The sequence below is a fragment of the Schistosoma haematobium genome, chromosome 3 (assembly GCF_000699445.3).
Source record: "Schistosoma haematobium chromosome 3, whole genome shotgun sequence".
NCBI lineage: Eukaryota > Metazoa > Platyhelminthes > Trematoda > Strigeidida > Schistosomatidae > Schistosoma > Schistosoma haematobium.
Genome location: NC_067198.1, coordinates 201,333 through 264,426, shown reverse-complemented (window position 1 = coordinate 264,426; position 63,094 = coordinate 201,333). Strand labels below are relative to the sequence as shown.

General features: G+C 39.3%; 2 protein-coding genes across 3 annotated transcripts; one reads left to right on the top strand and one right to left on the bottom strand.

Moving 5' to 3' along the window:
- The first annotated feature begins 17,212 nt into the window (after positions 1–17,212).
- On the top strand, positions 17,213–46,276 carry BRIP1_2 (Fanconi anemia group J protein). 2 transcript variants are annotated; one of them, XM_051212710.1, is made up of 17 exons: positions 17,213–17,324; positions 17,355–17,466; positions 17,502–17,596; positions 19,369–19,420; positions 19,467–19,553; positions 19,609–19,702; positions 19,748–19,864; positions 19,908–20,009; positions 20,052–20,187; positions 29,937–29,983; positions 31,236–31,388; positions 32,024–32,193; positions 35,071–35,218; positions 36,610–37,002; positions 38,107–38,442; positions 44,004–44,353; positions 45,895–46,276. In XM_051212710.1, the coding sequence occupies exons 4-17, from the start codon at positions 19,383–19,385 to the stop codon at positions 46,013–46,015; spliced, it is 2,292 nt and encodes a 763-aa protein (XP_051068605.1). In that variant the 5' UTR covers positions 17,213–17,324; positions 17,355–17,466; positions 17,502–17,596; positions 19,369–19,382; the 3' UTR covers positions 46,016–46,276. The 2 variants fall into 2 exon arrangements, with proteins under 2 accessions (XP_051068605.1, XP_051068606.1); XM_051212711.1 differs by lacking the exons at positions 17,213–17,324; positions 17,355–17,466; positions 17,502–17,596; ... (9 more) ...; positions 35,071–35,218; positions 45,895–46,276 and having other exon boundaries at positions 35,989–37,156; positions 44,004–45,768.
- A 5,195-nt stretch (positions 46,277–51,471) lies between these two features.
- On the bottom strand, positions 51,472–53,426 carry BRIP1_1 (Fanconi anemia group J protein; the record flags this gene model as incomplete). Its single annotated transcript, XM_035729987.2, has 2 exons — positions 51,472–51,876; positions 53,286–53,426. The coding sequence occupies 2 exons, from the start codon at positions 53,424–53,426 to the stop codon at positions 51,472–51,474; spliced, it is 546 nt and encodes a 181-aa protein (XP_035589329.2).
- Positions 53,427–63,094: the final 9,668 nt, after the last annotated feature.

Sequence of the window (63,094 nt, the reverse complement as noted above, 5' to 3'; positions counted from 1 at the left end):
GTTCTAATAAAACATCACTAACATAAGAGTGACAAACAAACATATACATGTAAGCTCTAACTTACTAAGGGGATAATTTGGTGGTTAAGGTATCCTACATTTACTTACCAGGTCACATACTTGTGCATCACCCCACCTATTTCAGTTTGGGCAGCATTATTATATATCATACCTGAAGTGTGGCTTAAGGACGAATATATGAGTATATACTGAAACGATGAAATTAAGACAACCGAACTCAAATTTGTGACCAAACACAAGACCATTTACTTGTTTTCGGGTCATAATACTAGGGGAAGAGGCATTATCTGTGTGGCTTAGCTTACAAATACTTTCAGCCTAAATTAACTATTTTTCTCAGACTTACTAGACTATGTAACTTAGTGTGTATCGCGTTATAAATTCTGTAAATTAGCGATCCAATGAACCTGTCTGTAATATCTATGACATATGGAAGTGTAAAATAAAGCTAACACAAATAAGGATTAGTTCTAAATTGACCACACAAAAACGACTGAACAATATCCCGAATATTTCCAGATATAACATGAACGATTTGATTTATAAGGATGCAGGATTTGGTGTGTAGAAGAATATGACATTTCTTACTATACAAAGTGGGTAAAATTTACGAGTGGAATAAAAAACATGACACGCAGCTTTTGGTAGTTTAGAGTCTAGCTTTAAAGTACATCGTGTGCTGGAGCGCACGGAGCAGTACGTATGATCCTAAACTCCCTACTTTGGAGTTCCCTCAAGAAAATTTCAGATTCCCTTAGACCTTGGCAAAGTTTAAGATTTCGTGCCATTCCCCTAAAGTTCTCTATAGCGGCTTCACCAAAAATGGACTAAGTTTTCCCCAAAAATAGGTAATTTTTGATTATCTGCATGTGTGCCAACGACTAATTAAGCACATAGGATGCACTTACATCAACAACAATCAAAATGACACAAGCCTGAGATTAAGATAGTATGAGAATCGAGATCAGAAATTGATAGCAAGCTCCTTCACGGACGTTACCAACATCCTGAACAATATTACGCGGAATGGTGTAAAACACACTGATTCCAGGTCGGATAAACAAGAGATGAAAGAAATGCCAACTTCAAGGTTCAACAACCAACATTTTTTCCTTTTTAAATCAGTCAATGCGAAGTATGACAAGTGTTGGTCTTTAAGCTATGTATTACTTGTTTTTCGATATTAATATTTTTGTTGGTTTCAGTATGTTTGTGGTTTCCATCGATTCTAATGTGTTAAGACTCTCATTTTAACTTTCATTAAAGTAGTTTTGGATATAGTGTAGTGTGGCGTCGAGTCGCGGTTGACTCTGGTCACCATTACAAGAAGGTTGCGTACCAGATATCAGAAGGCGATTGGAGGTTGCAGAGAGATATGTTTGTTGGCGATCTGGTGATGTCGAAAGAATACCGATATCGTGTCAAAGGAGTACAAGCGGAATCACTGAGCAATCGTGAGCGCGTGCAAGGTCACAGTAGTATCAAGAACTTTATTTTTCCCAAAACGATCTTCAAATATGCTTTTTTGCATGCCATTTTCTCTAGTTGTTCATATCTTCGAACGTAATGGTATTTCATTGAACTTGTCAGTTTTTGTCTGTTCTTCTGGATTACAATTCAAGAACCTTTGAATGCTAGCGCTGTTGAGTGAGACACAATGTGATGAGTGCTAATCGTGGTAGCCCACTTTTTACATGTCTGACATTTACAGTTATCACAATCCTATTTTGTAATAGGTTTTTCATTATTCGCACTTCTTTTCAATATTTCGCATAATTTATGCACAAGTGCCATTATTGGTTGTAAAATCGTCGTTTGCAAAATTGGCCTTGATGTTACGCTCACGTCGATTATCAATCACGAATACACCTGCAAAAGATCTCCCATAAGTTTGCGGTTCAAACGGCTAGAAACAAGTGATTATATAATGAGTAAACATTGGTAGGAATATAGTGAGTGGAGCTCAGTTGATAAAATAAGATTATTATACTGGAATAACACCACATATCGCCGAATCGAGGGCGTAGCAGTGGGAAGTCCACGAGGTCCAGTTATGACAGATATTTTACGCGGTATCTTGAAAACACGGTGCTTAGTCAGGCGATAAATGAAACGATGGAATGCTGCAGATATGTTGATGAAACGTTCATTGTTTGTACCCATAAACAGCACGCGATCCGCCTGCCAAAACGTTTCAATAATGCCCGAAAAAACAAGACGGAAATAATTACGGTCATTAAAAAGCCAGTATCTATAAATCTTGACTTCAAAGGTGATGATGTCGCACTCATAATCAACAGGAGACAGAATAGTGCACTAGCCAGAGCTTATCCGGCGACCAAACATCTAATTCTCTATAAAAAAACATGTTCATTAACTCAATCGACGGTCGACAAGCACTCCTTCCATGATACCGTCAACTGTATTTACAAACGTACGTGCACCTGCCAAAGCAGCTACATTGGCCGAACAGAAAGGAAATTTTTCAAACATGTTCCAAAAACCTCAGAACAAGAGAAAAGCTCAAAATACTGCAATCACCAAACATCTTGATACAAAACATCAGGTAGATACCTTGAGATCCATTAAAGTGGTTTCTAAGCAGCCGAACTCCAGCCTTTTGAAGTTTACTAAAGATGTTGCCGCCAGTTGTCAAAAATCTGACTTATGTATCCAAAAGGAAACGATTAATAATCTTTTCTTGCCTTGGTGTCAAATATTCTTTCGCTGGATCTCAATAAAGATTTTCCTTTTCCTTAAACTCTTTCTCGCGTTTATTACATCGTTGAGTTTTATTTCAACCATCTTCCAAACTAATAATCTTATTCGATCAACTGAGCTCCACTATGTTTACTCATTATGTAATCACTTGATTCTAACCGTTTGAACTACTGTCACAATCAATGTTGTAGAATGTTCTTTCACGTAAGGTATATATTTACCATATTTATTGTATTGATTTCATTTAAACCCTTGCTATACTATACAAATATGTCTTTAGTATAACGTCCAACCAAATTCTTTCATGTAAGTAATCTAAACCCATCTTGTAATTATGATTTTATATATCACAGGTTGTGAGCAGCTGACGAGAACCTACGAAATAAAATGAATTGGTTCTATTGTGCTAGAATCATTTTTCTTGCTCTTCTCAAAATGATAAAGGGAACTATGTGTAAGATAAAATATGATAAATTTGTAATTATGTGGTTTTTGTACGAAATAATGATTCTTTTGTATTTTATAGTCCGCTGGTTATGAATTCCAAATATAATATGTTCAGTTGTGTTCTTCTAGTTCTATTTGCTGTAAATTGCACTATTTCTGGAATTCTTAATAAGCATGTCAATTCGAATAATTATAAACATTATATTGATGTGGCGATAGATACTGTGACGGAATTTTTGAATGTACATTCAAATTCTGACGATTTCAAAGATTACATGGAAAGGTTTGTATTCTGGTGCATGATCAGTAAAGAAGCAAAGGATGATAAAACGAAGGCTAATTTCCTCACATTCAATGGAGATGATGTTTATAGCTTATTATAAACTTTAGCATTCCCAGATGAGACTGTTTCACATTTTTATACAACTGTCAAAGAGCTACTACAAAATCATGTAAAGTGTACTAATTTCTAATGCTGTGTAAAGGCGAAATTTCAAAAACGATTTACAGGACAACCAAAAGGTTAGAGAAGTTACCCTTGAGTTGCAGAAAGAATCCCTTAATTATGATTTTGGTGATCAATTGCATGTGCAGATGAAAGATCAATTAGAGGCAGGGATTAACATACCAAATGCCGCAGCATTCCTTCCACGATGCTAGAACTGCGTGTATTTCTTGTGAGGCAGTGCATGTAGTTATTCTCCAAGTCGTCAATAATCCCAGTACATTGCTTACTTATCCTAATCTGATGAGTACTCAAGTTCATACAAATATGAGTTTAATTACTGATCATCCTCATCCTTGTGAAAACACGGATAACATAAGTGAGTACAGGTCAGGTAAATATTTATCCTGTGATAAATTTTTACCACGTGTTTCATGTGCCTTTCGTTATGCTAAATGCTTTAAGTGCGATAAAATGGGACACATCAAGTCGGTTTGTAAAACTACTGCTCGTTTCGCCATAAATAATATCAATATTTGTGAGTCGGATCCTATGAATTTGGATGATTCTAATAAACGTACGCTACCCATATTTTCTACTTCGAATAATGCACTTCATTTTCAAAGACGAATGTATTTATCCAATGTTGCTATTCATGACTTTATTGTTGACACTGGCAGATTCAAGTCCACCGTTTCAGTTGGAAAGTTGAAGTCATTAAAACACGATTCTATAACTAGGCCCTACAAAGTTTCCATTTCAATTATTACTAGTCGTAAACTTTCCATTCTCGGGTGTTATAATTTGAAGTCACATTATTATCTACACCACCTGATCGCATCGTAACAATCATCAATATATGATGAACACACTTAAGCTGGAGATAGAAGAATGTATTTGATATGAGTAAAAGTTATGAGGTAGTATTCAATATGAACCAGGCTGCAAGACCAAGCCATGCCATCTGTTCAACACGAATTAATTCAGTTCAGTCTTCCCGCATTTCTCATCGTTGGGTTTTTCTCCGCGTTAAATAATGAATATCTATTTTCCCGATTGTATCGTGTTCAACTTTAAGGATTGGATAGTTAGAGCCCAATGCCACTATAAATTCACGAAAGCTTGAGATCTTCTATAAACCGTGACCTTATTTCTCTCTGGAACATATGAGGTAATAATGGTGGCGCAGAACGAAATCAGCTGTTCCATATGCTTTATCGGCGGCATATCTTGAGGGGGCTGGAAAAGAGATTAAGACAAAGGAAGGAAAAGAAAAAAGATAGACGAAAATCATGCCTATTGAAAGAGAGTCATTCGTGGTGAAATAGTGAAGGTGTGACTACTTAATTTAAGTTCCTATTATTACGGTACTTTTTAAGCAAGAGCATTCTAATAGGTTGAAGAAAAAATGTAAATATGGTTTGAATGGACAAACAACTGCATAAAGGGAGGAGGTTCAAAAATAAGCTGAAAGTATCGGATTATGTGTGGTTTTAAAATGCAGTTCTGAAAAACATTTCTGATAAACAAATGGACATCTACCTTTTTGTCGAAACTATTTCAGCTCATTTTTAACTTTATTGATTTTATAGGCTCATTAGCACGCCTCATTTCTAGCAAAATGTCCAGTTTTCCTTATAATACGATTAGTCCGTAGGAAGTGAAACCAATTCAACGTCACAAACACGATTTAAATAGGTAGTTTGCATAATAAATTATTATCAATACCACTGGTTCGTGACGTTTCAACTGACCATAATGAGTCATAATTAAATAAAATGTTCTGCTTCGCATAGATGGGTGGATTGGAGTTATCTCCTTTGTGATGTTAGACTCTCTTACGTTTGTGGTGTGTATGAATATTGCTTCATTCATAGCTTCTTGTTGGAATACACTGTCTTCACTTGTTCTATGTTACAAGCAAATCAGATGGTTAAGGCTTCTGTATTGTGGGTTAAATATCCATTTAGTATATCACACTGCTATGAAGAAAATCGCAAAAGTTTATGTGGTTTGGAGACGGTAATGATAGGAAGCAAATCAAAGAATATGCAAGAGTTTAAGATTGAAAAATAAATTGGAAGTGAGAAGACAAAACATTGAGCGACTCACAAGAATTTGGAGCACCATGAGCTTCTTATGATCGGCCATGGTTGATCACCATCCATGATATTAGTGAGTTATCCGTCTAAAGAACTTACAAATGACGGAATCTAAGTGAGAAAAACTGAGCACAACTTTAAAGCTGCCCACATTCCCATGTGCAAGGAAGAAATTCTAGGACCTTGGAAACAGACGTCGTTTCTAATACTACTGCAAAATCCGGGGAGCAGAACAGCTAAAGCCCTTCAGTGCAGAATCCTCAGACTGTACACAGAAGAAACCATAGTGAAATAGTCTGAGCAAAACAATCTTCGCACAAGAACTCCTTTTCCACGATTTATGGAAGATTTGCTAAAACAGGTCAATAAATATATCAATCACATGCAAGCCAGTTACGGTAACTGAATACGTTAAAAGGACTCATATGTGTTAGTTCCAAATTCGGTTGTTAATTATAATACTTATGAGTGCACTCTGGATCATACAGAGTCTGTACCCGATACACAACTGGAAAGACACATGATGGGGACAAGATGTATAACAGATTGGGGGAATCTGAATGTCCATTAAAGCCGTAGAGGTTGTGATATTTTTTACAGACTAATGATTCCTTTGTACCTGATTGCGCACTGAATAAGAATTCAAAAACCTAATACATTCATTTGTGTTCATCTTTTTGTTTGTTATAAATTTCAATATTCCGGGAATTTTTGGTTAGTACATTAATTCGAATACTTTTATGTATCATAAACTGATGTATTCGATCCACGTTATTACTCAAGTTACCATGTCAAAAGCGCTGCATATATAAGTTCAGTTTATTAGCAGGAACTATTTTAATATTGAATAAGGCTTGAAAACAAAACTCTGATTATATTTTCAACAGTACGGGACTGGCGACGCGTATTCTGTCGATACTTAAATCGACATATAATCATCCTGGGCTGGTTCGAAGATTACGGCTTCACCTAGAATAGAACAAGTTGAAAACCGACTTCTAAAGACAGGTCTAGTCAAAACAAAAATAAAAACGTGAGTGGGGAAAATTGTCAATCAGACGAATAAGAATCGATTTCCCCAGTTATGTGTAAGAAGTTGACTTCTGAAATTTTCGACGGTTCTGTTACTTTCTAGTTAGACAAATAGAGCAACGCCTCAGAAACCATGATTCGTTTCTGTCATGACAATTGTTTAGCTGTTCGCCTACTTTAAGCACTAATACACTGTGATGTCACTGAGTTCACGCCTGTGAAAGTTCATTGACGTAAAAGCCAGTAAGAGTTTAAGAAAACTAAACTTAGTTATTCTATTTGATATAACAAACGTAAAGGGATTTGATGCTATAAAATGAACATAAATTGAAAGAATCTGAGATTTGTTAGCCAAGTTTTATTACTTTTAGTCTGTATAAGAAGTGATAATCTGAAGCTAGAGGTCGGAGAAATGATGCAGCATTCTTTTTGGATGTGTAAATGAAGATCCTTCTAGTACACATTATGTGTTAATAGTATCTCTTTTCTGGCTAAATGTATGGACACCACATTTCAATCCCTTCGTTTTGTGTTTTGCTGGTTTGAGATGAGACTATTATTATTTGTCCTTAGCTCACAGTCCTTAAATCACTTCTGTTGAGCTAGATTTTCTAAATTAACAGTGTATTTTGACGGCTGCCTCATTATTCCAACAAGGTCGGTTGTCCTCATTTTATCTGGTGAGTTGCCATACCGATTTTGGCAGAAATGCGCTCGTTGTCTATTGAGAGCGGCTTTTCTATTTGAAATGCTGGGCGTATCATATACATAAGCATAAACTTTGCTGTACAGCCCTGACGAAAAATCTAGTTAGTTACAGTAATAACATCAAAATATTGTATTCTGGAATATTCACCAGGACAAATGAGTAGGGATTTGGGTAGACTATCAATCTATAATTCTGAAAATTCATGGTCTTTCTGAAATATCTGACAGCAGTAGATGTCTGTCAAAATATGCCCACCCTTTTTGAAGTTTTCCAAAGTATAACATTTAGGCCGAGTCTCGGAATCGTAAACCTGGGAGGTAATAAGAGAATAATTACAACAAACCTATTATCTTAGTCATAGATAAAAACGTTTGCCGTTATTACTAATCACAAACAGTTTATTGGTACATAGGTGGTGCGAAGAAACCATTTCATGTCTCCCCAGATGTACAATTGTACTCTACTTTAACAGTGTTTACATTTAAATAGGTCCTGTAGTATTTAGACTAATATTTGGTTGGTCTGGAAGAAAAAGGGATGAAAATGAAAATAAGTTTGTTAACAATCGAATAAGTATGTTTCTAGAACAGGATAAGGATAAAAAGTAGTGCATGTATAGAAAACGAGTTAAAAAATATTACCAATATAGTGAGGTTTGATGGTAGAAAAAGAGTTTGCGCAGTAATGTAATAATAATGTTTATGTATTAAGCAGAGCAGGTACATAGCATTCTTACAGGAATGACCAGTAATTTACAAAACTGGTTCACAGATAAGATGCTACCCAGGTGATGTCGTCAAATAGATATCAATGAGAATGTAAGGCAGCATGCTTATGAAGATATGCGGAAGAGTTACTAAGTATTTTTTTGTTGGTACCGTGCCATGGGTGCAGTTTTAATTATTTGTTTCAAAGACAGAATCACGTCCACGTGGGAAACCATGGGAACCATGGGAAACGCACAGCAGGTCAGAACTCGGCAATATTGTGTGAGAATCCCGGTGGTGCTAAATATTTATGCAACACAACTGTTTAGCAAGATCATATTTGTTATAAAGTAAACTCAAAGGGCACTTACGATGAGCTGTGGCTTCAGAAATGCGTACGTCATTCTGTTTTGTGCATAAGAAGCTCCAGGGCTGTGCACTGAGAACGTGGTGCCGAAAACGAAGCGAAACAAAGAGATAGTAGGTCAGTTGGATGTAAACCGTAAACTGCGCCTAACTGTTTGTAGGGACGCGAACAAAGGTATGAAAAATTAGTAGATTAAACTCATACTGGCTACCATTAACTCCGCCCGTAGCCTTCCCAGGGCTACCGCCGGTCGCAAGCACACACAGAGGCGAAGGGTTGGGCATTTGACCGGCAATCCAATCCCGTAGAAAACAACTTTTCTGGAAATAAACTAACCAGGTTAGACAACCGAACCTTTAGACCCTATCATCCGAGTTCAAGGAAGAATGATGACATCTCAAAATCATAGCCAAGATTCTTTGGAGTTAACCAGGCTGATGCCCTTTCCAACAACCAGATTAACTATTGTTATTGCCATATGGAATTTTCGGACGGTGTTGGAGACTGGGAGGACTAGTCAATTAATTACGGGAACGAAGAGATACAACTTTATGATTCTCGAAACCAGTGGACATCATTGGAGCAAAGATGGACAGAAAAAATTGGATTTGGGCGAAACTCTGTTGCATTTCGATCATGAAGGTCGGAATTCATCTCACACTCAGGGAATCGCTCTGATACTATACAAGGAAACATGAATCGCACTTAGAGGGTAGGAATCTCGCGGATCCAAAATCGTCAAAGCTTCCTTTAAAAGGAAGAAGAAAGGAATCATAATGAATGTTATCCAATTTACTGAATCCAACAGTGATAGCAACGACGAAAATAGAGATCAGTTATACAAGAAGCTGCAGTCAATCATAGCGAAGCGTCCAAGAAAGGATCTCATCATCCTGACAGTAGACCTAAACACCAAAGTCGGAATGGATAGCACTGGAGGATATGGAAATATCCTGGGACGACATGGACTGGGAAGGAAACGGAAATGGGGAGAGATTTGAGAACCTATGTGAATTCAACAAAATGGTCATAGGTGGTACAATATTCATGCATAAATGCATACACAAAGCTACATGTGTCTCACCGGATCACACCACACAAAACCAGATTGACCATATTTGTATCACTAAAAAATTCACGATATCAATGGAATACATGACAACCAACAGAAGGGTTGAGGTTATCAGATCACCACCTAGTTGTGACCAAGATGGAACTGAAGCTAAATAAACGCTTGACAACTAAAGAAGGACAATTACAAAGGTTCAATGGGACCTCTCCTTCGACATACTGACAAAATCAACCAACTCAACTAAACTCTCAATAACATGTTTCAAACCTTAAAATATCTGGTTTAGTAGGATGAGAATACGATGGAGGACAACTGAAAAGGGATCAAAGAAGCATTAACTTCAACGTGTCAGCCGGTCCTGGATTGCAAGAAGTATCATCATAATCAATGGATCACTATCGAAACCCTGGACAAGATTCAAGAACGGAAGAACAAAAAGACAGAAATCAACAACAGCTGAACAAGGATAGAGACAGTGAAGGCACAAGCTGAATGCACAGAAACAAACAACCGATTGAGAATGAACATTAGGGCTGACAAGCAGAAACACATAGAAGACCTGACAACTACAGCTTCAACATAAGGGAATATCGGACAACTATATGACACAACGGATAAACTGACACGGAAATGTAGTAAACCAGAGAGACCATTTCAGGACAAGGAAGGCAAGCCAGTCACTGATATTCAAGGACAGAGGAACAGATGGGAGGAACACTTCGAGGAACTCGTGAATAGGCCAGCTCCATTGAGCCCAATGGACATCGAAGCAGCACACACAGATCTACCTGTGGATGTCACTCCATCAACGATCGAACAAATCAAGAGTGGGAAAGCAGAAGGACCTGTAAATATACCGGCTGAAACACTCACGTCAGGTAGGTAAACAACTGCAAAATCACTCCATATACTCTTCAGGAATATTTGGGAGGATTAACATTTCCCAACGGACTGGAAACAAGAATGCCCCATTAAGGTACCAAAGAGAGTAGATCTGAACATGTGTGTAAACTAGACGCATCACGCGAATATTGATCCCAGGAAACTTTTTCGACAGAGTGCTGCTTAACCGGATGAAATATTCAGTAGACACCCAAATTTGAGTTCAACAGGTCGGATTCCGTAAGAATCAGTCCTACACAGACCAAGTCACGATACTACGGATCATCGTTGAGCATTACATCCGATGGAATTCGTCAATATACTTCAACTTCCTTGACTATGAAAAGGTATTTGACGGAATGCACAGGAAAACATTATGGAACCTCTTTCGACACCATGGTGTAACTGAGAAGACTGTCAACAACATATGTAATTCGTACGACGGAATACACTGTAAATTCGTGCATGGAGGACAGCCGATAGATGCATTCCAAGTGAGGACAAGAGTTAGATAAGGCTGCTTACTATCGCTCTTTCTCTTTCTTCTGGCGGTTGACTGGATTAGGAAGATCGTATCTGAGGGAAAACACTGAATACAATGGACAGCTCAGAATCATTTAGATTTGAACTTTCCAGAGAAGGTGGTTCTTCTGTTCTAATTACATGAACAGATGCAGATGAAGACAGCTAGTGCAGCAGCAACCTCCGCATCGGTAGGCCTCAAGATACACCAGGAAAAACCAACATTCTCTAATACAACACAGCAAGCATCAACCCAACCACAGGTGACAGAACTGCTCCTGAATGAGTGTAACTATCACATATCTGGACAACGCTATCGATGAGCGAGGAGGATCTAATGCGGAGGTAAAGGCAAAGATTGAAAAAGTAAAGGAAGCATTCCTACAATTGACGAACACATGGAACTCAAAACATATGTCGACCAATACCAAAATCAGAACCTTCAATACGAACGTCAATACAAAGTTGAAACTTGGAAAACTACCACATCCATAATCAAAAATGTGCAGGTATCTATGAATAATTGTCCACTCAGGGTACTCGATGTTCGTTGACCAGATACGATAAGCAACAGACTACTTCGGGAGAAAACAAATCAACTTCCAACAGAGGAGGAAATTAGGAAGAAGCGATGGAAGTGTATGGGCAATACATCGAGGAAATTACCAAGCTGTATCGCGAGGTGAGCACTAAATTGGAATCCTGAAGTGAAACGGAAAAGATGAAGGCCGAAGAACTCTGTGTCGGGAGTTGGAAGCAGATATAAGAGGAATGAGTATCAACTGGAAAGAACTAGAAAGGATTGCACAGGGCAGTGTTGGATGGGGAATGCTGGCGTTCGGCCTATGTTCTTCCACAAGGGGTAACATGCGTGAGTAAGTAAGTAGGTAACTGAATCAAGATTATTTTTGCCGATGCATTTGACGTTAATATGCGGAGCATGAGATTTATTCCAATTGTGAAAAAACCATTCACTTAGCAGTAGACTTATAACCATTTGGTTATAATACATCATAGCGTCGTACCGTATGGAGTGAGTGTTGCGGTCTACACTCTTTCTTATGCGCTTTTTAAGGAGACATCATAAGCTGAGGGATTCGCATGAGGTAGTGAGCACAGAATGTTCCTCTGCTTGTTTAATTTTTTTTATCCTGGGCACTGAGGTCTTTTAGTTGCCACGGCTTAGACCCAGCATTTTGGTTGATATAAGAATGAAAGTTTCGAGAACAATTTAGGAGGGGATAGTAGTGTCTAATAATATTGAATATTTCTACGGTTCCTGAGAACTTAACACCAGTAGAAAAAGTGCTATAGTCAAAGTGCCTTATTAGAAATCGAAAGTTTTCCCAGTCGGTGTGTGCATAATCTCTGTATTGGAAACGCATGTTTATTGTCTTGAATTTGTTGCACTTTACAAGAAACAGTACAGTATAGATGACTGTTTTATGATTGCTGTTCTGAGGCTTCTCTTCAACCACTACATATGTTGGTGTGACGTGACAGAATATCACGTTGAGGATGTTATGGTTTTGTGTACTCATGTGTACATGTTGTTGCCAACCGTGTGTCTAAGTAACTAAGTATGTTTTCGACGCACGATGGGTTGGAGTTTCTTCCAGTTAGTGCTGGGAAGGTTCAAATCACCACAAATAATTTTTCAGGCGAAATTAAGAGAAGCAGCCATAGAGGACGACTGACTTATAGTGCTTTCGGTTGAACCAGGATTGTTTAGAGCTCAATATACACATTCAATTAGTATTTGACACCCAAGAACGTGTACAGTAAACCATATAGAATCAAGCAAATTGCTGAGGGAAGCATCGCTATAGATTTCCACCTTCATATTTTTAGATGCATATATTAGACAACCACTACCCTTCTTAACCACTCGATCACAGCGGAAGGGCTTGTAGTGGTATTGGTTCCCAACCATACGATCTTTGAAGCTGAATGTATAGTTACTGGGGAGATATACATTGAACATGTAACACTAGGTGCAGGCCAATAGTAGCAAACGCGGGGACAATTAATCGACATGAAATAGCTCGGCCATACATTCGTGGTCACCCTGTGTAACCTGCTGCTTTCTTTCCAGCCCAGATGTGTTCTTCAGGATTGCTGAACATCGGATTGCTTATTGTCACGATACAAGTCAGAATAGAAAACGACATGACTTCCAAGTAGCAACTTACAGATGATGTAGTCACATCATGACAAATCTACAATTTCGGGATTAGGTCTATTATTATAGTAACAAAGATAAATGAACAAATTCTGAACTAGACCATAATTCTACAGAACAGTAAACAATAAACGTAAATATAGCCTTTATTTTGTCATTAAGAAAGTCATTGAATATGCACGTCACTATAAGCCTGACCAGCGTGTTTGTTAAAATGCTAGGAACATTATTTGGAAGGAAATGCTTCAGTATCTAGATGTAAACGTGACTTATCCCGAAAAACGGAATGACTTTAAAGCAGGTCACTTACGTCTCACAAACTTATTGGCAGCCTATGAAAATTCGTGCAATCCTAAAGATCCAGAGTTATCTATAGATAGGGCCTACACTGACTTAAGTAAGGCTTTTGACAAATTTTCTCACATCCGGCTGTTATTTAAGTCAATTAATATTGGCATGGAAGGCAATTTATTTGTGTGGATCAGGGGCTTTCAAGTTGGACGTCAACAAAAAGTACAGGAGAACTCAAAGTCGTCTGGCTTGGAAACTGTGTCTAGAAGAGTGCCTCAAATACAGTTTTCGGACCAGTGTGGTTCCTCCTGAATCTAAATGAACTCTGCCTGAGGTCTCTCCGGCGGTTACTGCCGGTCTCAAGCCTGGACAAAGGAGGAGGGTTTGGAATGGGTTTAGCGACCCCATCCCGTAGAAAACTAACTCGCTAAGAAAACGCTAACCAGAAAAAACTATTCAAACCTTTTAAAATCTGCCCTGGGCGTCAGATGGTCTTCAGTTAGAAGAGCTATGACGCCTCATGATGGAAGCCGAGTTCCTTCGGAAGTCACGAGGCCAATGCTCCTTCTAACAACCAGAGCAACCATTTATTTAGGTACATGGAATACTCGTACAATGTGGGAGACCGGGAGAGCCCTCCAAATTGCTGCAGAAATGAGGAGATACAACCTAGAAGTGCTTGGGATCAGTGAAACACATTGGACGAAAGTTGGACAACAACGTCTAGCTTCAGGGGAGCTTTTGCTATACTCCGGCCATGAAGAAGAAAATGCCCCACATACACAAGGAGTTGCATTGATGCTGTCCAAAGAAGCACAACATGCACCTGTGGGATGGGAATCTCATGGACCAAGGATCATCAAAGTCTCATTCAAAACAAAGAAAGAGAGCAGTACAATGAACGTTATTCAATACTATGCGCCTACCAACGACTACCATGAAGACGCTAAAAATCCATTCTACAATAGGCTGCAGTCAATCATCGAGAAGTGATCAACAAATGACCTGACCATTCTGATGGGAGATTTAAATGCCAAGGTTGGAATGGATAACACCGGATATGAAGACATCATGTGACGACACGGACTGGGAGAAAGGAACGAAAATGATGAGGGATTTGCAAACTTGTGTGCCTTCAATGAACTGGTCATGGGCGGAACTATATTCCCACATAAGCGCATTCACAAAATCACATGGACTTCACCGGATCACAACACGCAAAACCAAATCGACCACATCTGCACCAAAAATATGTTCAGGAGGACGACGGAAGACATGAGAACCAAGAGAGGAACTGATATAGCCTCAGATCATCACTTGCTGGTCGCCAAGATGAAATTGGAACTCAAGAAGTACTGGAAAATGGGGCGGACAATATCACAAAAGTTCAATACGGCCTTTCTTCGGGGTACTGACAAACTCAACGAATTCAAAATAGTCCTCAGCAGTAAGTTCCAGGCCTTTCATGATCTACTCAATGGAGAAGGATTTACTATGGAGAGCAACTGGAAGGGGATCAAAGAAGCAATCACTTCGACATGCCATGAGGTTCTGGGCCAAAAGAGGCACCATCACAAGGAATGGATCACTGTTGATACACTGGATAAGATTCAAGAAAAGAGGAACAAGAAGGCAGCAATCAATACCAGCCGAACAAGAGCAGAAAAAGCCAAGGCATAAGCTGAATACACAGAAGTAAACAAGCAAGTGAAGAAGAGCACCAGAACTGACAAACGTAAATATGTGGAAGATTTAGCAACGACGGCGAAAAAGGCTGCAAGAGAAGGAAAGATGAGACAACTGTATGACACGACAAAGAAACTCTCTGGAAATCACCGTCAACCAGAGCAACCAGTGAAAAGCAAGGAAGGCAAGGTAATCACCAACATTGAAGAGCAACGAAACAGGTGGGTAGAACACTTCGAAGAACTCTTGAATCGACCAGCCCCACTGAACTCACCCGACATCGAAGCAACACCCACGGACCTCGCAATCAATGTTGGCCCACCAACAATTGAAGAAATCAGCACGGCCATCAGACAAATCAAGGGTGGCAAAGCAGCGAGACCAGACAACATTCCAGCAGAGGCACTGTGGAACAATCAATTGAATGGAATTCATCACTCTTCGTCAACTCCATTGACTACTTCGGATCCGTTGGCCAGACACTATTAGCAATAACCAACTGTGAGAAAGAACAAACCAGATCCCAGCGGAGGAAGAAATCAGAAACAAGCGCTGGAAGTGGATAGGGCACATATTGAGGAAAGCACCCAACTGCGTCACAAGACAAGCCTTCACATGGATTCCTCAAGGCCAAAGGAAAAGAGGAAGACCAAAGAACACATCACGCCGGGAAATGGAGATAGACATGAGAAAAATGAATAAAGATTGGATGGAATTAGAAGAGAAGGCCAGGGACAGAGTGGGTTGGAGAATGCTGGTCGGCAGCCTATGCTCCATTAGGAGTAACAGGCGTAAGTAAGTAAGTAAGTAAGTAAGTATCATTATCGGTCTTGTTATGTACTGATAGTGTCAAGATATGAAGAGAGATAAAAAATAAAGGCGATAGTTTAGAGCATCAAGATGACCAGGAAAAATTATCTGAATGGTCTAGAATTTGGCAGTTGTCGATAAATGCTTTCAAGTGAATGATGATGCATATTGGTCAGCAAGGTACAGGAACACACATGGTGAACAACATTGAGCTACCCATTGTCCAAGCACACAATGACCTGGGAGTCATCGTTAGTTAAGACTTAAGAACTACTGCACACTGCTGTGCGATAGCCACCAGAAGGTTTAAGAAATTGGAAGTCAACACGAAGAGCCTTTAGCCATGTCGATGCTAAAATCTTTTTGACTTCGTATACAGTGTTCGTTCGTTCGTTCTGAACGTGAAGATTAAGTACAAGAAGTTAGCTTCTATCACAAAAAGTAAGCTACTGAAAGAAGTTCAGAAACCACAAATTAAGCTTACTTCCGTGATGATGAATCTCTCGTATGACGATATATTACCTAAAATAAATCTTATTCCCTTGTCATATAGAAGGATCAGAGGTCATTTGATCACAGCTTTTAAATTATTTAGTGATAAGTTTGCACATGATATGCCCTCATTCTTCCTGCTCTCCAGGACAGAGAATTTACGAGGGCGCTCTATAAAGGTTCACAAGCTCAGAACAAATTTCTTGTCAGTTCTCTCCTAAACGCAAGGTGGGGTTTCGTCCCTCATCGAGTAGTCAATGTCTGGAATACCTTACCAGGAAAAACAGCGCAAGACCCGTCACTAAACATTTTCTAGGAGAATCTGGATCTCCACTAGAAAACAAAATCCAAGGGTCAACACAGGTCCGCAAGCACACTATCCTTGTTACCTAAGACTGAAGACTGACTATCGACTTTCCTATAGAATCATCAACGAATGGAATTCATTACCCCGACAAGAGACTGAAGCTCCGACTGTGAAAGTTTTCAAAAGAAAGTGGGATCGATTGAGAGACAGCCACTGCCGGGACTGCCACTCAGCCTTTTGTCCTTTCCAAACTAAAACTGAATAGCTGTCAAGAACCACTTCAACAGGAAATGTGGGTCTTATTTAAATACCTGGCACAAACTAAGTAAAATCAGTTGATTTACAACGACATCTCAAGAAAGGTTAAATTGGTTTTTATATTTTTGTTTGCATATCTTAATTTGAAGGTGAAATAGCGACCGATGTTGGAGAGGCTTGCAAGATGCAAACATTCGAAGTTACAATCCGTGGGGTTACGGTACACTTCCCACACAAGCCTTATGGTTGCCAAATGTCAATGATGACTAGAGTAAGACTTTTTATTATGTGTCACTTTTAGGTCATCGAATCATTGGAAAACAAACAAAATTGTCTTTTGGAATCTCCCACAGGCACGGGGAAAACACTTTCTCTATTGTGTGCCTCTCTAAGTTGGTTGGAGAAAAGAAAAAGTAGGTAGATGACTTTCCCCCAATCTGTTTCACAGGTGATAGCAAAAATGGTAAGAAATTTAGAACCGTCTTTAATTGCGGTGAATTAAATTAGTGTGCATCAGTACCAAATTGGATAGTGAAAGTCACGGTAAGTTTTATATACACATTAAGTGCTGTCAGCCCAATCCGACTGGCTCTTCGGTTCCTTTTCATAGTTGTTTATTTTTCTATTTGTATATCGATCTACTAGGTTTTCCATTCGATATTGCTCTTATGGTCCACTCGTAGTACACAAATGGTGTATTTCTATCACAGTTCTTATTCCTGGTACATCCAACTGTTAATCTCAAATATTGCCTTTCACTAGCACTTCTCGGAAAAGCGTTTTCAATAATTTCAGACTAGTAGATGACTATTTGATAGTCATCCAACTAGTAATGTTACGAATTGTACCATTGCATCTTACTCATACCATTTAGTGCAGATTTCCACGACATCGATAATTTCTGAGTCACCACCATTAGTTTAAGCTTCGTAGCACACTTGAGCATCAGCTAGTGCTGATAGCCATTACTAGCTTTCTTTGTTCGTTTTCCCCTGAAAATTCTTCAAACTTTGAGATGTGGTTCTCTTTTCAAATGCAAACTGTTGCTTCACGACTGAGTTGCGTCGGCGCCTGTATTAATGATAAAGAATAAAATAGTTGAACGCACCGGTCACTTCATTATCTGAGGGGTCTTGTCAGTCCCGATGGGTTGGTTTATGATGAAATCTCGACACGGATTCAGAATACTCGATGGGCTCTAGACAACTTACACCATTTGTGGCGTAGGCGAAATATCCGTATTCTAACCAAACGGCCAGTTTGTTGTGTAGCAATTCACTCCGTTCTACTTTATAAATGTTAAGCATGGACATTAAATGTCAAGGATATTCGTAGGTTACTGGTATTCCATCATAGGCACCTTCGAAGCATTGCTCGTGTATTTTGGGACCACAAAGTGAGCAGTGCCTTAGTTAGCAATAGAGTACTAAAAAAAGATGGGAAGTTGATTGATGGGGTAGTAAATCTTCATCAACTTGGGCAGTTGGGACATTTATCACGTCTGCCCAACCACTGCCTACCTCAACGAGCGATGTTTTCTGGTGTAGAAGTAGGCTAGAAGAAGGGCAGGAGCGACCAAACCAAAACATGGCCTTAGTCTATGAAGTCACTGACAACGGAATTGAGCCATGTTGATAGATGTCGACTACCTGGTTGGGGTCGGCATGATTATCGTGACCGATGGTTATGAACTTTGAATGACATAGCTCAAAGTCGTTTGTAACGGCTCGGGTGGATCCATTCTCCATCCAGTCTTCCTCCATTCTCAGACTTCTAACTTCGTCATAACCTTTTTCGTTTTTATTTCGCTAATTTATATTTCCTTGTTGAGTCGTATCTTCTGTGCATGAACTTTTTTATTACCACTGATACTCTTACTACATCTAGTATTCTGGGATTCGGCCTAACAGTTTGATCTCGATGTGCTAATGGGACGTGAAAACTTGAACCAATGTATATACGTACAGGTTTTACGTTGTGACTGACTGAAGTAATAAAAAGTTGGGAATGACACTCAACTCAAGATTTTAAAAATAGATTGAGAATAAATGCAACTACTATTTTTTCCGACTTCAACCACAGACTACGACTTTTACGCAATCCCCAAACAGAATATGTCCTTCATGATATAACTCGAACAAGCAGTCGATTTTAAATGATAAGCAGAACAAGCGATACCGAAACATCACATCAGTCTTAAATGTTGGAGGGGATTTCTTAATAATACTTTAAGTAACCTGTCTAGGTGTTCATACACACTTTTTATTACTTAAGTATCCTGATAGTACCATCTTACTTTTTTCTAATAATTTTAGATGACATTACAGATATGATATCGTCAGAAGACAAAAAATCTACACCTGGAAAGTAACTAATACAGTTCAAATTCAATTTCAATTTTTCATATATTTAGTCCGAAAATTTATTATTGTACGAGAACGCATAAACAAATATCACAAGTCGTTAGGGAATTAAGAAAAACAAAATATAAAAATACAAAGTAAATTGTATTAGACGTAAACCGTTCACATCAATATTCCTAATTTTCCGTGTAGAATGTCTATTTTGAGTAGTCGTAAGCATACATGCATTAATCCTGAAATTTCATCAAGTCCAAACGTCACGGATTCATGTCATAATTTACTTTTGGTTAGTGGTTTCTTTTATTTAACGTTTTAATACGATTCCAAATAGTCTGGTGTGTGTGCTTATGATTTGCCACGGAAAAAGTCTGACCTATCACGTGCTGTTGACAAATTAGACCGCTCAGGACCATGGGATATAGAAGATTTAGTACAAGCTCTTATTCCAGTAAGGTTTTCTGTCCTTAACACACTAATCTCTTTTGTTCTAGATTCCTAGTTGTCCATATTTTTGTTCACGTTCATTAGCCAGATCTGCAGATATCATATTCTGTCCATATGATTATCTTCTGGACCCTCTAAATCGCTCTGCTGTATGTTATCATTTGACTATATGTTTATTGTGTTTTCTGAAGACTTCTCTTGAAGTTACCGATCATGTTATTATCTTGGATGAAGCACATAATATAGAGGATGCCTCACGTGAAGCTGCTTCATTTACTATTACTGAGCATCAGTTAAAAAGTGCCAGAGACGACTTGGAAGGATTAAGTAAGTTTTGCTTGTCAATGGAAATGGTTTTAAATAAGAAGGATTTTCAGAAAGATTGTTATAACTGTTTCTTCGTCTAGCTAATGAAACATTGTAGTTTTAGTGTTACATTTTTTTGAAGCTATTATCATGAAGTGCTCCTCTTAAAAACGTTTTACAGGGCAAACTGGTTTGCCGCTGACCCCGTGATATCGATGTGCGGCCTACGTACCAGGTTTTTCATTGTAGCTGACTGACTGCGTAGGTTATACAACATTTAACCGGGTATACTTTTCCTCCCTATCACTTCGAAACTACTAACTTTTGTAATAGCTTTCAAATTGTACAAAATTCATAAAAGGCTAGTTTTCTAATATTAGGCCACTTTCCATTCAAACAGACATTGACGTTACTGATTCCTCGGATAAAACCATTTTGAAAGGAGCTTCCAAATCGATGAACATAATCAAGCTTGTAGCACCTCACTGGAATGTTGAATACTGGTGTCAGATATACAGCCCAAGTATGTGTTAGGACTTTTTAAAGACGTAGCCGAACTTATTTGTGGTCAGTTGTATCACAGTTCAAATATTGGGATCGGAAAGTCTGAACGACACATATAAGTTTGGAAAAGTTCTATCAGGTTTTGTACTCAGTGATGAAATTCAGAAAGCTGTTCATTCTGTAAATTGAGGCCGTTTAGAACGAACAAAACTTTCAAGTCGCACGAGTTGAAATATTAGTGTAAAGAAACATTATCATCATCTAGACAAAATAAAATAGAACGTTAAATTGAAATGAAATAATTTTTATCACGATAAAAAGTTATGGTTTTCATGGCTTTTGTACATTCGCGTGTAACTTCTATGAACTATAATCTTCTCTTCCCACATTAGTACTCATTTTCATATATATATGGACTGGGATACTTACTGAGCGTTCAAACTGAAACAGGTGGTCAGTCAGTCAGTCAGTAACAACGTAGAACTTCGTACGTACGTACATCAGTTCGAGTTTCCATACCACATTAGCACATTAGCAGTCGTCGATTCAAATCCCGTAGTGGTAGAGGTAGTAAGAGTATAAGCAGTAATCGGGAAGAATACTGTTTGGAGATGTTATTCAAAGAGTATAATCCAGTGAAATAAATTTGGGAAGAGAAAAAAAGACAAGTTGGAATCAGGAGATTAGAATTTGGGAGAACACAAAGAGTGTATGCACCTGTGCCATTGCAAACGATTTTGAGTCATGTCATTCAGGGTCTCTAACCATCGATTGCTATCATCTCGCGGTCCCCAACCAGGTAGTCTACACCTACCAACATGACTCAGTCCACTTGTCAGTGACTTAATGGACTTGTGCCATGTTTTGGTCTGGCCGCCCCTAGCTTTCTTCCAACCTACTCCTATACCACTGAACATCGCACGTCGAGGCAGTCGGTCGTTGGGCATACGTAACATGTGTCCCAGCCATCTCAACTGATGAAGTTTCACTACTTCATCAATCAATTTTCCATCCTTACCTAGTACCCCTTTCCTAACAACTGCGTTACTTACTCGATGGTCCCAGGATATACGAGCAATGTTTCGAAGACACCTATGATCGAATACTAGTAACCTACGAATATCCTCTACTCTTACCGGCCATGTTTCACTGCCATAAAGTAGGACAGAACGAACTGCGCAGTAAACACGTCCTTCGGTTGATAGACGGATATCTCGCCTACGCCATAAATGACGCAAGTTGGCAAAAGCTAATCGAGCCTTCTGTATCCGTGCTGAGATTTCGTCACACACCAGACCACAAGAGCTGATGAGACTACCAAGATAAGTGAAGCGGTCGACACGCTCAACTACTTCACTCCCTATCACTAGTTCGGGTATCGATGCAGCCCAATCCTGAAGCAACATTTTGCATTTCAAGGGATAGAATCGCATGCCGAACATGATTGCATTGTTGCTTAGAATGGTCAGAAGACTCTGCATTTTGTCAGCGTCTTCACCAAATAGAACTGTGTCATCGGCATATTCCAAGTCAACAAGTGAATCTCCTGGTAGAAGTTCAACCCCTGGAAATTTAAATGAGGAAAGTGTTATCTCTAAAAATACGTCAATGACAAAGCTAAACAAGAATGGAAAGAGTGGGCAGCCCTGACGAACACCACTTGAGGTAATCAATTCTGATGACAGTTCGCTCACTCTACCAGTTGTGTTCGAGTAGAGAGCCTTTATAAGGTTAATGTACTTGTTTGGTACTCCTTTCAATGACAAACACTGCCATAGAACCTTACGATCAACAGAGTCGAATGCTGCCTTAAGGTCGAGAAATACTACGATTGTGGGGCGTCTGAACGTGTGTCTGTGTTCTAGAACCTGACGTTGTGTGAATATTTGGTCTATACAACCACGTCCAGGTTGAAAACCTGCCTGGTTTTCTCTAGTCTGCTCTTCACGAGCTTTAGTTAGGCGTCGAAGTATTATTAAAGCTAATATTTTAGACACTGTATTAGTCAAACTGATTCCTGTGTGATTGTCACAAGAGAACTTTTGTCCTTTCTTAGAGACTGGCACAATCAGTGATCGAGACCAGTCAGATAGGATTATGGAAACTACTTTACTTGTTTCAACTAACAATCAAATTATTCAAATAATAATTATTATTACGGTTATTATTCTTCTTCTTATTATTATTATTATTTACCACATTATTCACCCTCTTTTATTCTTACTCTGTCTATACTTATTTTTTCGACTTATGGTGCTACACAGTGGCTAGAGACGTTATCAGATATGGCTCAGAATAGAAGCCAGTGGCGATCCTGCTGTAACCTTCTTTTACTTTCTTCATAAAAAGTGGTTGTGTCTTCCTTAACTGAAAGATTTCTTCTGATTGTACCTTTCCGTTTCCTTATTATTACTATTATTATTACTACACTATCTTACACCAATCTCTTCGTTATTGTTCTCTTTTTTTACGCTCCTTCCTTTGTTTTTTCTTTTCGAATTCTCATTGTTTTGTTTGGCGCATATATATTGACGCTCTCTTGTACCAATATTTATGTGTTCAAATAAATAAATAAATAATGTCCAGTTCCGAAATTCTACCTAAGACATCGGTTAATCTCACTGCTAATACTGGACCACCATCCTTAAAAATCTCAGGAGTAAACCTTCCAGGGCCTGCTGCTCTCCCTCGCTTCAGATTTCCGATAGCTTTTTCAACTTCATAAAGAGTCGGAGGACCTAAACTAACTTACCATTCAGGTCGACTGGAGATCGTGGGAAACCGAAGTGTGGCTGAAGGCCAGTTGAACTGATCCCTAAAGTGTTCTGCCCATCGATCCAATCTCCTGGATTGAGAATGTATAATATGTCCATCTTTCTCTGAGATTATTTCGCTAACAGTCGGGTTCCTAATACCGGTTTCCCTAACGAGTCTGAACAACTGTCTGCTATTACCTATTGCCGCTGCCTTTTCCACATCTCTTGCTTTCGCTACCCACGACTGTTCGCGATCATTGCGTAGGCTTCTTGTCAGCTTGCGCTTAAGCTGACTCCGCTCTTCGTTATGTTCAGATCCAGATGGAATGAGTTTTCGAGCATCTATCAGTGCGGTGGATGCTGCTGAGATCCAGAGTTGCCCCCTAACCTTACGGTTTACCGTACTAGCAGATACCACTGCTGTTTCCACAGCTTTTCGGATATCATTCCATGCTGCCTCGGGGTGGGCGTCACTTACATGACTGCCTAACTTTTCCTAGTTGTTCCTGAAGTATACTCTTAGTTTGACTATCAATAAACAGGACCCTAAGAGGTTTACTTGCAGCATCTTTCTTACGTCCAGTAAGACGCAAGCAAATACGCGCTCTCACTAGAGCATGATCTGGATCTAAGCATGTGCTCCAGAATGGGCGACAGTCCTCTATCGAGCCCCTCCATCGGTGGCTGATAGCGATGTGATCTATCTGGGTCTAACGTTGGGACGAATTAGGGGGTCGCCATGTTAAGGAAGCCTGTTGTTCTATTTGACACAGTGTTTAGAGCGTGGTTTCAGGAGACCAGGAATAACGTTCCGCTTACTCGAATCGTTTGCCCTAGCGGTGCGAGGTGATAAAGAACGTGAGAAGGGTTAGTCGGGGAGATAAGAGTGGTATTAAGAGGTGTAGGAAGGATTTGAATGTGACCAACTTGGTCTCGTGTGCTGTTACGGGTATGAGGGCTGGTGTCACTTCCCGGCTGCCCACACCGTGGAAGAGTATTTCTTGAAGAACCTGAAAAGGAATTCGGATTAATGTCGGCCTTAACGGCCTGGGAGCGTGACCGTAGAGCCCAAGGGACAACTGCTTGAGGCCGGTCGCGCACGGCCTTTTCGTGGAAGGCTTTTGACGTGTTAGCTCCGTTCTTCAAAGAGGCCTTACCGCCGGAGACGGAAATCCATGAGGTAAGGTGAGGTGTGCATTTTTAGGGTCGACCTTTTCTAACCCCTTCCTTCCTTGTGAGAAGGCAACATCGCTGTAGATGCTGGTTGTCCGAAGGAAACACCTTACTGCTGTCACACCCCTCTACAGTCAGCAGTACGACTTCGCCGTCAGATCTTGAGTTGCTACTTTTAGTCTTACCGTTCTCCAATCGACCTGCTTGGCATGGTAGAACCTACAGGAACATATGTTCCAGCCAATATAGCTCGGTTGGGTCATCACGATGGACAAGCCCGACCACTGCGTCAAGGTAGCAGCTACGGTCGGGTCTTCTTAGGAGATCGCTTTCTCGACCTCAACTTAACAGTCTAACCACAAGGTAGTGCGGTGACTTTAGGATTCGAGTCCCACGATAATCGGTGACCAAAATAGGTTTGTATTCCATCCGTTTCTTTATGGTTCTGGAGCCCATGTAAACTACTAAACAGGAACTAAGATTTTCCAACTCCTCAAGGCTGAACTTCTAATATAACGAATTAAGGACTAAGTACCCACTTTATTTATCTAATTTTTTTACGGAAATACCCCCGTCGTATGAGTACAGTATGATTTTCTCAGCACTGGTTGTAAACATTTAGCTCCATAAAATCATTCCAAGATGAAAAGTAAACTCTTTTCACTCGACTGTTTGAAAGAAGTTCGTCGTCAGGAAAACGGTACTCATTTTACCCTCTGAACTTGCTAACTTGAAGAGTCAGTCAGTCAGTCAGCTACAACGTAGGACCAGGCACATATGTGCATCGGTCCAGGTTGCCATACCTCATTAGCACAACAAGATGAACACCGGATTCATAGGAGTGGTTAGGTCAAAGGTTGCAATAAGGATATAGTATAGGAAGGAAGAATTAGTTCGTAGAAAGAAAGGTATGAAGTGATTTTAATCTCTTAGTTTAAGGGAAGACAGGGAGTGTATACACCGACGCCATTGTGATCGATTCTGGGCCATGTCACCAAGAGTCTCCAACCATTGGTTACGAAAGTCACGCGGACCCCAACCAAGTAGTCTGCATCTACCAACATGGCTCAGACTAGAAGTTAGTGACTTCAAGCACTGATGCCACGTTTTGGTTTGGCCGCCCCTAACTTTTTTCCAACCATCCCCTACACCGGTTAGCATTGCACGTCGTGGTAATCGGTGTTCAGGCATACGTAATACGTGGCCCAACCATCTCAGTCGATGAAGATTCATAACCTCATCAACTGATTTACCATCATTCCCTAATACCCTACGTCTAACCTCACTATTACTTACCCGGTGATCCCAGCAGATGCCAGCAATATTTCTAAGGCATCTGTGGTCAAATACTTGTAGCTTACGGGTGTCTTCTACTCTTAAAGGCCATGTTTCGCTGCCGTAGAGTAAGACAGAACGGACTGCCGCGCAGCATACTCGTCCTTTTATTGATAGACGGATATCTCGCCTCCGCCAAAGGTGACGTAAGTTGGCAAAAGCCAAGCGAGCTTTTCGAATCCGTGCTGAGATTTCGTCAGACACCAACCCATTAGGGCTGATCAGACTTCCAAGATAAGTGAAGTTGTCAACGCGTTCGACTACTTCACTCCCTATCCTTAGTTTAGGTGTTGATGCAGACCAGTCCTGAAGCAACAACTTGCATTTAGAGGGAGAGAAGCGCATCCCAAACATTCTGGCATTGTTGCTTAGTGCTACCAGAAGACTCTGCATTTTGTCAGCGTCTTCACCAAACAGGACTATGTCATCTGCGTATTCTAAGTCGATAAGTCGACCTCCTGGAAGGAGATCAATACCCGAGAATTCAGTCGACGAGAGTGTTATTTCCATCAATAGGTCTATGATGAAGTTAAACAAAAATGGAGAAAGTGGACAGCCTTGACGGACACCACTTGAAGTTGCAAAAGTAGATGACAGTTCGCCATAAGCCCTGACTCGGCTAGTGGTGTTCGAGTAAAGAGCCTTCACAAGGTTTATGTACTTCTGAGGTACGCCTTTCAATGACAGACACTGCCACAGAGTCTCGCGGTCTACAGAGTCAAATGCTGCTTTTAAGTCGAGAAAGACCACCATCGTCGGACGCCGATAGGTATGCCTGTGTTCTAGAACCTGACGAATGGTGAATATGTGGTCGATGCAACCACGACCAGGTCTAAAGCCAGCTTGGTTCTCTCGTGTTTGTAGTTCACGAGTCTTAGTTAGACGTCTGATAATTATCGAGGCCAGTATTTTAGATACTATGTTTGTTAAACTAATCCCCCTGTGGTTGTCACAGGATGATTTTGACCCTTTCTTATATATTGGGACGATAAGTGATTGCGACCAGTCAGATGGGATAAAGTCTAACTCCCAGATTTTAGCTAAAATATTAGTCAACCTAATCGCTAAAATTGGACCACCATCCTTAAAGACCTCTGGAGCCAATCCATCTGGACCAGCTGCCCTTCCTCGTTTCAGATTAACTATAGCTTTTTGAACTTCAGCAAGAGTTGGGGGACCTACTTCAATGTTCCATTCACATTGTCTGGGAATGGAGGGTAGTTGTAGAGTAGCTGAAGGCCAGCTGAACTGTTCTCTAAAATGTTCCGCCCATCGTTCTAAACGTCTGGACTGGGAGCAGATGAGAGTATTATCTTTTTCCGAAATAATCTCACTTACACTTGACTTATTAATTCCAGTTTCTTTTATTAGTCTGTAAAGCTGTCTTGTGTTCCCTATAGTCGCCGCCTTTTCCATCTCTTTTGCTTTCGTTACCCACCACTGCTCACGGTCGTTCCTTAGACTTTTTCTTAACCTAGATCTGATTTGTTTACGCTCTTCATCATGTTCAGAACCTGATGGGACGAGTTTGCGAGAATCCATCAGTGTGACAGACCTTGAAGAAATCCACTGGTTCCTTGTAACTCTGTGGTTTAAGTCACTAATAGATGTCACTGCTGTTTCCACAGCTGATTGTATGCCCTTCCAAGCAACATCTGGGTCAGCCTCGTCTTCACAACTACCTAAGTGTGACCTCAGTTGTTCCTGGAACCTACTTTTGGTTTTCTCGTTACTCAACTCAGTTCTAACGGGTCTTTTTAATGTGGCTTTTTTGCGTCCAGTGAGGCGCAAGCAGATGCGTGCCCGTATTAGGGCATGGTCGGAGTCCAAGCAGGTACTCCAGAATGAGCGACAATCTTCTACCGACCCTCTCCAACGATGACTGATGGCAATATGGTCTATTTGAGTCCATCGTTGGTTTGGTGTAGGGGGTCGCCATGTTAGACGATGTCTCTCCTTATGCTTAAAATTTGTGTTTGCTAAAAATAAACGATTGTCTGAGCATAGCTGCAGCAGACGGTCACCATTATCTGTTCGCTGTGTCGGAATACTAAAATATCCACCTAAATGCCTTTCTGTTTGGTTTAAGCTACCTATCTGAGCATTAAAATCACCTGCTACGAGTACTATGTCTGAGCGTTTAGCTTTCTGAAGAAGTTCAGAAAGCTTTCTGTAAAATTCATCTTTCACTTCATCCGAGCTGCAGTCAGTGGGAGCGTAGACAGAAACGACAAAAAGGCAACGACGTGTGTCCCTATCCTTCCGAGTTCTTACGCAGCCGTTCAGCCGAACAGCACATAGACGACTGTTGACGGGGATCCACTCTAGCAGTGCTTGTTCGGCCCTCATGCTTAGTGCTATGCCTACACCTGCCAGTCCACGAGAACTGGCCGTCGGGTCACCAGATACACGAAGGGTGTATCTCGTTGGCTCTCCGTTCTGCCGAGGTGAGGTCAAGTGAATGACCACACTGGGATCCTGTATGCGTGTTTCAGAGACACAGCATACATCAATGGAAAGAGACTCTAGGGTTTTAGCCAAGGAAGCCTGTTGACCGATTTGACATAGAGTGCGTACGTTGAATGCTCCAATGTGTAGTTTGGAGCGAGGTTTCAGTAGACCTGGGACAGAGTTTTGAGCACTAGAATCGTTGGCTATGGTGACACTTGAGGAGGAAGCCAAAGAAGGAAGTTTAGGGTTGAAAGTCGATGTAGGAGGAATAATAGGAATTGAAGAGGAAGGTTGATTATGAATACAGTGGTCTTGGGTGCTGTTAGAGGTATGAGGGCGGTTATCACTTCCCGGTTGCCCACACCGAGGAAGGGTTCTTCTGGAGGTACCTGAAAAGGAAATTGGATTAGAGGTGGTCTCAGTGACCTGAGAGCGTGACCGCAGTGCCCAAGGGACAACTGCTTGAGGCCGGTCGCGCACGGCCTTTTCGTGGAAGGTTTTCGACGTGTTAGCTCCGTTCTTCAAAGGGCCTTACCGCCGGAGACGGAAATCCGTGAGGTAAGGTGAGGTGTGCATTTTTAGGGTCGACCTTTTCTAACCCCACCCCTCCTTGTGGGAAGGCAGCATCGCTGTCATGCTGGTTGTCTGAAGGAAACACCTTACTGCTGTCACACCTCTGTACAGTCAGCAGTACGACTTCGCCTTCGGACCTTGGGTTTGTTGCTTTTAGTCTTACCGCTCTTCAACCGACCTGTCTGACATGGTAGGACCTTGAGGAACGGTTGTTCCAGCCAGTATAGCTCGGTTGCTTCATCACGATAGGCAAGCCCGACCACCACGTCAAGGTAGCAACAACGGTCGGGAGCAACAACGGTCGGGTAACTTGAAGAGGTGGACATATATACTGGTTTCTACCTTACTTGAAATTTTATCAGCCAAGTAGTTTAGTCATCCCATCAGGTCAATTACTTTAAAATCTTGATGTAATGTGTCCTGGGTTGATTCATAAAAGTTTCTTTCATATCTTTTGCAATCATAAGTACTTCTGAACAGGTTTCCCTCACAATCTTTATAAATTACGAACTTCCAGATATTTGAAGTTTCATTCCCTAGACATACCATAAAAAACTGATCTGGATGATAACTCTAACTAACGAGCTGTATTTTGAACGGTTAGAATCATGTTATATCATTCATTATTCATAACTACGAACTTTATGTTTATTGCTTTTTGTATAGTAATTGTAAACATCTAACATCAGCTTGTCACGAGTTGATTGTTGTTATTTTATTAAATTACTGAATTGGAAAGTTTACAGTCGCTACCAGGTTGTATGGTTATAGTAATCTCTGTGTTACTCTCTGCTTAATAGTTAGAATCATTTATCATTTTTGTGTGCCTTGATACCATGTTAACATGTTGATATATATTCCTCTAGAAACAAATAGTAAAAACTGTTGAATTACGTAGTTTCTTTTTGTAGGAATCAATTTGATTGTTTGTCATTCTCATTAAAATTAATTTATTCGTCTTTATTTTTCATTGTTAAGGAATAGTTGGATTTGAACCAGAGGCTTGTTCAATGTTAATTGCTATGGTAAGTTTCACAAGGAATTTCTTAGCCCGTAGTTATAAGGTTGTTCACGGACATCAACCGATAAGAGTGGGACATGGAGAACCACTGTCTACTTCAACACTCACTGTTGGCTCGTATCTGAGTTGGTTGGAATAAACCTGGGGATTACTGAACCAGGATTTAACACCATTCCATGAAGTTATTGACTTTTGAACTAAGTCATGTGTTTGGAAGTGCGAATACTCTGATTGGGGTTTCGGTGATAATCGTGGTCAGTGTTCTGAGACGGTAAATGACAGCTCAAAATCAATTGAAATTCTCTTCTTATTTCTTACGTATATCCTCTATGTTTCGTTCTCCTCACAATCATTTATACTACTATAATTTTGACCCTTTTGCTATGGATTCAATCGATTTTTTGCACTGATGTCGTACGGGAACTTGTATCGACACACATCTGCACGGGGTCCCACGTTTTCTCGGTTGGCTGATAGAGGTATTAAAAGACCAACTTGATGTTTTTTGTTTCAAGGGGAAACTGAAGCAGTTTATGCTACGTAAGTACAAAAGATGCAGCTTGTTTGGATCGTGAAATATCCGGATATAATTTACATATTCGGAGCTGTTATCTTAACTCGGCAGTCGATTTTGCCTTGTAATAACGACCAAGTCAAGCTATATTGACTGGTACACGTGCTTTGTGACCTCTCGTTCTACTAGGCAGGTCAGTTAAGGGGCAGTGTTGTGGTGCGTGCTACTGATGTCGGTATATATAAGTAGTATGTATCATCAATCGAAAGTGGAATACCTGGCAGCACCGCTACTATCCGACAGATGAAAGGGTTAAGAAAATCAATCTTGCAATAATATGGTCTCTCGTTGCCCACAGATTTCCATTTTCAGTTTAAAAAGTGTTAAGCTAGCACAGCAGACGTTACAAAAGATTATTTCGTGTGCAACTATCCTTCGGGTTCTACGGTTACCCTCATTGACTAACAAAACCATGGATACGTATCAATTTCATTTTTCAGTTCTCACCATATAATTTAGCACAAAATAAAAAAATTGCGTTTATCTCCAACAACGATTTCTGAGTATTTATTACATAGGAACTTAAATACTATATTAACGACCTTCCTAGTTTTCATATTAGTATGAATACATGTTTAAATTAATAATCAGATTGAAAGAATGATCATGGCAAATATAGTAAACCGTTGAATGTATCCCTTTTTGCTTAGTATCAAAACTATTTTCGTTTTAACACATATAGGTTGATGGAATATTACGTGTTATGCAGTTAACATTATCACGCCTTGTTCGAGCCGGTGAAACAACACAACCAACACAAGTATGGACTGGGCGAGAAATTTGTGGACTGATGTCAACTGTAGGTCTTGGACCAGAACAAATTATCGAACAAAGTGTTAGTTCATTTTGTTTTGAGAATATATATTTTCGGTCATTTTTACTTGATCTATTTTGACATAATCAGTGGTCTATCAACTGCAGCTGCTACGCTGACGTAGTGTCAGGACTTACCTATCTTGATGAACCAACCAATCTACGTTGGTTGGAACGCTTTTCCCTTCAGGTTCTACATATTCTAAGCAAATCAGTCGAATAACAATGGTAAGACTAAAAGCTGTAAATTAAGTTTCGAGGGCGATGTCGTACTACTGGTTGTGCTGGCGTGTGACGGTATGAAGACGTTTTTCTCTGACAACCAGCATCTATAACGATACTGTCTTTCCCCAACTGAAGGAAAGGATTAGAAGAGATCCACTCTAAAAACAGGACATCTTGTTGCCCTACAGGTTTACGTCGCCGTCGGTAGATCCTTTAGAGTACTGAGCTAACCCTTCTCAGACTGCTTACAAGAAGGTTGTTTAACCGGTTTTAAGTAGTTTTTGTTTTGACTTTGTAGTCATCATCCTAGATTGCTAGGGCAACTATTTTGCTAGTTGATTTTTTAGCCACCATAAAAAGTATCCTTCTATAATATAGAAACCCATTACACAATCCCTTATCATTGTTGTTTGAATTTTTTGTCAATTTTAGAGTGCTTATCAAAAGTTATCTGCATCTATTATGGATAATGAGAATTATGAAGATTGGTATCGAAATAGAAATCGTGATAATCTCAGTAATAATCAATTTCAACATAAACCAACTCATCGGACGTTACATTTTTTCAATGCTTTGTTCACTGTGTTAAGCTATATGTTCAGGTGGGTAGGTTTCTTCTAATAAGAAATTCATTAGTTTATTTCACCTGCGGAAGAAAACCTTGGGGAATCGGATTAAAATCCTATTATATATATTCGCTTATTTACTTCACTGAGTTCTTATTAAAGATTAGATTTTATCATGTATTATTATCAGCTTCGAAGAGAAATAGGAGTAATCGAGTGCGTTGAGGTCTTCAATCGATGTTAGAATTTTCATCAATTATAGTGGGTTGGCGGTTGTATTCGGAAAGCTGGCCTAGCTTTAGGAATATGTTCGTTTTGCCAACCAAGTGGCAAGTGTGCTGTACAGCTGTGAAACGTGGTCTTTTTAAGTAGTGGGTATTTTCAGTTTACTAGCATTTGCTCATAGGTGTCTTCGGAGCATTGCTTATTTATGGTAGGACTACTGAGAGAGGAACCCAGGCGTGGAGTAGTAGGCAAAAATGAAGAGTCCGTTGGTGGAGGTATAAACCTTCACCAACAGAAGTAGTCAAACATGTGTTTCGTATGACTCATTATCGTCTTCCCTTATATACAATGTTGACCGACGTAGGAATATGCTATTAGAAAGCTATATATAGGCAAATGAACTGATTGACTCATTTTAAACCACATCAGTGGGTTTAGGTCTTGTCGTTGAAGTCCATTATAATTTTTTTAATCCGTGGTTGAAGATATTGATGACAGTGTAAGATCAGCTGCAATGGCTCAGTAGCGTTTTCCTTGTCTCCCTTTAAATCTTTAGTTAAATGTCATTTTTTTCATTATCATTATATTTGTGTGTGGGCTGTGATACTGCCCGGGTGCTCAATCCGAAGCAGGAGGTTTTCTTAGGGGGCCACTCCCCGAGCCTTCGACCTAAGGTCTGACCCACAAGGCAGTGGAGCATCGTGAGGAGATGCAATCCCATGGAAGCCGGTGACCAATGATTGGTTCATACGCCATTTGTTCCCGCAGGATACTGGAGCCCATGTGCACCATTGATTTAGAATCCGGTTAAAGCGCCGGACATTCGCTTTTCGTCCTCTCATTTTCGTAAACAACATTCCCGCCACGAGAAGGCAGTGAGTAGGACTTCCCTGGCAGAGGCTGTATACGCGTGGCCGTGTGAGAGTATTTCGAGAGTGAGGGGGCCCCCACCCTACTCTCGGCCATACTAGGGCGTTTGGAGGCTTGTACCAATATTTATGAGTTCAAGTAAAGAAAATAAAAGTGTCATTCTTACCTGTTTGTTTTTCTCAATTTCAAATGTGTTTCTCAGGTCGTGGTTCCAATAGTTCTCGATATTATGTTTCTCACCTAATATTCTCCATCTTATTAGTTCCTCTATGTGCTAAGTTGAGGTATAGTAACGCGGACTGGTGAACATTTGTTACCAGGAATTACTTCAGTGATTGACCAAATGACATTAAGTGCGAAAGACCATTAAAAACACTGTACGGATTTGCCTAAGTTTGCGACTCCTCATTAGTGCAAACATAGAGACACAGAAACTGAACTCGGGTCCTTTGAGTCTTGTATCAATTAGAGTGTTCGTAGTCCAGGGAACTCCATGAGAAAGCTGTTACTTTATAGTTTGTAGCTTTAACAGCAGTATACATTCACGACCTTACAAAGAATGTAACACATGACCTTCAAATCTTGAGGGAAGCACAATACATTGACTTTCTTTCCTTCAGAAGTTATGTATAAATTTATTTAGTTTTATCAAGAAAAATTCAAAAACCGTTCGTCGTATTTTGTAAACCCCGTCAATATTCTCTTTATGGGATGGTAAACCTTTACAACTTCTAGATGCCTATGTGCTTATTGCAATGTGTTGTAAGTAATGTTGTATCTGTAGGTTCTTTATGCGAAAATTATCACGAAGTTTATATATGTGCCGTAATGTGTAGTAATTGAAGGCGATAACGAAGGAGTTAACAGCGGCATCTGATAATTTTCAGAAGGTACATTCAGGTCATTAAACCTCCAGCATGAAGAACTTTGATTTCAGTTAGAAGTCCTGTGCGTCTGATTGTACACATATTGTATATTTTCAAAGACCCCCATGATTCTGCGCTGACGTTTTTCAAGCCGTTTCAAATGGGGAACTTCTCCAACCATTCTGACATAATAGTCACGTTCTATATTACTTACTCACGCCTGTTACTCCTCGTGAAGGAACATCGACCGCTCACCAGCATTCGCCATCCAACCCTGTCCTGGGCAATCCTTTCGAGCTCCTTCCAGTTCTTATTCATCCTTTCCAAATCTTCTTTTATTTCCCGACGTAATGTGTTCTTTGGCCTTCCTATTTTCCGCCTTCCTTCAGGATTCAAAGTTAGGGCTTCGCTGATTCTCAGTACTGCCAAATTGTATCTCCTCATTTCCGTTGCTATTTGACTGGTCTTCCCGGTCTCCCACATTGTTCGGACGTTCAATGTACGTATAAACTTTTTGCTCTGGTTGTCAGAAGGGGCATCGGCCTCGTGGCTTCCGAAGGAACTCGGCTTTCACCATGAAGCGTCATAATTCTTCTAAATGAAGACCTTCTAACTCTCAGGGCAGAGTTTAAATGGTTTGAATGATTTTTTTCTAGTAAGCGTTTTTTTAGCGAGTTAGTTTTCTACGGGATGGGGACTCTAACCCCATGCCCAACCCTCCTCCTTTACCCGGGTTTGGGACCAGCAGTAACTCTGGAACAGCTACAGGCGGAGTTTACGTTCTATATACTTAAATAATATTGGCTACAAGATACCCGTGCATGACAACTACTCTCGGTGAAGACTTCCTAGTTAAAGACATTAAGTGCCATGGTTCTGACTTTTCACATATATATGTATACATATATATATCGATTGTTAATTTTTACACTAGCAACATTTTTCTATTTAGGGACAATATGTGCCATTTGTCAGATTATCGCGTTGTTCTTGTCGAAACAGTGGGATATGAGAAGCAACTGACTAAAGAATCAATTACGGATCATAACAAGTTCACTGAATCGAAAATTGATGCATGGATTACCAAGAAACATTTGAAAGTATTTAAGATAATTTTGTGTGCTGTTATGGTTTTATGTTTAGGGATATAAATGACGAGCGTGGTTTATACGTAGATTTTCATCAGACGCATACATGATCTCCTCGAAAAGCGACCGGCAATTCTAGTGATTTCTTAAATAATCGGCGTATGGTATATTCAGTATGTGACTAAAAGTGAAATCCCAAGAAGTACATTTCGTCTCATATGATGAGACTTGTCATCTGGACATGTGGTTGACTAAGTATCTAATATAGAATTTTCTAGTTCATATATTTTTGTGCTATGATTATTCATGGAAAAATAACTTTGTTACTGAATTTTGAGGAAAGCTGTTTAATAGTGAGTGGAATAAAGTCACAAATGCAGTTTGCATGGTATTCCATAATTTACACAACGAATTGGCGAAGGAAACTGCAGTTGAATGTTCAGGTTTCCTGGAAAACATGTAATATTAATTAAATATATTAAAATAGCACTGTAAACATTTTGATTATGCTTCCATCAAATATATCAGTACATTCCCTTCATTGGTTAGGTTTGTCGGAGAGCCTGTGTACACGAGCTAAAGCAGTTATTGTTATTAGAAGATTACTCCCCAACTCTTCAGCTTGAGGATTTAATGAACAAGGTAGTTTGGTGAGGGTTAGGAGATGCAACCTCATAGTAATTAGTCATCAGAATCAGTTTGTACACAATCCTTTTTCTCACAGTTCTATAAACCTTGTACTATATTGGTTTAAAACATGATTTTACAGTTTCCTAGGTGAACTTTCCATCTGCTGATTTAAGTTTTTAGTATCTGCTATCACACTCAGTTTAATTCGAACTCCCTTGTCATACAGAGAGAGTAGGAATGTTTGCTACCTTCCATCACTTGGGAAGCGAAATTTGACACCGATTCGGTGTAAACAATATGGACGTTCATTTTCACTGGATGGGATTTGTTTAAGTTGGACACTAGACGGAGTTTTCTTTCATGTTGTCCTTAAAGATGGATAGGACGAATAAAACTAACAGATATGAATATTAATTTGTATCAGAGTAGATGATTTCCCTGTGTTCATCTGGGAATTCGATTGCATTACATACGGATATCTGGCAGTATTGTGAATGTACTGAAATTGGGAATGTGTTAATAATTGTCTTTAGACTTGGTGAATTGATAATAACTTGTTTACTATTAAGTTTTATTCGTTCGATATCTATAATACCCATTACTGAGGAGCCTCTGTTCAGATCGAAACAACTGTTCGGTAGCTCTTCAGTTCTTAACACGTTCACTAGATGGACTCCATACATGACACAAACTTATTGTTGATCTGTTATTATTGCACCCATTTTGAAAAGTGACTTTATCGAATTCTTTTCTTCGTTTCCTCTACTTTACAGCCTCGTTTTGTGGAAAACAAAGAATTATCCTTAAATTTCTGGTGTTTAAATCCATCTGTAGTGTTTTCACAGTTAGCATCAATGGCGCATTGTGTAATCCTAATGAGCGGTACTCTATCACCATTGGATTCACTTGAAGCTGAACTAAATGTACAATTTCCATTACGTTTAGAAGCAAATCACGTCATTTCAAATAGTCGTCTGTTAGTAACAACATTATCACACGGTCCAAACGGTACACGACTTTGTGCTACCTATCAGCACCAGAATACCTATACATTTCAAGATGAGATTGGTGCGGTTGTTGTCAATGCGTGTCGTTTAGTACCTGGTGGTGTATTGTGTTTTCTACCATCCTATAGTCTATTGGATAAGCTAATACAAAGATGGGAGGTGAAAAGTTAATGCTTTTTGTTTTACTAATTCTATAGTAGTCATAAATTTGATTCTTGTCTATCCATTCATCATTTTTGCAATGAAATAAACTTATCTCTTACTGATTACACTGCAATCACAATTCCCAATAAATAGTTCTTAGGCTATTCATGTAAGTTAGATCACCAAGCGAATATCATACCCTAATCAGAATTAGTTTGCATTGATAATGAAGAACAACTATATTTTATATCTTAACAATTTACATCTCATTCAATCGTGAAAAACTAATATTTAGTGAATATACTACTCTTTGTCTACAGTGAAAATACATTTAAATATTTTGTGTTGATTGACTGAACAACAAAGTAGATTGTCTAATAAGGTTGCTCCGATCACGTAGCAGCATAAATTAAGAACATTTTTACGCAAAATGTTGATTTCTAATTCAACAACTTCTTATCAGTAAGGAATGAGTATTTCTCATATTAATAATCATATATAAAAATCGTTTGTTTTCCACACGATATTCCAAGTGCGGCCTATTTGATATGATCAAACTAGTTACTAGTTAGGACGTTTTTTCCATCATGCGCTAACTTATTAAACAATCATTGAAAAACAGGGGCTTTGTTTAACAGTCCATATTCCTTCAAGAGTTGAAGCCAAAGGTATCTTGTAAACTTCTGAGTTCAAAAATGTCGGGACTGAAACAACTGTCACGCGCTGTATTGCAGATCGTTTGAAATTGTACCACCAGACGCTGGTTAGGCGTTCTCTTCAAGGGCTGAAGGTTCCTGGGTAGGGTTGTGTGCGTAGTGCTGAGGAGTTCTATTATAGGACGAAAAATATGTCCAGTCTCCGCCGGTTTTCAGTTATATCTCAAATGGTATCAGTCCGTGACGAATATTATCTATGAACAAACCAATCTTCACAAAACCCACTCAATCAAGCTGTGAGGGTAGGAGCTGCCTCATATTAGTTGGCTATTTATGAAAGTTATCTTCAACTACTTATAAGTAGTGCAGTGCGTATAGGAAATAAATGCCGAAAAGCTTTTGTTCTGCGATAAAAAAAAGTTTTCAATGCATATTTAACTTTATTTTCTTATTTATACATTAGTTAACTGGATTGCTGAATAATTTAAATATGATAAAACATGTTATGATTGAACCGAGATCATCTGTTGGTTTAGATGATTGGCTTGAAGAGTTTTATACTTCAGTAAATCAAAATGTTCCAAATGCCAAATTGAAGTCAAGACGAAAATCAATTGATCAGGCTAATAATAATGAATCACCATCACTGAATGGAAAATCTCTTATGTTAAATAAATCAGGATCAATTATATTTGCAGTTTGTCGTGGTAAAGTTAGTGAAGGCTTGGATTTTGCTGATTCTTATGCACGTTTAGTAATTGCCATTGGAATTCCTTATCCAGCATTCACAAATCCTCAGGTTCGTCCACACTTCCCTTTTTTTAACAATACATTCAAGTGTTCTCCAATCATTTTGAAGTACATATTTGATGTGGTATCTTTTCAGTATTTCTTAAGTACTTGCAAACAGTTATTTGAAGATTGTATTATAGGCTTTTTACAAATAGCGTATTTGTATGTTTAATTATCATCTATGCCAATATAATCACTTTTTAACCATGTCATCTATCAAAGATGGACCAAAACCAGTAAAGATTTTGTAAGAGGTATAAAGAGATGAATAGATTTACCAGTTTGAGCCACCTGTGATATGCTTGTCTGTCGTCCAAAGAATGACTGTATTGTTGATCAGCTTAATTTTAAAACGCTATGAACGTAAAATATGTATTAAAGTTGAAATGAATTACTCACCAGTGTCTTTGATGCTCTCATAGTATTTGTTAGCACCATAGAATTGATAATTTTAGGGTTATGTTTTAGGTCTTAGCGACTGCAAAACTCTATTGGCTGAAACGACACGGATTTACATTATGCATGTATATTCAGCCCCTTTTTGAACGCGCGGTGCTGCCTGACATGCGATTAAGTTGGGGATAAATTCTAAGCCAGGTCAAAACATGGTGTCAATCCATGAAGTTATTAACTGTCTTAGTCTGAATAATGTCGAAATGTACATGGCATCTTCGTCTGGTCTTGCTGGCGTTGGTGTCCCACTAAGCGATAGAGCTGAGGCAGCACTAATCGATTGGATCCCCACTAACAGTTGGTTATGTGCTGTTATATTAGAAAGTTCCATCAAAGTGAGAAGAAATCGGCTTGAGAAACGATGTCTTTTCGTCATCTCCGCCTATGCCCCGGTAGATTGCAGCCCGGATGCAATCAAGGATGAATTCTATCACCAGTTAACCGTTCTTCTCCAGAAAGTGCGTTCGACAGATATTGTAGTACTAGCCGGAGACTTGAATGCTCAGGTCGGGCGTCTAGGCACACAAGAGAGTCGTTTAGGTGGGCGATGGGGACTCGTTGGTCGCAGGTCAGATAACAGGGACCGTCTACTGTAACTGTGCACAGACCACAACCTGTTTCTGGCTAGCACTAACTTTCGGCACAGTCATCGCCGATGTGCCACCTGGCGTCCTCCCTCTGCATCCCAAGTCTGGACTCAGATTGATCACATCGCGATCAGCTACCGCTGGCGTGGTTGTGTACAAGACTGCCGCTCCTTTTGAAGTACCTATCTGGACTCTGACCATGCCTTGGTCTGCGACAATCTTACCTTACTTTTCAGTGGCCAACGAAGTGACCGCCACCAACGGATTGATGTTAGCAAGCTGGTTGCCACTTCTGTTGCTAGTAAGTATAGAACCGATCTAGCTTCTAGGCTAGCTACCATTCCACTGAAAAGTATAGATGAGCATTGGTTGCAACTGTATGACGCCATGAAAATGGCGGGTACAGTCAGTTGTGGGTTCGCGAAACGTCCAGCTTATAAGAAGTGGGTTTCTTCAGGCAGCTTACAGCTCATTGAAGCCCGTCGGTCTACTCCGGGTGATCGTGAGTATGACCATAAACGAAGGAAATTGGGCAAAGCTTGCGTAAGGACCGAGAAGCCTGGTGGTTGGAGCGCGCTAATGAGTTGGAAGCAGCAGCTGCATCTGGCAATTACCGGAAGCTCTTCCAACTCATCCGAGCCACTGGCAGCAAGAAGCCTGGTGTGAGCGAAACAATCTGCGAGGATGATGGGATGCCAATCACTAACATCCATCGACGTCTTGGACGATGGGCAGAATTCTTCGAAGGGCAGTTCAACTGGCCTGCTGCTCCGGCAACATCGGTCAAACTGTTCTGCCCTCCATGGCCGGTGACGACTGATCCACCAAATGAGGCGGAAGTCTGCAAGGAACTCCAACTCTCGAAGCGTTACAAATCACCGGGCCCAGATGACTCACCTCCGGCTCTTTTTAAAGATGGTGGTGACTTTCTGACTAAGGATCTGACGACGTTGTTTACAAAGGTGTGGGAACTAGAGAGTGTACCAACGTCATGGAATGAGTCGATAGTTTTCCCTATCTTTAAAAAGGGTTCACGTCGTTCCTGTAACAACTATCGGGGGATAATAGGTATCATTACCAAGGTTTGGTTTGATAATTTCGAATAAATTGAGCATTGGGTAGATTGCTATAAATAAATAGTATATTTGTAATATCCCAATGAGTAGAAAAATAAGATTTTCTGACGTTTCGTGGCTTAGTGTAAGTCACTTCTTTAGAGAATAAATAACTGAATTAAAACTAATCCAAGTTTAAATAGTACTATTTGAACTTGGATTAATTTTAATTTGGTTATATTGCAAATATACTATTTATTTATATCGGGGGATAAGTCTACTTCCGAATGCGTCCAAGCTATTGGCTCCTGTCATTCTTCGTAGGTTATTCAAAACCCGAGAAAGATTGACTCGCAAGGAGCAGGCTGGTTTCCGTTCCTGTCGAGGATGTATTGATCATATCTTCACCCTCCACCAAATGTTAGAACACCGTCATACTTATCACAGGCCAACAATCGTAATGTCTCTTGACATTAGGGCTGCATTCGATTCGTTGGACAGTGCTGTTCTCTGGGATTGTCTATTGAAGAAGGGTGTGCCAGAGAAGTTTATTAACATCCTAAAAGCCCTATATACAAACACCTCAGGCAGAGTGAGGGCATATAACCACCTCTCTCAATTGTTCCATCCGAGCAGTGGGGTTAGGCAGGGTTGCGCAATCTCACCATTCCTTTTCAACCTTGCCATCGATGACATTCTGGAAACAGCTCTGATGGATGTAAGTAATGGTGGTGTGGATCTGTTGCCTGGAGAAAGACTTCTCGACCTTGAGTACGCGGACGATATTGTCTTATTGTGCGATAATGCCCAAGCCATGCAATCCGCACTTAATCAGTTGGCAATCAGTGTCCGTAGGTATGGTATGTGCTTTGCACCTTCGAAGTGCAAAGTACTTCAACAAGACTGGCAGGATTCCAATCCTGTACTCACCTTGGATGGTGAGCAGATAGACGTAGTCGAGAAGTTCGTGTATCTAGGTAGCTGCATAAGTGCTGGTGGTGGTGTGAGTGATGAGATCAATGCACGTATAGTGAAAGCCAGAGTGGCTTATGCTAATCTGGGCCATCTTTGGCGCCTTCGTGATGTTAGTTTGGCTGTAAAAGATCGGATCTACAACGCGTCGGTGAGAGCAGTTTTGCTCTATGCTTGTGAAACCTGGCCTCTCCGAGTTGAGGACGTTAGACGACTCTCTGTGTTCGATCATCGTTGTCTCTGAAGGATTGCTGACATCCAGTGGCAACACCATGTTAGTAATGCACAGGTTCGGCATCGTGTGTTCGGGCACGGAAATGATAATGCAATCGATGTCACCATCTTGAAACACAGACTTCGGTGGCTTGGACATGTTCTACGAATGTCATCTCGGAGGATTCCACGTCGTGCATTATTTGCCGACTCTGGGACTGGTTGGAAGAAGCGAAGAGGTGGTCAGTGCATGACATGGTGTCGTGGCATGAAAGAAAGCTGCAAAGGGCTGGCTCCTGTCGTTCCTTCACGTCTCCCTGGTTGGGGTCCGAGAGATGGTACAACACAGTGGCTAGAGACGTTATCAGATATGGCTCAGAATAGAAGCCAGTGGCGATCCTGCTGTAACCTTCTTTTACTTTCTTCATTAAAGGTGGTTGTGTCTTCCTTAACTGAAAGATTTCTTCTGATTGTACCTTTTCGTTTCCTCATTATTACTATTATTATTACTACACTATCTTACACCAACCTCCTCTTTATTGTTCTTTCTTTTTTTGCGCTCCTTCCTTTTTTTCTTTCTCTTCGAGTTCTCATTGTTTTGTTTGGCAGATATATATTTGGTACCGTCTTGTACCAATATTTATGTGTTCAAATAAAATAGAAGATGGATGGGTTTAAAAAATTTTCTAGTGTGAAGATTTATACTCCATGCTGACATCAAACTGCAACCATTAAAGCTCATCATTTATGAAGCATCTATTGGATTGTACACCAACGATGCCTTTCCAACTAAGGATCATAAATATCGGGTATTTGAACATTTTGTCTGTTTTTTTTTGTACAATTACTGACATGTTGACCTCAAGATGGGAAACGTAGATGATTGATATTGGATTGTTCGAGGATACGCTTAAGTAATTGTCAAATCCTGTCACATTTGTTATAATTGGTTAAATGATATTAATCTATAATAAGTGCTATTTTGTGTTGTCATTAAATTATTTTGTCTAGAAAGTGATTATTTCAATATTTCACTTAATTCTTCTACTCTGTCTATATCAATTCCAGTTAATAGACAGTGTATTTCTAGGCTTCAAGCATTAGATGTGATTCGAAAAAAGTCAATTCAAATTCTCACTATCTGATCTCACCACAATAGTAGTTTATATTAAGACGTTTTTTGGCTGATATGCGTCATGTAATCGAATCATATTAGCCATATTTTATAATGTAATGTAAAGTTCAAACTTTGATTGTCTCAGTCATTGTTTTTTTAATTTATTTGAACACATAAATATTGGTACTGTAGTGAAGGAAAACACAGATGAAGATAACCGAATTCTATTTAGCACAACATTACAGAGTTACTTGGTAAAATAGAAAAACCATACTACATTACCTAATTTGCAAAATGTTCAATAATTGTCTCGGACTTCATTGTTCTTGAATTTCTATACTAATTGCATTCTCTTCCCGTTCTTCCTTTCTTGATCTTCCCAATCTTCTGCTGCCAGACATTAAATTCCTGAATCGCGTTATATACTACTTATGTCAATATAAGTAGCACGCGCCACAGTACAAGGGGGCATCAGATACATATGCGCCACACAAAACCCAAAATTTTTTTGTGGGGGGGGGGAAAACCCCCGGGGGCTCAAACCGAAAAAGGGGGGGTTTTTGGGGGGGGCCCCCGAGGCAACTAAAAAAAAAAACGAAAGACAAGGCAGTGGAGAATCGTGAGGAGATGCAGTCCCATGGTAGCAGGTGACCAACGATTGGTTCATACGCCATTTGTTCCCTCAGGATATTGGAGCCAGTGTACACCATTGGTTTGGTATCAGGGTTTTTCAACTCCCCTAGATGAACTCTCCGTATCGACGAACCCGGTTAAGGCACCGGACATTCGCTTTTTGTCCTCTCAATTTCGTAAATAACACCCGTGGTACGAGAAGGCAGTGAGTAGGACTTCCCTGTCAGTGGTTGTATGCACGTGATCATGTAAGAGCATTTAGATAGGGAGAGCTGACTCTCATCTGTACCAGGGCATTTGGGGGCCATTACTAAGTCCATAACAATGCCATTTATAGATATGTGAAGCACACTGCAATATTCAGTATTTAAACCATGTTAAATAATAAACAATAATTCATTTTTACCACTGTAATACAGACTTCATGTTGCATGGATTTCTAACATAATTTTTAATGTAAACTTCAAACTTTTTGTTGTATTGTTTCACATGTTCAAAATTATTTTTCTTCCAAAAAAAAATACAAATTTCTATGAAGGTCCAACAAAAACGTGAATTTAACGATGCGCTTTATAAATCCTCAGCCAAAATGGCCTGTACAGATAAGCATATACGATCACCATTACAAAATCTTAATTCATCTGTGGAAAAATATGATACAAATGATGATATAACTTCTTCCACCTCTAATGTCTCTTCTCCAAGACGTAGAAAAGTACTCAGTGGATCAGAATGGTATGATGCTCAAGCCTATAGAGCATTAAATCAAGCATTAGGACGTTGTATTCGACATGCAAATGATTGGGGTTCTATTTTATTGGCTGATGCACGTTTTGTGGAACAATCATCTCGTTATATGTGTGGTATAAGTCGTTGGATCCGATCTAGGTAATTATTCCAATCTGAATTTTCTTCTTGTTTATATTTATGTCACTTTACTGATAGAGACAACGATAACAAACTGAACGACATATAAATGTGTGACCAACACTCACTTGGACTTTCAGTGCTCACGCTACAGAAGTAAGCAGGAAGAAACCTTGGAGAGACCAAAAAGCATGGGGTCAAACCACTAATCATTGACTTATTTAAACTGAGGTCTACCTAGTCTTAGGATTGTACAATAACTGCTATTATTGTTTAGAGATGTTGGCTGACATAACACAGAATCAGTCACAATGACGACACATATGGACTCACTCTCTATCTTCCACTGAATCTTAAATTTCAACGTTCCTCCACACACATATCTTTTCACTTCGTCTTCTACAACCATATTCTCAGTACGTATGTTCATTTCGACATACAGATGAAGAAATGAGAATTAGGGAAGGCAGATGCATTTGTTGGAAATACTACTCATTATATGAACTAGTATAGCTCAGAATAGTCGACAGTTAGTGCAACAAGGTGACAGCTATTGGATAAAATAATAACCGTACAGAAGTACACACAAGGAATACATGAATGCAGAATTACAATCACACGAACATGAGATGTGTGTGTTGAAGGTTACAATTTTCTATAAAGTCGATAGAGTTATTGGGATGGTAAAAGTGACTCACATGCTGTCTGAGTTGCTAAAACCTGCTTTAAGTTGGGATAAATCACGCAGGCATGTAGTAACATAGGTGCTACAAGTTTTTATTGGAACTTTTTCAATTGCGAACTGAAAACAATTGGAAAACAATACAGCACTGTGTAGTTGTTTCAAATTTTTCATTGCTGACCCCCCAAGAGACCTTCAGATCTCGGAGGCTTAAACCAACTACTCGTTGATCCAGTGGTTCAAGATGTTAGCTTTGGTCAACTCGCAACAGAGAGCGACAACATCGACATTTGTCCTTTTGATTTATGTGGCTGAGATTCATCAGTTGTAGAGCAAGTTGGGTGAGGAACGGCCAAAAGAAAACATGGCATCCGTTCACGAAATCACTAACTGTCGAACGTAGCTGTTTCATTGCATACTTTTCAGCTGGGATTTGCACTAAAACTGTGACCAATGGTTGTAAACTTTGGAATGGCATGATTCAGAATCAATTACAGTAGAGCACATATGATTCGAAATAAAACGTGAAATTCACCTCAAAATTTCTATCACATCTCGCCACAATAGCAGTTTATAAATAAGACTTTTTTTTGGCTGATATACGTCATGTAATTTAATCATACTAACCACAGTTTCTATATATTAATGTCTAGTTTATAATTTACATCATAGCGTAACTTCAGCTAAGGAATTTTTTGAAAAGGAGGAAACCGTAAACTTTTGTTTGATCGTAACATGTAGCTCTTTCTAATTGCACACCCATTTCTCAGCATTTTCTTAAACAATTTGCCAGTGTTTATTCTCCTTATTAATATGAATTATTGTGTAGTGGTTTTAAATTTCCGAATTTTATCACATCTTGTTTTCTTTCATATTTTAGAGTCAATCATCATTGTTCATGGGAAAGTTTAGAATGTCAACTTCAATCATTTGTTAAATCACATGAAACTGAAGAGAAAGTCGAGAAGCAAGTGGAAGATCTAGATGAAATTTTCGCTTAACTAGTTGACATGAATATATATATAAATATCGCTTTCATAGATGTTATAAGAAATTCACTATTTGTATTCTACCTAAATTTATTCATTTCCAGTACTGCTCAACTCTTCAACATTCATCTTCATGATTATTGTACCGAAAAACCGATATTTATTGTTTTACAAAAGTGAAGTCTTGTATGTATGAATTAGGATTATCATAATGTACGCACTAGTTTCGTAGATATTAAATGTTTTTAATGAAAGTGGAATGAAAACTGTCCCGGTTGTTCCTTTTTTCTCGCTTTTATCCTTGAGTTGAAGTAAGCAAATGTGTTATGAAACTATAGTGATTAGCTGAAGTTAATAACTTTCTGGGTAAGTGTTCATAAAGGACTTGATTCGGAAATGATTTGGGAAGTTTCAGTCAGTCAGTCAGCTACAACGTAGGACCAGGCACATATATGCATCGGCCCAAGTTGCCATACCTCATTAACACAACAAGATGGACACCGGATTCATAAAAGTAGTTAATTCAGAGGTGGTAATATAAAAGAAAGATTGCAATAAGGATATAGTACAGGAAGAAAGAATTAGTTAGTAGAAAGAAAGATATGAAGCAATTTTAATCTCTTAGTTTAAGGGAAGATAGAGAGTGTATACACTGACGCCATTGTGATTGATTCTGAGCCATGTCACCAAGGGTCTCCAACCATTGGTTACGATAGTCACGCGGACCCCAACCAAGTAGTCTGTATCTACCAACATGGCTCAGACTAGAAGTTAGTGACTTCAAGCACTGATGCCACGTTTTGGTTTGGCCGCCCCTAACTTTCTTCCAACCATCTCCAATGCCGGATACCATTGCACGTCGTGGTAATCGGTGTTCAGGCATACGTAACACGTGGCCCAACCATCTCAGTCGATGAAGATTCATAACCTCATCAACTGATTTACCATCATTCCCTAATACCCTGCGTCTAACTTCACTATTACTTACCCGGTGATTCCATCAGATGTGGGCAATATTTCTAAGGCATCTGTGGTCAAATACTAGTAGCTTACGAGTGTCTTCTACTCTTAATGGCCATGTTTCGCTGCCGTAAATTAAAAGAGAACGAACTGCCGCGCAGTATACTCGTCCTTTTATTGATAGACGGATATCTCGCCTCCGCCAAAGGTGACGTAAGTTGGCAAAAGCCAAGCGAGCTTTACGAATCCGTGCCGAGATTTCAACAGACACCAACCGATTAGGGCTGATCAGACTCCCAAGATAAGTGAAGTTGTCAACTCGTTCGACTACTTCACTCCCTATCCTTAGTTCAGGTGTTGACGCAGACCAGTCCTGAAGCAACAACTTGCATTTAGAGGGAGAGAAGCGCATTCCAAACATCCTGGCATTGTTGCTTAGTGTTACCAAAAGACTCAGCATTTAGTCAGCGTCTTCAAACGGGACTATGTCATCTGCGTATTCTAGGTCGACAAGTAGACCTCATGGTAAGAGATCAGTGCCCGAAAATTCGTTCGGCGAGAACGTTATTTCCAGCAGTAGGTCTATGATAAAGTTAAACAAAAATGGAGAAAGTGGACAGCCTTGACAAACACCACTTTAGGTTGCAAAAGCAGATGACAGTTCGCCATAAGCTCTGACTCGATTGGTAGTGTTCGAGTAAAGAGCCTTTACAAGGTTTATGTACTTCTGAGGTACGCCTTTCAATGACAGACACTGCCACACAATCTCGCCGTCTACCGAGTCAAATGCTGCTTTTAAGTCAAGAAAGACTACCATTGTCGGACGCCGATAAGTATGCCTATGTTCTAGAACCTGACGAATGGTGAATATGTGGTCGATGCAGCCGCGACCAGGTCTGAAGCCAGCTTGAGTCTCTCGTGTTTGCAGTTCACGAGTCTTAGTTAGACGTCTGATACTTATCGAGGCTAGTATTTTAGATACTATATTAGTTAAACTAATCCCTCTATGGTTGTCACAGGATGATTTGGACCCTCTCTTATATATTGGGACGATAAGTGATTGTGACCAGTCAGATGGAATAACGTCTAACTCCCAGATCTTAGCTAAAATATTAGTCAACCTAATCGCTAAAATTGGACCACCATCCTTAAAGACTTCTGGAGCCAATCCATCTGGACCAACTGCCCTTCCTCGTTTCAGATTAACTATAGCCTTTTGAACTTTTGGTATAGTTGGGGGACCTACTTCAATGTTCGATTCACACTGTCTGGGAATGAAGGGTAGTTTTAGAGTAACTGAAGGTCAGCTGAAATGTTCCACCCATCGTTCTAAACGTCTGGACTGAGAGCAGATGAGGGTGTCGTCTTTTTCGGAAATAGTCTGACTTATACTTGATTTATTAATTCCAGTTTCTTTTATTAGTCTGTGTTCTCTATAGCCGCCGCCTTTTCCATCTCTTTTGCTTTCTTTGCCCACCACTGCTCACGTTCTTTCCTTAGACTTTTGCCTAACCTAGATCTGATTTGTTTTCGCTCTTCATCGTGTTCAGAACCCGATGGGATGAGTTTACGGGAATCCATCAGTGCAATAGACCTTGAGAAAATCCATTGGTTCTTTGTAACCCTGTGGTTTAAATCACTAATAGATGTCACTGCTGTTTCCACAGCTGTTTGTATGGCTTTCCAAGTAACAACTGGATCAACCTCGTTTTCAGTACTACCTAAGTGTGACCTCAGTTGTTCCTGGAACCTACTTTTGGTTTTCTCGTTACTCAACTCAGTTCTAACGGGTCTTTTTAATGTGGCTTTTTTGCGTCCAGTGAGGCGCAAGCAGATGCGTGCCCGTATTAGGGCATGGTCGGAGTCCAAGCAGGTACTCCAGAATGAGCGACAATCTTCTACCGACCCTCTCCAACGATGACTGATGGCAATATGGTCTATTTGAGTCCATCGTTGGTTTGGTGTAGGGGGTCGCCATGTTAGACGATGTCTCTCCTTATGTTTAAAATTTGTGTTTGCTAAAAATAAACAATTATCTGAACACAGTTGCAGCAGACGATCACCATTATCTGTTCGTTGTGCCGGAATACTAAAATACCTACCTAAATGCCTTTCTGTTTGGTTTAAACTACATATCTGAGCATTAAAGTCACCTGCTACGAGTACTATGTCTGAGCGTTTAGCTTTCTGAAGAAGTTCAGAAAGCTTTCTGTAAAATTCATCTTTCACTTCATCTGAGCTGCAGTCGGTGGGAGCGTAGGCAGAAACGACAAAAAGGCAACGACGTGTGTCCCTATCCTTCCGAGTTCTTACGGAGCCGTTTAGCCGAACAGCACATAGACGACTGTTAACGGGGATCCACTCTAGCAGTGCTTGTTCGGCCCTCATGCTTAGTGCTATGCCTACTCCTGCCAGTCCACGAGAGCTGGCCATCGCGTCACCAGATACATGGAGGGTGTACCTCGTTGGCTCTCCGTGTTGCCGAGGTGAGGTCAAGTGACAGAGGTTGATTAGGAATACATTGGTCTTGAGTGCTGTTAGAGGTATGAGGGCGGTTATCACTTTCCGGTTTCCCACACCGTGGAAGGGTTGTTCTGGAGGTGCCTGAAAAGGAAATTGGATTAGAGGTGGTCCTGGTGACCTGGGAGCATGACCGCATTGCCTAAGGGACAACTGCTTGAGGTCGGTCACACACGACCTTTTTATGGGTAATTTTTGTGTTAGCTCCGTACTTGTTGAGACCTTACCGCCGGAGACGGATATCCGTGGGATAAGGCGAGGTGTGCATTTTTAGGGTCGACCTTTTCTAACCCCACCCCTCCTTGTGGGAAGGCAGCATCGCTGTCATGCTGGTTGTCTGAAGGAAACACCTTACTGCTGTCACACCTCTGTACAGTCAGCAGCACGACTTCGCCTTCGGACCTTGGGTTTGTTGCTTTTAGTCTTACCGCTCTTCAACCGACCTGTCTGATATGGTAGGACCTTGAGGAACGGTTGTTCCAGCCAGTATAGCTCGGTTGCTTCATCGCGATAGGCAAGCCCGACCACCACGTCAAGGTAGCAACAACGGTCGGGATTTGGTAAGTTTAAATGATAATGACTGATCCATCAACCAGATAGTTATAAGCAGCATGAAACCTGACAGATATGTGCATCGTTTCAAGTTGTTATATCATATCAACACAGCTCGATAAAGTTATCAAGACAGATGCAAGAGTAGTAGAGGTAATAATAACCGCATCAGTGATTATGAAACGATGCAAGATTTAACCCAAGAAGAAAGAATGAATTTGTAAAATAAAAAGCATCAGAAAACTTTAGAACTCATGATCTAAGAAAAGGCTGAGACAGAATTCATCATTTCCTCTGCAATACATTGTAAGCCATGCCACTCAACGTTTTCAAATGCCCTGGTACGACTGAGGTTGGGGGGAGTCCACTATTTTTCTCGAAATGATTTCACATGGCCAGGCGTATACAGCCACTATCAGAGAAGTCCTACTCACTGCCTTCTCGTGGCGAGGGCGTTGTTTACGAAATTGAGAGGACGAAAAGAGGATGTCAGGCTCTTTAACTGGGTTGGTGGGTACAAATGATCCACCTAGGGGAGGAGGAAAACCCTGATTCCAAACCAATAGTGCACATGAGCTTCAGGATCCTGAGGGGACAAATGACGTATGAAACTATTGTTGATCACCAGCCAACATGGGACTGCATCTCCTAACGTTGGTTCACTGCCTTGTGGATTAGAACTTTAATCAAAGGCTCGTGTAGTGGCCCCTTAAGAAAACTAGCTGCTTCGATTTGAACACCCGACCAGTATTTCAGCCCCCACATAAACCGAATGATAGAGTGTAAGACATATTTATTTCCTACTTCCTTGTCCCAGCGTTTATGTGTTTAAATAAATCAATAAAACGGCATCTCAGTAGTAAGTACCAAATCGGTTAAGTATTCTGAAGATATAAGAGTTTGCACGTTAAAATGTTAGGGCAAGATTGACCTGAACAACATATGAATATCTGACCATCACTCACCTTGACTTTCAGTGCTCACAATGCACAAGTAAGGAACCATTCAATCTTAAATCCCAGCATTCCATCACATATCTTTTCACATCGTCTCCTACAACCATATTGTCAGTACGTATGTTCATTTCGACATACAGATGAAGAAATGAGAATTAGGGAAGGCAGATATATCTACTCAAAATACTACGCATTATATAAGCTAGTATAGCTCAGAATAGTCGACAGTCATTGCAACAAGGTGACAACTATTGGATGAAATAATAATCGTACAGAAGTACACAAAAGAGATATTAATTCTGATTATTGAAAGATATTCGCTTGGTGATCTAACTTACATGAATAGCCTAAGAACTATTTATTGGGAATTGTGATTGCAGTGTAATCAGTAAGAGATAAGTTTATTTCATTGCAAAAATGATGAATGGATAGACAAGAATCAAATTTATGACTACTATAGAATTAGTAAAACAAAAAGCATTAACTTTTCACCTCCCATCTTTGTATTAGCTTATCCAATAGACTATAGGATGGTAGAAAACACAATACACCACCAGGTACTAAACGACACGCATTGACAACAACCGCACCAATCTCATCTTGAAATGTATAGGTATTCTGGTGCTGATAGGTAGCACAAAGTCGTGTACCGTTTGGACCGTGTGATAATGTTGTTACTAACAGACGACTATTTGAAATGACGTGATTTGCTTCTAAACGTAATGGAAATTGTACATTTAGTTCAGCTTCAAGTGAATCCAATGGTGATAGAGTACCGCTCATTAGGATTACACAATGCGCCATTGATGCTAACTGTGAAAACACTACAGATGGATTTAAACACCAAAAATTTAAGGATAATTCTTTGTTTTCCACAAAACGAGGCTGTAAAGTAGAGGAAACGAAGAAAAGAATTCGATAAAGTCACTTTTCAAAATGGGTGCAATAATAACAGATCAACAATAAGTTTGTGTCATGTATGGAGTCCATCTAGTGAACGTGTTAAGAACTGAAGAGCTACCGAACAGTTGTTTCGGTCTGAACAGAGGCTCCTCAGTAATGGGTATTATAGATATCGAACGAATAAAACTTAATAGTAAACAAGTTATTATCAATTCACCAAGTCTAAAGACAATTATTAACACATTCCCAATTTCAGTACATTCACAATACTGCCAGATATCCGTATGTAATGCAATCGAATTCCCAGATGAACACAGGGGAAATCATCTACTCTGATACAAATTAATATTCATATCTGTTAGTTTTATTCGTCCTATCCATCTTTAAGGACAACATGAAAGAAAACTCCGTCTAGTGTCCAACTTAAACAAATCCCATCCAGTGAAAATGAACGTCCATATTGTTTACACCAAATCGGTGTCAAATTTCGCTTCCCAAGTGATGGAAGGTAGCAAACGTTCCTACTCTCTCTGTATGACAAGGGAGTTCGAATTAAACTGAGTGTGATAGCAGATACTAAAAACTTAAATCAGCAGATGGAAAGTTCACCTAGGAAACTGTAAAATCATGTTTTAAACCAATATAGTACAAGGTTTATAGAACTATGAGAAAAAGGATTGTGTACAAACTGATTCTGATGACTAATTACTATGAGGTTGCATCTCCTAACCCTCACCAAACTACCTTGTTCATTAAATCCTCAAGCTGAAGAGTTGGGGAGTAATCTTCTAATAACAATAACTGCTTTAGCTCGTGTACACAGGCTCTCCGACAAACCTAACCAATGAAGGGAATGTACTGATATATTTGATGGAAGCATAATCAAAATGTTTACAGTGCTATTTTAATATATTTAATTAATATTACATGTTTTCCAGGAAACCTGAACATTCAACTGCAGTTTCCTTCGCCAATTCGTTGTGTAAATTATGGAATACCATGCAAACTGCATTTGTGACTTTATTCCACTCACTATTAAACAGCTTTCCTCAAAATTCAGTAACAAAGTTATTTTTCCATGAATAATCATAGCACAAAAATATATGAACTAGAAAATTCTATATTAGATACTTAGTCAACCACATGTCCAGATGACAAGTCTCATCATATGAGACGAAATGTACTTCTTGGGATTTCACTTTTAGTCACATACTGAATATACTGAATATATATACTGAATATACTGAATATATTTAAGAAATCACTAGAATTGCCGGTCGCTTTTCGAGGAGATCATGTATGCGTCTGATGAAAATCTACGTATAAACCACGCTCATCATTTATATCCCTAAACATAAAACCATAATAGCACACAAAATTATCTTAAATACTTTCAAATGTTTCTTGGTAATCCATGCATCAATGTTCGATTCAGTGGACTTGTTATGATCTGTAATTGATTCTTTAGTCAGTTGCTTCTCATATCCCACTGTTTCGACAAGAACAACGCGATAATCTGACAAATGGCACATATTGTCCCTAAATAGAAAAATGTTGCTAGTGTAAAAATTAACAATCGATATATATATGTATACATATATATGTGAAAAGTCAGAACCATGGCACTTAATGTCTTTAACTAGGAAGTCTTCACCGAGAGCGGTTGTCATGCACGGGTTTCTTGTAGCGTCAATAGATCAATATTACTTAAGTATATAGAACATGAATATTAGTTCAAAATGATTGGAGAATTTCCCCATTTGAAACGGCTTGAAAAAAGTCAGCGCAGAATCATGGGGATCTTTGATAATATACAATATGTGTACAATCAGACGCACAAGACTTCTAACTGAAATCAAAATTCTTCATGATGGCGGTTTAATGACCTGAATGTACCTTCTGAAAATTATCAGATGCCGCTGTTAGCACCGTATCCTTTATCGCTTTCAACGAACTTTTGGGTTTGCTTTATGTTGATGAAATATGGAATTAATCTGATTGATTTTTCGTATTGTGTATTCTCAGTATTAGAATTAGTGAAATTTTAGTTCATTGCTGCCCTTTAGATTACGTCCTTTATGAAAGTATATGGTACTAAAGTACTTTTATAATCCTTCTTAATTTCATACTGAAGTATATTGTGAAAAACGTTTTTATATGACGAATAAGTGGTGAGATTAGTTTTTGAATTAACAACCAAAATGATGTTTCCTTGATGATGATTGGCTCGGAATTGAACCGGATTTACACACAACAGACTCCAATGAATAAGATCAGTGCAGTTCTGTTCAACATACCGAAAAGAAAACAAAAATGCAATAAAATTTAGCTTACTAACTTACTTACGTCTGTTACTCCTCGTGGAGGAGCATAGGCTACTCACCAGTATTTTTCATCCAACCCTGTCCTGGACAATCTTTCTTAGCTGCTTTCAGTTGTTATTCATCCCTTTCATATCTTCTTCCATTTCTTGACGTAATTTGTTCTTTGGCCTTCCTCTTTTCCGCCTCCCTTCAGGATTCCAAGTTAGGGCTTGCCTTATGATATAGTTTGAAGATTTGCGTAATGTATGTCCTATCCATTTCCATCGTCTTTTCCTAATTTCTTCTTCAGCTAGAAGCTGGTTTAATAAAATTTAGCGGATAAACTTAAATATTTATTGAAACTGTTATAGTGTTTATTCTTGAGTAAAACACGACTAATGAACGTTGTAGATAACCTCAACTGAATATTGACTCTTTGAATTGTATATTTGAACAAAGTCTACATTTCCAAGTGGAGATAATATTACACACTTACATTTTTCACTTCCATCTTTCACCAACAATAAAATAATCATAATCATTATCTTGTTTTACTATTTATGTGTAAAATAATCTTGATTACTTTTCTTGTTTTAGGCTAATATGCCATATATTCAATTTATTTTATTGAAACATGCACACTTTGTTAAACTGATGTAGGAAGTTCACACGTACACAATCCAATAATGTTTGTCATTTGATAATTTTAGTACATTTTTGTTTAGAAAAAAAAAAGTTATTTTATTACAAAATATTTTTCACTATTCTTAATTGTAAATTTGGAATTCAGTTTAATCAACTATTACTATGTCTTTACATTAATACCTTGTGATTGTAATGAGATTATGCTGGGTTTTTCTAATGAAATAGGTTTATTGACTCAATGTTGAGTCACATTATTTATGTGAGTACTTATGAAATTCCCGAGTTAGATAAACCGAAGTGAAGACTGATCAACATGAGATCTGCATTTCCTTACATGATCATTGGTAGTAACCAGAAACCAAAATGTCAGATTGACGGAACCTTTGGAATCATGAAGATCATGTATAAGAACGTTGGATTCTGAGATAAGATCTTAGGACACTGATGATCTAGAAATTTGGAAATGACCATTTATTCAACTGAGCTATGAATTAAATTGTCTAGTTAGTTGTGATTCATAGGTGTTCCAAGGATAAACTTTTGCTTTGGACCAACTCAATGTGTATCTCCACTTCACTTACCTTTATGGAGCTTGACATGTTGTCTTCAAAATACGTACTCTTTTCAAACATATATTAGATCTCTACTTAACATCATTATGTAAAGGCGAATTCTAACCAGTCCGTTACTCTATTCTTCAACATGTCATCAACTCTGGCCATCTATATCCACTAGAATTTCCATCCCAATTATTCATAAACTTAAACTTATTGACTACAGATGAAGTTGATAAAGAAATTTTTCAACAGCAGAGTCTTCAATAATTCACCAATTTAAACTTGATCTCTGTGTTTGGAGGCTGTATACTCTATCGTTTTTTTTCACAGTGATCCACAATCCTTTTCTATAATTCTTAATTGGTAATTTTAACACATGTTCATCTGTTTTGTATATTTATCAAGTTGAAAACTATCTTTTACAGACAGCCCTCTCATTTATCTGCCATTTATTTGTATTTTTATCTGGTAAATAAGATTTCAACACCAAGGTCAGGATTTTCAATACAAATGTCAAGACAGTCCAACTGTGTGGGGCAGAAACTTGGAGAACTACGAAAGCCATCATCCAGAAGATACAGGTGTTTATTAACAGCTGTCTAAGCAAAATACTTCGGATCCGTTGGCCGGACACTGTTAGTAACAACCTACTGTGGGAAAGAACAAATCAGATCCCAGCGAAGGAAGAAATTAGGAAGAAGCACTGGAAGTGGATAGGATACACATTGAGGAAAGCACCGAACTGCGTCACAAGACAAGCCCTCACATGGAATCCTCAAGACCAAAGGAGAAGAGGAAAACCGAAGAACACATTACGTCGGGAAATGGAGATAGACATGAGAAAAATGAACAAGAATAGGATAGAATTAGAAAAGAGGGTGGAGGACAGTGTGGGTTGGAGAACGCTGGTCGGTGGCTTATGCTTCATTAGGAGTAACAGGCGTAAGTAAGTAAGTAAACAAGATTTATAACTTATTTTGGATTTCGTGAATATGTTGCGATACATTTGAGTTCATGAATAATAAAGACTTTCATTTGTGCGATCTATAAATATTTAATTAACATGAGAATTCAGATCAGATTTCTTGGAATATCCGATGAAACTGTGACCATCATAAGGCTATAAAATTAGGTTTTTAAAATTGAGGTTTATTGATTTATTTGTTTGATATTAACTTAGCATGCGTCACCCGAAATAACATTGTGAAAGACTGAAGGATGGAAGCAGGGTCTAATCGAATGAATAAGTGAAGACTAAGAGGTATAATTCAGTCAAAGTACAACCAACAAAAAGTTTATCAGTTAAGGGACTTTCACTTTTATGATGCATTTTAAAGTAAAATACAGAAGGATCTCTATAAGTTTATGTTCTGAGCCATATCTGTACATCAATCCACTGAGTTGCAAAATCTTTTGAATCGACAGATCCCTGTCCCATAAAACCTCCCTTCATACCACTGTGTCAGGTCAAAAACTGACCACCTCTCTTCAGCACTATGTGGAATTTGCTTGGGTCACATTTATAACACATATTGAAGCCATTGAAGTTTATATTCAAAGATGGCAACGTCGATTAATCATTACTCAAAGTGCTCGAATACGCATTGCCGAACTTTGACATTACTAACATAATGTTGGTACTGAATGTCAGTAATCCTTTGTAGGCAACGATGATTTAACACAGAGAGTTGTCAAACGTTCTTAGCCACGTTTCAAAAGCATAAATCAAAACTGCTCTCACTGTTATATCTGATCGCCGCTGATTGTTGTGTCGGAAAACGCTGATCACTTATACTCGGAACGAAGGGACATCCGCAATTCCCAAGACGCGAAAGTAAGAACACAAAAACTGGTATAAGTGAAGATTTATTAGCGCCAAAACACTATGACGACGACTCTAGTAGAAAGTACACTCATTTATATATTGATTGTACACCCATTTTGAATAATAATTAGAATGTAATCATATATATGAAAAATACTTAGAGTTATAACAAATCACATACAGAGCATAGTCCATGCCAACGGTATACAAGAATATCGTATATTATACAGAATAAAATATCATACGAGAAAAGAAAACAAATACTATATTAAGTAATCATTACATTGAATCAAAAAGGAAGTAATCTTGAACAAAACTCATAATGAGTAAATCAATCGAAAATTGAATTTTCTGTCCATCATATCACTCACCTAACCTTCTACAGTCAAACTAGCGTCAAAGTGGAGCAAGGCGACCAAGTTCAGCATCAGCCACTCAAGCTTTGACTATGAGCATATTGATTTCATCTAACACACTACTACCAGAACTCACATAGTTACTCGAATATATGGAGTTTTTGATTACTTCAGATGGCTCACTAACAAGAGTAAATACAGACACAGGCTTATACCGGTCTTGTCAAAGTACTTTGCACTTAGAAGGTATAAAGAACGTGCCATGCTTACTGATACTGAATGCTAACGGATTAAGTACAGTTTACATAAATTGTGTGTATCAATGTGAAAATGTTATCTACAAACTCAAGATCGAAAAGTCTTTCTCAGGATAACAGATCAGTATCTCCACCAATACTGTCGATAATCAAGTTCAAGAGGAATGGTGAGATTTATAAAACCTACCTACTCCTACTAGCGAGATTGAAAAATAGAGAGCCTATTTGCACAATTGATTTGGTTTTCTGTTTCTCCCAAGTGGATCCTCCATATCTAACAACCCGTTCTAAGTGTTACTTTTCATATATTATACAATATAGAGACTATTTAATTTTTCGAATATTTACATTGACAATTATAATCCTCTCTTTTCCAATGACTCAATATTATTTTGTAATCAGTATGACAACATAAAATTGTTACGTAACTCAACCAATCGATGAGTATTATTTCATTGTTGCAAATTATATATATATGCATATATATATGAACAGTTGTCTACGGAAACTCCGCCTGTAGCTCTTCTAGAGTTACTGCCAGTCCCAAGCCCGGGTAAAGGAGGAGGGTTGGGCATGGGGTTAGCGTCCCCATCCCGTAGAAAACTAACTCGCTAAAAAACGCTTACCAGGAAAAATAATCCAAACCATTTTAACTTTGCCCTGGGAGTAAGAAGGTCTTCATTTAGAAGAATTATGACGCTTCATGGTGAAAGCCGAGTTCCTTCGGAAGCCACGAGGCCGATGCCCCTTCTGACAACCAGAGCAAAAATTTTTTGTAGGTACATTGAACGTCCGAACAATGTGGGAGACCGGGAAGACCAGTCGAATAGCAGTGGAAATGAGGAGATACAATTTGGCAGTACTGGGAATCAGCGAAACCCATTGGACCCAAGCTGGACAGAAAAGGCTAAATACGGGAGAGATGCTGCTATACTCCGGTCACGAAGAGGAAAATGCTTCACACACTCAGGGAGTCGCTCTTATGCTGTCCAAAGTAGCACGAAATGCACTTGTAGGATGGGAATCTCACGGATCCAGAATCATCAAAGCATCATTCAAAACAAAGAAGGAGGGGATCTTAATGAATATTATCCAATGTTATGCATCCACCAATGATAGCAACGACGACATTAAAGATCAATTCTACGAGCCGCTGCAGTCAATCATAGAGAAACGCCCAAGAAAGGACCTCACCATTCTAATGGGAGATCTAAATGCCAAAGTCGGAATAGACAACACTAGATATGAAGATATTATGGGACGAAATGGACTGAGCGAAAGAAACGAAAATGGGGGAAGATTTGCAAATCTATGTGCATTCAACAAGTTGGTCATAGGAGGCACAATATTTCTACACAAGCGTATACACAAGGCTACATGGATCTCACCGGACCACACTACAGAGAACCAGATAGTTCATATTTGCATCAACAAAAAATTCCGAAGGACAATGGAAGATGTGAGAACCAGGAGAGGTGCTGACATAGCTTCAGATCACCACCTAGTTGTAGCCAATTTAAAAGTGGAGCTAAAGAAGAACTGGACAAGTGGACAGACAGCACTACAAAGGTTCAATACAGCCTTCCTTCGAGATACTGACAAACTGAATGAATTCAAGATAGCTCTCAACAACAGGTTCCAAGCCTTACAAGATCTACTGGAGGAAGAAGAAACTAGTATGGAGGACAACTGGAAAGGCATCAAGGAAGCATTAACTTCAACGTGTCAAGAGGTTCTGGGTCTAAAGAAATACCATCATAAGGAATGGATTTCTATAGAAACACTGGACAAGATCAAAGAAAGGAAGAACAAGAAGGCAGCAATTAACAACAGCCGAACACGAGCAGAGAAAGTCCAAGCACAAGCTGAATACATAGAAGCAAACAAACAAGTGAAGGGGAGCATTAGAGCCGAGAAGAAGAAATACGTGGAAGAACTAGCAACGACGGCAGAAAAAGCTGCTAGAGAAGGAAATATGAAACAGCTTCACGATACAACGAAGAAACTAGCAGGGGAATACAGTAAACCAGAGAGGCCGGTCAAAGACAAAGAAGGCAAGCCAATCACCAAAATTCAACGACAGCGTAACAGATGGGTAGAATACTTCGCGGAACTCCTGAATAGGCCGGCTCCAATGAATCCACCGGATATCGGAGCAGCACACACAGATCTTCCTATAGATGTCAACCCACCAACGACAGAAGAAATTAGAATGGCCGTCAGACAAATCAAGAACGGGAAAGCAGCAGGACCCGACAACATACCAGATGAAGCACTGAAATCAGACATCGAAGTAACCACAAGCATGCTTTACCCTCTATTCAAAAAGATTTGGGAGGAGGAACAAGTGCCAATGGACTGGAAAGAAGGACAGCTCGTCAAGATTCCAAAGAAAGGAGATCTGAGCAAATGTGAAAACTACAGAGGCATTACACTACTGTCAATACCAGGGAAGGTCTTCAACAGAGTGTTGCTGAACCGGATGAAAGATGCAGTAGACGCCCAAATTCGAGATCAACAAGCTGGATTCCGTAAGGATCGGTCGTGCACAGACCAAATTGCAACACTACGGATCATCGTCGAACAATCAGTTGAGTGGAACTTGTCACTGTACATCAACTTCATTGCTTATGAAAAGGCATTTGACAGTGTGGATAGGAGGACGTTATGGAAACTTCTTCGACACTATGGAGTTCCTGAGAAGATTGTCAATATTATCCGGAACTCATACGACGGACTACAGTGCAAAGTAGTGCATGGAGGACAGCTGACAGATGCATTCCAAGTAAGGACCGGAGTCATACAAGGCTGTTTACTCTCCTCCTTCCTCTTTCTTCTGGTGGTCGACTGGATTATGAGGACCTCGACATCTGAAGGAAAACACGGAATACAATGGACAGCTTAGAATCAATTAGACGATTTGGACTTCGCAGATGACCTAGCCCTCCTATCACGTACACGTGAACAGATTCAGATAAAGACAGCCAGTGCAGCAGCGGTCTCTGCATCAGTAGCCCTCAGCGTACACAAAGGGAAAACCAAGGTCCTCAAATTCAAAGCGGAGAACAGCAATCCAATCACTCTTGATAGCGAAACTCTGGAAGATGTAGAATCCTTCACATACCTAGGAAGTATCATCGATGAACGAGGAGGTTCAGATGCAGACGTAGAGGCAAGGATTGGCAAAGCAAGGACAGCATTCCTACAGTTGATGAACATATAGAACTCAAAACAACTTTCAACCAATATCAAAGACAGAATCTTCAATACGGACGTCAAGGTAGTCAGTTCTACTGTATGGAGCTGAAACTTGGAGAACTACAACAACCACCATCAAGAAAGTACAAGTATTTATAAATAGCTATCTACGCAAGATACTCAACATCCATTGGCCGGATACCATCAGCAACAGCCTTTTGTGGGAGAGAACAAAATCAGCTTCCAGATGAAGAAGAAATTAGAAAAAGACGATGGAAATGGATAGGACATACATTACGCAAATCGACAAACTGCATCACGAGACAAGACCTAACTTGGAATCCTGAAGGAAGGCGGAAAAGAGGAATGCCAAAGAACACATTACGTCGGATAATAGAAACAGATATGGAAAGGATGAATAAGAACTGGAAGTAGCTGTAAAGGATTGCCCAGGATAGGGTTGTATGGAGAATGCTGGTGAGTAGCCTATGCTCCTTCACGAGGAGTAACAGACGTAAGTAAGTAAGTAAGTTGTCTATGGAAGATACTTAATGTCCGTTGACCGGATACTATCAGCAACAGCCTAATGTAGGAGAGAACAAACCAGTTTCCAGATGAAGAGAAAAGTAGGCAAAGACGTTGGAAGTGGATAGGACGTACATTGCAAAAATAGTCAAACTACATCACGAGTGAAGCTTTAATTTGGAATGTTGAAGGAAAATGGAAAAGAGGAAGACCAAAGAACACGCTGAGTTGAGAATTGGAAGCAGATATGAGAAGGATGAGTAGTAGCTGGAAACAATTGGGAAGGACTGCCCACGGTAGAGTTGGATAGAGAGTGCTAGTGAACGGCCTTTTTTTGCCTATTTCTCAGTGTTGATTTACTTCGATCTATGATGTTGGGATACGACAATTGACATAAAATTTTATGTGATTAAAGGGGATTTACAAGAGGCTCTACCTTTCTTTTTTGTACTATTTGAGAATTATTAATAGAATTCATTTATAATTTGGAGGGAAACTGCTGCCATCACTATTATTCAGATACACACTATATAGTTTTACAGTTCGTTCCATCTAGCACAAAATTGATTTCCAGCGTTGCTGGATGATTGTCTCCTAATAAAAATCTGTATTAGTTCTATTTCATTTCTATTTCGTTTCGAGAGTGTTACTGGATACACTTATCGAAGCTCATTGTCATCTGATATGTTATGAATGTAGTAAAAAGCAATGATAAACTAAGAGTCATACATTGGTTGTGCAATGTAAATATATATTTATATCAGGAGGGTTTTTTGGATATTATAGTAATCTCAATGGTTGATAGCATGAGTCAATTGAAGCTAAATCACCATGGAAAGCCTGAAAACACTAGATGGCCGTTTCATTCTATTGCGGGACTCCTCAGCAGTGCGCATCCACGATCCCGTCTCGCAAGATTCGAAGTCACCACCTATAATTCTAATGGTTAAGCGTTCGAGCGCGCGAGACTAATATATTTCTATGTTGAAATTGACATACAACTTTAATAAGATTATTCTTTAGAACAATTAAATACATATTAACATCAGATCTTCTTTTGATTGAAATATAAATGAATCCTCACCTACATTTTTATTGAAAACGTCAACTTACTACATTAATATATCATTTGAAAATTTGTAACATACCAACGTTTTTTGTTGATGCTCATTATGATTCTTTTAAATTAGATCTTCTGTAATATAAAATGTAATAAATAGCACTGTTTAATTTGTTGACAAGATTGTCATCTATTATGCTTATATGTTCATAAACTACTCTTTTTTTTATTATTGATCTACAAGAAAACATTTTCATTCACTTTAATAAGATAAATCTATTAGATAGTAAGAGATAATATTGAGTATATTCTTTATATCATCTATATGTCTAGACAACATGTTACGAAGTAAAGAAATCTACTCTCAAGGTCATTTTTTTTTTTTTAGCTTTTTGGTATTCTCTATTTCAACATTCCTGTTCATGGTTTTTTTTTAGTTTTTTTGTAACTAAGGTAATAAAATACAACATTTGT

Bases quoted from the DNA above. Each gene is read 5' to 3' on its own strand.
- BRIP1_2 (XM_051212710.1), top strand. From the start codon at position 19,383: ATGATATCGTCAGAAGACAAAAAATCTACACCTGGAAA. The intron at 19,421-19,466 runs GTAACTAATACA...TCATATATTTAG, and splicing joins AAAAAATCTACACCTGGAAA to TCCGAAAATTTATTATTGTA. The intron at 32,194-35,070 runs GTGGGTAGGTTT...TTTTCTATTTAG, and splicing joins GTGTTAAGCTATATGTTCAG to GGACAATATGTGCCATTTGT.